The following is a 72089-nucleotide window of genomic DNA, read 5'->3' on the forward strand; positions in this document are numbered from 1 at the left end:
AAAGATACAGAGAACAAAATAGTGGTTACCAATGGGAGGAGGGAAGGAGGGAGGGGCAAATGGAGTGGGAGATTAAGAGATACAAACAACGATGTATAAATAAATAAGCAACAGAAATATACTCTACAGCATGGGGAGATATAGCCATTATTTTGCAATAACTTTAAATCAACTATAATCTATCAAAGTATTGAACATTATGTTGTACATTGGAAACTAACAGAATATTGTAAATCAACTATATTTCAATTAAAAAAAAAGGCAAGTGTCACAGGGAACATTTTGGACTAGAGAAAATATAATGATTGAAGTTACTATGCAGAGATACACAAACATAAAATTCATTGAACTTGCATTTAAGATTAGTACATTTTTATGTTTCTATATTTTATCTCAATAAAAATTTAAATTCCATTAATTAATAATAAAAACTCCCAGGTGAATATTATATCTTTTCACAAAATTGAGAACCACTGCTTTAAATACATGGTTCTCAAGCATAGCTATGTATTGGAATTGCCATGAAAAGGTTTTAAAAACATTTAACATCACACAAATTAATTAAATCAGAATCTCTGGGTATAGAGCCCAGGCATAAGTATTTATAAATATTCCCATATGATTCTAAGGAAGACCAGGTGAAAATGGTTGAAAATTATTTCACTAGACAGATTATACCCTCTAGTCCCTAAAATTATTCTTGCCTTGTAGTACTCATAGGATAAAACTAACTTGAAAAAAATAAATGGATTAATAAGTCAGTAATTAATTCTCTCTGGTTACTTTGCTTATGTAATCCAAATAAGCAGTCTTTTTTTTTTTTTGTATAGTCATTGTTTTGGCAGAAAGAACTAAGACCTTTACTTAAATTTCAGAAGTGAGGGTAAGCTTCAGAGGCTTGGCAAGATTTAATACTGAATTCAGATTCATTCTAAATAAATTCAGAACAAAATTGAACAAAGCAGACTCTATGTGAAGCAAACTGAGTACAGTATATTACTAGATTTGAATACTAATATATATTAATAAATACTACTTCAGTTGAATATAAAACATCTTCATAAAAATTATAAAAAATTATCAGTTTTCTACACATTTCTATCTACATGCTCCCAAAAAGCAAATAGAAAAATAACAGGTACCATTTACTGAACACCTACATGCCAGGCATGGGTAAAAGTGTTTTAGACATTATCTCTCATTGAATCTTCACATACACTCAAAAAACCCATAATGTAAAACTACTTTTGAGTTTTTTAGAAATGAGAGAATGGAAGCTTCATAGTGTTTATGGGACTTACCCAAGGTCTGTCAGCTATGTAAGGTCCAAGATAGGATCACTCGGGTCAGTCTAACTCGGAAGGCCAGCTCACCTTGGTTGAGCAGGAGTTCTGTGTTCTACTTAAACCAAGCTCCTGTGATAGGACCCTTATGATGCACTGCTGTTTTTTAAAAACCATCTTTATAAGTGCCCTGTTTACCCAAGAAACAGATGAACGTGGTGTGACAGTCACAGAAATTTCACTAACTGCTAATTTGGAAAATATTTTTACATGCTAAAATATGTAACTGTCATTCCTTATAGCTCACTCCTGTTAACACATCAACACCACTTCCTTATATAACTTCATGGTCTTTATTTTGCAAAATACCATTTCAATTAAAAATAGTGGCTACTTGCCAGATTCAAACAGCAGTAATTGCTTGTCTTGCAAATTGAATACACATAATAAGAATGATTTGAAGAGGAGGAACAGCCTCCTTTAATCACTATTTTACAAGAGTAACTAAGCCCCCACCAAAGTGAAATTCAGTGGCTATCATAGCAAAAAATAAATGCCTTTTAAATTCACCAAATTATATGTTGCATTATTTAATAATCAAATCAAGTATGTAAATTTTTCTTCATCCCATGTCTGTTTTCCTATTTAACTTAAAAGTTCTAGATAAATATAAAAATATGTACTATAGTACATTACATACTTTTTAAATTGTGTACTTTTGTAATAGAGAACAAATCTGACTCCATATTGGATCTGTTTCTTTTACTGTAATCTTTGTATTCTATTGCTTTTGCTATGTTAATAAGTCATTAAAGGATGTACCTCAGCTTATAACATATATAATGGCCCATCTCTGGGAACCCTGACTCTCATGCTGAGCTTTAAGCTACAATATCTTCGTTTAAGCTCACAGGAAACACTCCCTTCAGAATCTGGCTGGACCCAGGAAATATTTGCAACAACTTCTCTCCTTTTTAACTTTAGCTTTTCACCTCCCTCTCTTAGCTCTATAAAAGAAACTGGCATCCAAACTGGAGCAAGATGATTCTTTGGGACACAAGTTCATCATCTTCTGGACTTGCTGGCTTTTTGAATAAAGTTGCTATTCCCTGCCCAGCACCTTGTCTTTTGATTGACTGACCAGCCAAACGGTGAGCCATCTGAGTTTGAACTAGGGAACACTTTCAGTACCATTTCCCAGATGAAATCAGTGAGTACATACAACCATAGCCAAACTTATGCAATGGAATATTTGCAATTTGGTAGTGAAGCATAGGAATCTGGGAAAATGACTAGGTTTCATTAAGATCGTTAAAAAATAGAAAATATTCGAGGTTGATTATTGAAGGTCCACTCCACCATATTATCTTTGCATCTCAGCACAAAGCTGAGAACATTAGAGTGCCCAGTAATTTTGATATAAATTAATTATAATTAATTAATGGACAAACAAATGTATGGAGTTACCAGGGGTGAAATCCTCAGATATATAGGTTGACAACATCATCAACATATTGTTTGCAGTTTCTTTGTTTTAATTTCATTCCTTTTTTTTAGGTTGTTCAACTCCTGAATGATATTAAATTTCTTGGGAAATGTAACAAACACATAAGAATTTTTTTTAAGATTTATTTGAGTTAAATTGATAATTTATTAGTAGCTACCATACATTTGTATACTTCCTCCTGGTGTGTAGGTTCATCACAAAAGCCAAATTATATTAGAGAAGCTGCCCATTAATCACAGAGTAATAATAAGGAATATTGCTATTGCTTTAAAGATAGTTTCATCAGGTTAGTGTTTTATCTTTTATATCTTCAGAGACACATTTACCTAGAGTATAATCAGTCTTGATCACTGGAAGCCTTGAGACATCTTCTTCTTTTTCAATATCTCTTAAGTAGGCAGTATCTCTTAACAGAACTTTTTCTCATTACAATATTCTTTTAACAATTACCATATTATAATTATCTAGACATCAGTTTATATAGTATTAGTTGCAACTTCAGTTAAGATTTTGGAAATGAGGCATATTTACAAATTCTTTCCCAGGATGAAGAACTTCAATCTTTCAGTTGGTCATTAAGTCAAGAAATATTCTGTAGTGGACATTTGTGATTCCATTCACAGTAGCAATTTCTGCCTTTTTAATAGTTCTCAGTTTCCATGCTAGGAGCCACATGGCCTCAGAAAACCTTACTAGTGGTGGAGCGCATGAGCTAGACTAAGCCCATCAGGTAGCCAAACACATAGGCGCGTGAACACGTAACCCACGCTTGACTAATAGTATGTCTTTTGCTCTAGGGTGTGTATTATATGGATAAAAGACCTGGAATGCCTGCAGCCATTTTGCTTTCATGTAGGAAACCAGTCAAAGGATGGAACCAGTACATAAGGACCAAGACATACAGAATGAAAAGACAGACGAAACCCCAGGAAAGGAAAACGAGACCCTGACACTACGAACCTCTGGATCAAAGGGCACCTAAGCCCGAACCACTTCTGGGATTACAACTGCCTCACAGTCACGCACTGTGCCCGCCCACGGAGTCCTATCTCAAAAGGGGACCCCCCCACCAGTTTGGTTTAATGCCCTCATGTCACCTTCTGGAAACACTTAATAATTTTACCTTAGGACCTGTGTTTCTCAATGAAGTCCTATGGAACAATGGAGCAGGTCTACAAGCAAAGATGTGCGCAGCAGCAACTAGCACGTGTGCGGCAGTCCGGATTCCTGGGGCCCTGTGAGTAAAACCAGTCAGGACCTGGACCCAGAGACTCACAGGCAGAGCCAGGGCAGCGGTGGCGTGGTCCGCCAGGAGGAGGGCTCCAGGCCCAGGCAGTGTGAGGGGCTCGCCTCTCTTTACAGCCATCCTAAGGGCATCTGCACGAAAGTTATCTCTGGGGACTGTTGGAACTGTCCACAGTAACTACAGACAAATACAAGTATACACGTTGCAATAAAACCTATCATGGAATTCTTCAAATCCTTCAAAGAATTTAGAAGCTCTGGTTTTGAAAAACGGCTGCAACCTGGAACATTGCAAAGCAAATAGCCAGTCTTCAGTTCAGTTCCATTCAGTCGCTCAGTCATGTCTGATTCTTTGCAACATCATGGACTGCAGCACGCCAGGCCTCCCTGTCCATCACCAACTCCAGGAGTTTACCCAAACTCATGTCCATTGAGTCGGTGATGCCATCCAGCCATCTCATCCTCTGTCGTCCCCTTCTCCTCCCGCCTTCAATCTTCCCCAGCACAAGGGTCTTTTCAAATGAGTCAGTTCTTTGCATCACGTGGCCAAAGTATTGTAGTATCAGCTTCAACATCAGTCCTTCCAATGAACACCCAGGACTGATCTCCTTTAAGATGGACTGGTTGGATCTCCTTGCAGTCCAGGGGACTCTCAAGAGTCTTCTCCAACACCACACTTCAAAAGCATCAATTCTTCCATGCTCAGCTTTCTTTATAGTCCAACTCTCATATCCATACATGACCACTGGAAAAACCAAAGCCTTGACTAGACAGACCTTTGTTGGCAAAGTAATGTCTCTGCTTTTTAGTATGCTATCTAGGTTGGTCATAACTTTCCTTCCAAGGAGTAAGCGTCTTTTAATTTTATGGCTGCAGTCACCATCTGCAGTGATTTTGGAGCCCCCAAAAAATAAAGGCTGACACTGTTTCCACTGTTTCCCCATCTATTTGCTGTGAAGCGATGGGACCGGATGCCATGATCTTAGTTCTCTGAATGTTGAGCTTTAAGCCAGCTTTTTCACTCTCCTCTTTCACTTTCATCAAGGGGCTCTTTAATTCTTCTTCACTTTCTGCCATAAGGGTGGTGTCATCTGCATGTCTGAGCAGGTAGATTTCTGGGCAGAGAGGAGCGTCGCTGGTTGCAGAGGCAGCCGGGTTGCACTGGAGCCGTGAGGCCGCCTACCTGCCGGGCAGTGCAGCTGAATTGTCACAAAAGACCTCAATTAAAAGTGTCAAGGTGCAACTTTCAGCATTTAACTGAAATAACAGTACATTTTAAGTTGACCCTCCCAGTTTGGTTTCTCCATCCATGGTATTTTCATTTTTTGTCATCACCATAATAAACCTTAACATATTGTATTTTAAATATTTTGTGTGTGTGTGTATGTATGTGTATAGCTGTCCAATCAAAGTGGGGAACAGGTACTCTTCCCAGCCCTATGTGAGCTCTAGATACTGTTTCTTCTAACCCTTTAGGGTGATCTTTTACCTGCCTCAAATAGTTCCCTCAAAAATTCTGCCAATCATTACTCCGCCAAAGACTAGAGGACCTCTGCAAATCTCCTTGGTTCCCCTGTCCTCTCTTCTCAGCATTGTTCTTTCAACCCAGTGAGCCTGCTGAATTCCTCCTGGTTGCCCACGTTACTGAGCTATGACCTAGAAAGTCCTTGAAGCACTTAACTGGGACAATCAGTGCTCATTTCACTTATTTCCTATCTCTCATGGTTCACTGGCTTTGATAGCTTGATGTGCAGTGTTAAGAAAACAAAAGTTTCATAGACTTATTCATATTTTCAGTTGTTTAGGCAGGAGGACAAATTCCATCTTTCTTATTCCATTTTGGTCAGAAGCAGGAGCCCAAAATTCATATGTCTGGATAATTTCACCTAGAAATTGAAGGAAGAAAATAAAGATGCTGTCCTGATTTCTCCCAAATTGAAACAGGAAAAAAAAAAAAAAAATGAGAAGCCTATGAAAGGGACAAAGCAGTAGTGGTCACAAAAGGAAGAATAAAATTGTTTAAAAGAGAAGGGTAAATAGCAAATGTTTATGTGAATTAGCACGTATGCAAGGTAGAATCAAGAAGGCAAGGATAATCAATGATACCAATCACCTCAAGTAAGTTACACTGGATAAGAGAACAAAGTGTCTTTAGAATATCTGGTGTCCCCAGGATGTTTAGAAATGAATTGGAGGTAAATGTTTGCTTATAAATGAGATGTGAGTACCTGTGACAGCCAATATAGAATAGTCTTTCAAAAACTGTGAAATAGAGATAAAGTAAAATGATATGGGAAAAATAATTTTTGTTTTATATCATTATATATATATATAGATATATACACACACACACAGTGGGGAAAATTAGCAACTGTTTATATGTTGGATGAAAAGAGACAGTTAAGATGCATCTAAAGATAAAGAAGAGAGAAGAGATGGTTAATAGAGTCAGAATGTAGAGGAGTGGAGTTAGCAGAGATACATATATCTTTATCGTTTTGAGAGGAAGAGGAAATAAATATGTGGAAATGTTCAGCTTCCAGTTTTTCCGTGAAGTAGGAAAGTCTTTTGCTGGGTCTACTTAGATCGACTCCAGTACAGGAGGAAGGGGACAAAAAAGTGAGTGTACACCCAGGGAATGGGTGCAAAAGCTGGCTATGGCTACAAACACCAAACTCTGGAGGACAACGAAGGTCTGGCTCCGTTGAAGGCTTGAAACCATAAATTTAAAGTAAAGCTCATTCATAGTGTTAGAATTTTTTCCCCTTCTTTATGTCACTTATAAGGCATGGAATCAGAGGAAGAGGATGTGAGTGGAATCAAAGTTGAAACTTTGCCAAGTGGCTGTGTTGAAAAACCAAAACAAAACACAGTGAGAATTAGGTAACAGCCCAAGGATTTGAGAGTGCAAAATGGAAAAAAAAAAAAAAAAAGGCACCACAGTAGGGCTTAGAAGCTTCAGGGGGGGGTGGGAAGACAAGGCTCTGCAAGTTGTGATGGGTGTGGGAGAGCAAATGCGGGGGGAGTAAGCTGGTGAGATACCTAAAGAAACTGGGAGCTGTGTAAGAGGGGAGCAGTGGATCTCCAAACCTGGAAGAACTGTCACGAAGACTAGCAGTGCTGATAACCTCCGGAGTGGGTTGCCTCGGAAGATACGGTGCTTTCACCATGAAAACCAAATGTCTCCGGAGCTGGATTCGTCACGCAAACAGCCCCTGAGTTTCTCAGGATACCTGAGAGACCGCAAGTAATGACAAGACCCTGAACTGGTTGCCAGATTCTCAGAAGAATATATGGCAAGTGTGGTCTCGAGTGGGTGGGACAAAACAATGTCCTGAGCAGGATAGGAAGACGCATTCCTATCCTCTCAGGATGAAGCTGGGGGCGGGGAGGGGTGAGAGAATAGCAGATTTCTCTAAAGAGAAAAGCAATAGAAACAGCACCCTGGAGAATCTTTCCACCTAATTTCACATATTTCATGGGTATTCCTAACTGTTTCCATTTCAGAAAGCATTTTCTGACTTTGCCTCTGAATTCCAGGGAGAACCCTGTTTGATTAAATCACACAGAGAATCCTAATAGGGGCTATCTATTGAAACGGGAGGAAAAACATTTAGTGACCCTAGTCAAGGAAGGCAGTGGGAAAGGTAGGCGGGAGGATCAGCTGGGTAATAAACATAAACCGCCTGTGGGGAGGTCCCCAAAGCAGTTAGACTGGCTGGGAAGCCAGGTCATGGGCAGGCCAGCCGCCAGCTCCAGAGACGGTCTACTCCACAGGATCATCACTCAGAGGATACTGCTTGGATCTTGATTCATAAATAATTTTTTTAAAATTGAAATACCACTATTCCAACATTCCTTGATGCTTCCGGAAGGCACGTCCTTCACATCAGGAGCGATCTGCTCGGAAGCCCAGGAGTGCAGTCTGTGCCTCCTCTGGGCCAAGGCTGTCCTCCCATGCCCGCAACCAGAGCAGCGGCAGAAACCCTGTCTACACCCGGCGCCCGCACCTGGGGTTTAAGGCCTCTTGGGTCGCTGCCTTGCACTTCTGAAGAATTTTAGCTTTGAACGTGGGGTTTGCAAGGGAGTGCCCCCCGGAGACTTAGAACCTCAGCACTGCTCCATCTCAGAGCCGCAGCCTCCGCCCTGCACTGCCAGCCTGAGGCTGGTCACCAGTGCCCAGAAGGTGAAGGCTGGTCCTGGTGAGACCAAGGGGTGATTGTCCCTCTCCTCTGCACAACCCGCAGGAGACACACAGGGGCCAGTCTCTCACTGCCCCCCAACCTCTCACTATGCGCCCACTCCCCATCCAGGCAGCTGGTACCTCCCAGGGCAGAGGTCACAGTGACCCCCGAGGCTGTCTGTGCTCCGTGGTTTGAGCCTGCCTGACTCCCCGGCTCACTGTGAATCAGAGTGTTGGCCTGGTGTCTGGCAGGAGGTGGGCAGCGGGCGGCCCTTGCACACTTGCACACCCAGTCACAGAGCCGAGGCCCCCGAGGGGCCTGTGAATGTCTGCACTAGCCCGCCAGAAATCCCCGTGCCCAAGGGGCAGGCCATTACATAGTAAATTTTTAAAAGCATATAGTTCAGGTTGTGAAAGACATAGAAGAAGCACAGAAGAAAGGAATTTTATTTGACATACCTTGGCTAGCATTTGTTTCCTGCTATTTAAGAAAGGGGTCCTACATTTTCATTTTGCACCAAGCCTGGAAACTTAGGTAGCTGATCTTTCTCTCAGCTCTTAGCCACAGGAGATGATCTTAAGAGGTGAAACCACTCACGTGCATTTGGCAGATTCTGCAGAAGGTTCATAAGAACATTCCAGTTTTCTTCCTAGACACATGCCTCCTCCCTTCCCGTGGATATACTTCTGTGTCTGTGCCTGCCTGTGGCATCGTAAGGGCTGGTGACTGGAAAGGTGCAACATTTATGAACAGAATGACTTTTCCGAAGTACTCTGACTTCATAGTTTTCATGAATTATTTCACAGTTCGTTTTACAATCTTATAGAATTAGTTGCAGGAAAATAATTTTAATAGGCACATAAAATCTCCCATCCCTTAATCTCAGTTTCAAGCCATGAATATACAGCCCAATAAACACCACTGTAAATGATGACTTCACTACTTCCTTGAAATATACTATTGATAAGCTAATGTTAAACAAATGTTTCCTCTATTTCCATTTTGTGTTCTGATGCAAGATCTTCTTTAGGAATAAATTTCATCTATGGCAGGAATTGTCATTGTTCATTTTTTACATATGAGGAAGCTGACTAAAAAGGGTTATGCTATGCCACCAGCCATGCAATGAGATTTAGTTGGGAATTGCACCATGGTTGATACATGGCAAAATGACATATACAGATTGGCAAGTCCTATGATACAGAAAAATGCATGATCTGGGAATCATTAAAATGAGAAGACTTCTCTTGCCAATCCATTATTAACTAATAGAACATGTTTTGACATAATAGATAAAGCTTTTACAACCCTTCTGTTGTAACTGTCTACTGACTTTCAAAGAATTCAGATTTTTATGAAAGACATAAGAGAGTACTGCAACATAAACTGTATTACAAAGGGATTTTTGCTTACAGTAGACTTAAAGAATCGCATTTTAGATAGCCTTTCTTCTCATACAGCATTCTGTGCTGTCATACTGAGAAAGATCTATCAAATGCAAAATATATTTTAAGTAATGAATGCCTTTAAAAATATCATATTTGAATTTATTTATTAAGTTTAACTAAAATAAATTTTTCAAAACTGAAAAAAAAGCTGGTCTTTCTATTCAGAGTATTAAAAATTATATTACCTATTTTCAATGAATTGAATTTTTCATTGTTGTTATTTTAGATTTGGGGAATTTTGATTGTTTTCTTGATGTTTTCATCAAGAATCCTCAATATTTTATACAAATTATAGGCACAAATCTACTGTGCTATCAATAAACATGAAACAGAAGAAAAAAATAAACTTTCGTAGACGTAAGGAAAAATAAATTCATATATCTTTGAAATATAATTTTGTTTCTAGAATTACTGTTGGTTCAGACTAGAATGGAGGTTCCCAAGTCAAGAAATGAGAAAAACTTAAGAGGTAACTGGTGATGCAGAGAGCCCATTCAGATCAAAGAACTGTTGTTTAAAGGACCAAAGATAAACTATGTTTGTATTGCAGCTCTTAGCTTGCTTCAAGATCTGTTGCTTTAAAACTGAAAAAACACTCTGAAGGGGGCAATAATGATTCCAGATACACACATTATTCGCTACTGGTGATGTCCTTTCCTATCCTCCTGTAAAGTGGTTTTCTATTACTGATGCATGCCAGAGCAAATGTGTACCTTTCCCTGTAAATAATGAAAGCAGGCTTAAGCACAAGAAATACATGGGCACTGCTGTAAACAGATACTTCTGTTTCATTACCACTGTTTTATTAACAAATTACTGCCACTAAAGAGATTATGAGGTTGCAAAAAACAATCCAAAATGAAATAGTCCAGGCCTAACTCTCATTTTGTAATGAACTGAAGGGATGTGCCTGCAGTCCGTTCAGTTCCTCATTGTTTCCGTGACTGCACTAGTCTATTTTGTATTTTGAATTGTGAACGTCCTTGCCCGAGCTGGGCTTTGTAAATCATCTTTTCTAGGGGAAAAGGATATTTCCAATTAAGTGAAGATATACACTTCTCACCTCCTAATGTGACGAGTGGTGTGTTATATGTAATATATCTCACATTGGAACAACAGACTCAAAAGCCCAATCTTTCTTACTGTAGCTATTCTACAAGCCAATAGTTTGTGACCAAACTATAAGTATCTGAAGCCATCATAACTCCCAAACTTACTGTCAGCAAATTTTTAATCTTAAATGAGTAACTTCACTTTTGAAGACTGAAATTTTAACCCTCTAAATTTCTGGGGAGATCCTTAAAGTGTCCTGTTTTGCATTTGTTGAAGTGAAGGAAACCAAATGTGATAAATGGCTCTTGTGTTTCAGAGCCCTATAGTTATTTGGGATGGTTCAGGTATATATTAATACAATCTTTTCTTTGAGAAGGTGAAAAGAGATGCTACTTATATCTTTGTCTCATTTTTGGAGCTTGAAAAAACAAAATGGTGGCAATATTCTGCCAAATCCAGCCTCGATTTTGAAATGGGCCTGGTCATTGGGAACCAGAAGTCATAGTGGGTAAATAAAACTAGTGCTGCAGGATAATAACACATCAGTATCTTCAAGCATGGAGACTCAGAAAATAAAGGGGATTAAAAAGAATTTATTTCCCATGTAATGAGTGCTAGATATAAAACCGAATAAATTTTGATTTTATGAAACTCATTTAAGGTTAAACCATCCTCTGTCTCTCAAAAATTTTCACATTTGCACATTACTATATTTAACCTTTCTTTGTACCATATATTTAATAGACTTCATAAACAAGGTTCTACTAGTTGGTCATATATTACATGTGAACCTAAAAAAAAACAAACTGTATATTGCAAAATGCAAATAATTATTTTTATATTTATATGATTGAGGATTTTTTTTTTTCCAAAACAATGCAGGTGGTGCTAGTGGTAAAGAACTTACTTGCCAATGAATAGACGTAAGAGATGCAGGTTCGAGCCCTGAGTTGGGAAGTTCCCCTGGAGAAAGGCACGGAAACCCACTTCAATATTCTTACCTGGAGAATTCCATTGACAGAGGAGCCTGGCAGGCAAAGAGTCGGACGTGACTGAGCGACTTAGCATAGTACACAAAACAATGCAGCTTTTCCAAATATTCAGGAGAATAAATCTGAAAAAAGGTGGAAACTCTAAAATTAAGAATACAATAACCATTAAAGCCCTAACAAAAAAACACTCATTATTTTAAAATTATTTTCTAACCATTTTCTTGTTTTAGAAAATAGGAATTTTGCTGTTCGTATGACCGTCTACCTTTTTTTTCCAGAAACGTAGCATTTCAAAATAATTCTAGGTAACAAAGCAGAATTATAAAATTGAGATCTAGATAAAAGGAAAAACAGATAACCACACAGAAATCTCAACTACTAAAAGCAAACCATGCTACAACTAAAATTTCATATACCATAACCTTTAAGAAATCTTAACCAAGGAAAGAATTCTGCTATGGCAATGTTTGGGTTAATAACACCTAGGAGTCATTTTGAGAAAGAATGTAAATCAAGAAAATCTCCAGAACTGACCAATACTCACCAATTTGAAGACAAATGATAAACATGACAAGCAGGTTTGTCTAGAAACAAACAGAATAATGGCCCCTCACCACTTTCAAGTGCTGCATGATGAACAGGAGGGAATGATTTGAGGTACCCAAGTCTTCCTTCCAGCTAAGAAGTGGGAACCTTGCTATATACCATTTTATATAAACTACATGGAAGACATGCCCAGGATATCCAACAAAGCCTACAAATAATTCCAGCAAAGAGCTTTCTCCAAACTGGACCAAAGTGTCACATCTCAAGTCACGTACTATACTTGGAAAGGAGAAGGAAGATAGGTTTCAGATATAGTAGTCATGGAGTCAAGGAGAATTAACCCACGTGATATAACAACAGGGCAAGATGAAGAGAAAATACATGGCAAGTAAGCAAGCGTACCACAGAAACTGACAAAAGAAATGCACATCACATTTTTTAAAACGTCAAAGTGTCCAATCTAAAAGGAAACCTCTTTTTTTCTGCAAAAAAGAAGGTACAGGAAAAATAAAAGTCTTTGAGACTGCTCACAATCAAGAAAATCCAGGAATATTATAATTAAGGGGACAAAAATAGATTAGAAACATTCTGGAATAGACTAGCCGTGCATAGAAATCACAATATTAACATAAAAGAGGCTTCCTCTGGGAAAGAAGTAGATAATCCAACATATGAAACACTGTAATAAAAGTAGTATATACGAAGATCAAAATGGTACATCACATTTTAAAAAATCTGGCATAGAATAAGAAACATTGCAACATATTGTGGTTATATCATTGAACTTGACAAACAATTCTTTAGGATTCTTGCAGAAAATAAGTCACTAATAGGGGTTAAAGGCAGACCTAACCATTATCTCTGCACTGAACTTTCCCAGAACAAATTTTAGACACCAATGTACAAATTATCTATATTTGAGGGAAATATCTAAAAAGTCATTGTTTTTGTTGTTTCTATGCAATGGCTTCCCTGATGGCTAAGCGGGCAAGGAGTCTGCCTGCAATGCAGGAGTCTGCCTGCAATGCAGGAGTCTGCCTGCAATTCAGGAGACACGGGTTGGTTTGATCTCTGAGCAGGGAAGATACCCTGGAGGGCATGGCAACCACTCCAGTATTTTTGCCTGGAGAATCCCCATGACAAAGGAGCCTGGTGGGCTACGGTCCGTGGGATCACAAAGAGTCGGACCCAACTGAGCACATTGGCACACACATATACAATGGCAATATAAAAGATATTCCTGAAAATTAATAGACTCAGGGAATCTCCCTGTGTATAATACACACATATAAAATATAAACACTCATTTATTTTATGTAAATAAATATAAGATATACACATATATGTGCATATGTATGTGAAGAGACAGAGAAACACAAACTAGGAATGATATTTGCCCAAGATGTAATTTGCATATGAAGACATATTATTGTTCTCTTTCTTGATTCTTCTGCTTGATTCTTAAAATAATTTTATTAAATGTATATTAGTTTGTATAAAATAATTACATAATTATTCTAAAAAGTTGAAAACATCATTTTAATGATTGCTTAACATCCATTTTATGTATACACTATAATTTATTGAATCATAATAGATTACATTTCATTTACATCTAATTTTTACTGTCCATCATAATGTGATGGATATCTTTACATATAAAACTTTGTACACTGATTATTTCTAAGAATTATCCTAAGAATCACTATTCCAAAAAAAGTTTTAAAATTTCTTTAGATATTAATAAATTGTTTTTCAGGGAGAATGTGTTCATTTATTCCTTAATCAAAAGTGAATACACTGTTAATCTGACCACACACCTTTTGCTCAACTAAGCACTTCATTACCTTTCATTTTTATTTTTCTAGTCATATTTCTGATATTAACAATCTTTTCACATCCACTGTTACTAGAGGGTCTTTTTGCATATGGAAAATATCAGTTTACATTTCCTTTTTTGAATTTTATATAAAGGTCATCATACTGCATGTCATTTTTCCAACTCACTACTATCATAACAAAGTTATCTGTGTTATGGCATACAGTTGTAATTCATTTCATTTTCCTGATGCATAATATTCCATTTTGTGATTGCAGTAAAATGTATTTATCTATTTACTATTATTTTTTAATTATCTATCTACTTTATCTATTTAAAGCATTTATGATGCATCAGAGGTTTTTTTTGGGGGGGTGGTTCCCAGGTGGTACAGTGGTAAAGAATCTGCCTGTCAATGCAAGAGATGTAGGTTCAATCGCTGGGTCAGGATGATCCCCTGGAGTTAGTTCAGTCGCTCAGTCTTGTCTGACTCTTTGTGACCCCATGGACTGCAGCACACCGTGCTTCGTGTCCATCATCAACTCCCGGAGTAGTAACCCCTGGAGTAGTAACAGGCAATCCACTCCAGTACTCTTGCCCGGAGAGACCCATGGATGGAGGAGCCTGGTGGGCTAGAGTCCACAGGGTCGCGAAGAGTCAGACACGAATGAGCGACTTCACTTTCCCTTTTCACTTTCATGCACTGGGAAGGAAATGGAAACCCACTCCAGTGTTCTTGCCTGGAGAATCCCACGGATGGGGGAGCCTGGTGGGCTGCCGTCTATGGGGTCGCACAGAGTCAGACACGACTGAAGTGACTTAGCAGCAGCAGCAGAGGCATCTATATATCTGAGGTTATTGATATTTCTCCCAGCAATCTTGATTCCAGCTTGTGCTTCCTCCAGCTCAGCGTTTCTCATGATGTACTCTGCATATAAGTTAAATAAGCAAGGTGACAATATACAGCCTTGACGTACTCCTTTTCCTATTTGGAACCAGTCTGTTGGTCCATGTCCAGTTCTAACTGTTGCTTCCTGACCTGCATACAGGTTTCTCAGGAGGCAGGTCAGGTTATCTGGTATGCCCATCTCTTTCAGAATTTTCCACAGTTTATTGTGATCCACACAGTCGAAGGCTTTGGCATAGTCAATAAAGCAGAAATAGATGTTTTTCTGGAACTCTCTTGCTTTTTCGATAATCCAGCGGATGTTGGCAATTTGATCTCTGGTTCCTCTGCCTTTTCTAAAACCAGCTTGAACATCTGGAAGTTCACGGTTCACATATTGCTGAAGCCTGGCTTAGAGAACTTTGAGCATTACTTTGCTAGCATGTGAGATGAGTGCAATTGTGTGGTAGTTTGAGCACTCTTTGGTATTGCCTTTCTTTGGGATTGGAATGAAAACAGACCTTTTCCAGTCCTGTGGCTACTGTTGAGTTTTCCAAATTTCCTGGCATATTGAATGCAGCACTTTCACAGCATTATCTTTCAGGATTTGGAATAGCTCAACTGGAATTCCATCACCTCTTCTAACTTTGTTCATAGTGATGCTTTCTAAGGCCCACTTGATTTCACATTCCAGGATGTCTGGCTCTAGGTGAGTTTTCACACCATTATGATTATCTGGGTCATGAAGATCTTTTTGTAAGTTCTTCTGTGTATTCTTGCCACCTCTTCTTAATACCTACTGCTTCTGTTAGGTCCATACCATTTCTGTCCTTTATCGAACTCATCTTTGCCTGAAATGTTCCCTTGGTATCTCTAATTTTCTTGAAGGGATCTCTAGTCTTTCCCATCCTATTGTTTTCCTCTATTTCTTTGCATTGAATGCTGATGAGGCTTTCTTATCTCTCCTTGCTATTCTTTGGAACTCTGCATTCAAATGGGAATATCTTTCCTTTTCTCCTTTGCTTTTTTGCTTCTCTTCTTTTCACAGCTATTTGTAAGGCCTCCTCAGACAGCCAGTTTGTTTTTTTGCATTTCTTTTTCTTGGGGACTGTCTTGATCCCTGTCTCCTGTACAATGTAAATACTTAGGAGTTAAATTATTGGATTATAGGGGAAACAAAAGTTCACTTTACAAGACAAAGTCAAATTGTTTTCCATATTTATTATACAATTTATTCTCCTATCTGCATAATTGACCCCAGTGATGCACATCACATGTTAAACTCAGTAGAGTCAGACTTAACTTCTACCTAATGAATGAGTCTAAAATAGCATCATATAGCTATCTTGGTTTGTAATTTTGTGATTATTACACATCTTCACACCTCTTTTAGTCATTTGTATTACTTTTCCTGCAAAATACCTGTTCATGCCCAAATACTTTTTCAATTTTGTTCACTTGTCTATTGATTGTCCTGTAAGAGTTATATATTTGAAAATTATTATTTTGTTGTTTACATATATTGCAAATATCTAATGCCAGTTTGTGTTCTGTCTTTTCGTTAAACACATTTTCACAAGCTTAAGTTCTTAATTTGTATACAATAAAATCTGACAGTCTTTGACATACCATTGTTTTATTGCTGTTTGCTCAGGAAACCTGCATTTTCCAAGTCCACTTACGTAATAGTCATTCCTTTGCCCAAAATTCTGCCATCTCACACCTGTCATAGAGCAAATTTCTCAGAAGCAGGGGCCTTTTTAAATAATCCTCCACTCTCTTCTATTGGCAATTACTTATCCCAGAATGACCCCCACACAGTAATATTTTCATTTTATACTAAGCTTGTCAATCTGCTTCCCTATTTTATTTTCTTTTACTGGGAAGGTTTGACTGTTCTTGGCCCTTTTACTTCCATATAGATTTTAGAAACAGTTCATATTCATTTAAGAAGAAGGTTGTCTGAGCAACACGAAGTCTAGATTTCGGTAGTACTGACACATTTAAAACATAAAATGCCCCTGCACTCCTGAACATGAACACTGAATATCTCTTCAATTACATCTTCATGTTAGAGTTGTGCTCAATCACTCAATCACGTCTGACTCTCTGTGACCCCACGGACTGGAGTCCGCCAGACTCCTCTGTTCATGGAATTTTCTAGGCAAGAATACTGGAGTGGGTCGCCATTTCTTTCTCCATCATGTAAGAATTACTTGGCATGATAATTTTTATGAGTGCCAAAAGCTATCAATATTTAAAGTTTTTAATAGTTTATAGTCATTTTTAAGGTGCTTAAAGCAAAAAACATATAATCTGAATTTTTTTAATTGACTGATCTTTTATCTCATGTAGGCTTTTTTCTTTAAACAGCATATCTCTGTAGATACCTGTAATATATAATTTTATATGATGTATAAATATAACACAAAATATACTTAAATATATTAGGTATGAGAAGCGGCCACATATTCAAAGACAAATTATATATAACATATATATATATATATATATATCTCAAGGACATCTACTTATCTCAAAATTACTTATATTACTCGAGTCATTACACCTCTTCGATTTTAGCTTATTTAATTTTCAAACATTGATAAAGTTGTTTCAAAGAATCTTATCAATAGTCTTTATCTATATTTCATTGTGTTCATAACATATTTTTGTTTCACAAAGCTATCTTGTTTAGAGGGCAAATATTAATTTTTTGAGCTTTGCCAAATGCTGTAGTCATTGTTAATGATATAAAGTAGACACACATTTTTTTTTGTTTAACACTTTCTGCTTTGAATTCTTCAAGAATAGTATTGCCATTCTGCTTTCCTATCTTGCTTGTGATAATTCTCTATCTCTTACTAGTTTTTTATTCTAACTACTTCAGATGTATCTCAGAAAATAGCATGCAGTTAGATTGTTATTAAAGATAAACTCTAAAGTTTATATCTATATTGCCGTTTTCCTGGGAGGAAACACTGTGCTTCATGTGCCTCTATATCCCCCGAAGGGTCTTTGCATCCTTCTGGACAGAAGAAAAGTCCTGTAGGATTCAGATCTGCTAATTTTGAAATAGCATCACTTAGAAATTGTCAATGTGAACAGTTGCAATTTAAAAATCTGGGGAACTCTGCCTTAGACATTACTTTCCTATCATGATGTCATTTACGCTCTTTCTCTAGCTGAAAAAGAAGGGGAAAACTATGTTTACTCATCAGGAAAACAGAGGTGCCCACAATGAAAGGGGCCCAGGGGAAAGCCTGGAAATATTATTATGCCTTCTATAAAAATCAGCCCAGGTGCTACCGGTTTTTCACAAAACAAATTCCCAGAGCCTAGACGCTACTTCTTCACCATAAAGGCCACCTTTTCAAACTTCCGCGGAGATGCCGTGAAAGCTTCTTACTATTCAAGTCTAGCCAGGAACCAGAGAACTGAACTAATTGGTTAAGTCTGCTCAAGGTGACAAGCTGCCGACCGGCAGACACAACACTTAGAAGCCAGGCTGAAAATGCTACATTCAATTTTACTTAGGATGTAAGAAAAGATCCAGAAGACGGGTCTGTTTACTGGCAGTGAAACATTATCCCCACACTATTCTCAGACCATGTGGCAGGAGGTGTGCTCTGGGAGAAAGAAGGCAGCTTGTCTCCACGGGTCTTCACATAATTATTATAGAAATATGTTTGTGGCATAATGTAAAGTTTGACACCGAGAATGGCCATATTTTTGTTACAAATATAAACTGCTATTTAAAGTCTTTTTTTCCCTAATATAAAAATAAACATAAAAAGAAAGCAAGAAACTTTTTAGCAATCTATAATACAGTACATTTTAAAATTCAGTTATCTAATGGATGGTTCAGAAGATTCAGAAGTATATTTAATTCAAGACTCTGTTTGCTGTGGGCAGTTACATATATATATTTATAGGCTTCCTTGGTGGCTCAGATGATAAAGAATCTGCCTGCAATGCAGGAGACCTCAGTTTGATCCCTCAGTCAAGAAGATTCCCTACAGAAGGAAATAGCAACCCACTCCAGTACTCTTGCCTGGGAAGTGCCATGGACAGAGGAGCCTGGCGGGCTACAGTCCATGGGGTTGCCAAAGGGTTGGACACGACTGAATGATTAACATACACACACACACACACACACACACACACACACACACATGTTATGTGTAAGTGAATGTGTGTAAGAGATTTGCAGCGTTAGAATATTTTGCAATATAATAAAAGGCGCAGAAGTGTTAATGACTTCACAAGGGCCATCTAAAGTCTTCCAGGGAAAATCTGAATTTAAAATCTTACCATGCAGACAGTGGTAATCCTTCCACTTAACTTTCTATTTTCTTTTATGCTTTCATTAGCAATCCATGTTATCACTCATTTATTTTTGGAGTTGTGTGGCCTCTAGTGGTGTCTGGGAAAAGCATACAATGAAAATATTGCCAAATTGAACACATCTATCTCCTGAGACTGAAAACTCCAAAATGCTGAGTATTATTCTAACTTAAACAGTTTGGAATATTCCAGGCCAGAATACGAGAGTGGGTAGTTGTTCCCTTCTCCAGGGGATCTTCCCAACCCAGGGATCAAACCCAGGTCTCCCACATTGCAGGCAGATTCTTTATCAGCTGAGCCACAAGGGAAGACCTTTGAGTTAATATAATGCTTTTATTTGACAGTTTTAGATTTTGGCCCCACTTTTTTCAAAGTTACTATTTCTAAACATAAATTTATAGGAAAATAATATGGAAATATTTATTGTATTCTTCATGTTGCTGTTTTTTATTTTTTCCAGAGTTCAGTATCAATATTTATACTTTATAAGAAAGTATTTCCCTAAATTAATGATATATTTTTCAAAAGGACATAATAAAATATAAAAATTTTTGTTTACGAGTGTTATAAGCTTTTTACCTTTAACTCAAAAATAAATTTAATTAATTTAATTTAAAATGTATGTTTTTCTAGAATACCTGGGTTTCTTACCTAAAATTCTGAAACACACATATCTTAATACTACATTAGGCAGAATAAATAAGCTGATGGACAGATGTCAAAATGAATGTCACTATTCTTAGTTCAATATGAAACCCTGCCATTTACATCTTGGTCCAGAGTCACTATATATTTAAAGAACTTAAATTAAAAAAGCAATTAAGATGATGAACCAATTTAATAATGTGTCCTTCAAGAAATACTGGATTAGTTAGGTCACATTTTCAAAATGTAATACTATTTCAACTTTATTGACATTTTAATCCATTGGATCTCTTCCTTATTATAATTAAAGAAAGGATAGTATTGATTAGAAAGGGACCCCAAGAAATAACAAAATTGTATAACTTGCCCTAATAGGCAATTTGCCATTGGTATCTTTCTACAGATGGTACTATATGCAGAACAGGGACCACCTCTGGGATTGTCAAAATTACCTCCGATATGGTCCTTTCACTATTTTAAAACCTTACAAATAATAAGTTTAAAAAAACTCTGAAAGAAGAAGGTAATATATTCCACAGTTAAAGTATTTTCAAATTTATTACAAAGTATTTCCTTGTTACTGGAATTCTTTACCAGACTACAGATTTTAAAGACATTTCCCAAATCACCATGTTTACTAGACAATTTCCCCCAGATTATAATGAAGGAGGTTATAACTAGAGGTTGGAAGATAAAGACAAAGCTGTGTTTAGTGAGAAATAGTGATAAGAAAATAGAAACCAGGTGTCTACTAATGCCCTTTGCAAGAGAAGATTATTCAGCAGCTTTATCACACTTACACTTTATAGGATAGCTGAAGAAAATGAAGCATACGAATATGTGAGCTATGTACCGGCAGTTATTGGTAATGGGTTTTTGATTTAGTTGCCAACTGAGAATTCAGAAACAAAATAAAACCCTTACATGGCCATCAGAAAATATGACTTTCTAACTAAGAATAATGAATATTGTCTACACAAAGATTCCCATGTTAATTCATCCACCATCTTTCAGAGCCAGAATAGCACTATTTAAGAGCATTCTGATGGGGAATTTCTAACATTGAAAAGTCACTTGTATACACACAGAAAACCAGATTATATAAAACAGAAACACCGTTCCCATGATGAAACTGACCAGGCAAAAGCGAATACACTTTGAAAGCGTAAAAATTCTCGACAGTCGCCAATCTCCCTTAATGCTACTTCCAGGGTGTTTCATGGTGGCTGAAATTCAGCTGTTTGATTAGAGTTAGCTTCTGGGTCCAAGCAACTAGTAAGAAGGATGAATTTTGAGGAAAGGTTTATGTTAGGGTATGCATTTGAGATATATTTTGGAGTCAGAGGGCATGTTTCAGCTTTATTTGATTTTATTCTTCTGTCAATCAATATTTATTGACCACATTAATGTTTTATATTCAGATATGGGTAAAATATACATAAATTCATATGATAAATACCCATATATGCACACCCAGTTTCAGTCATGTTAATGCTTTGTATTCTTTATTCACTGTGATCAAGGCATAAAAAGTTTAATTAAATAGAGACAATATGAGAACTAATTTAAAGCCTTTTTAGGAAAATGTTTAGCAGTCAGACTCCATATTTCCAGTCAAATAAAACTTAGATAAAACATAATAAATACTGATCCTTAGCTTTGTCTGTGTGTTTTAAAACTGAAAAGCAAGTTAATAATCAATTTACTAAAAATTAGATACTAGGAATATCATCCTGATTTGACTACTACTATATACCCTGTCTTAATCTTCTTTTTTTCATATTCAAAAAATGTGTAAACCATGTGATATGTATATTCACACAGGCTTTGATAAACTGAATTTATACACATATAAGCATGTATCTATATATATGTGTGTGTGTGTGTGTGTGTGTGTGTGTATACATATGTATGCTTATGTACATGGATACAAGTATCTGTTTACTACAGCAGTTGGTAAAATTTTTGAAAATATTCTGAATATCAGATAATTTTGACTTAAATTTTAAGTGCCACAGTTGTTTCCAACCAGCCACTGCACTCCTGAGAAGATATGAAACTCACAGCCTCACTCACAGACCTTTAAAAAAGAATAGCCCATCCATGTTTAGAGGTTCACATTGAATTCAATGTGAGCTCAATGGTGATTTTAATATAATAAATATATAATAAATAGTCTAGGCTAATAGCTTCTCACAGATATTTCTGTGTTTAGTAAATTAAGATAAATTCAATTAAAAGTGACTTGAAACATGTACCAAGTTGGAGGTCATGTCTCTAAGAATTTAGAGATATTTTCTCTAAAATACTATCTAATAAGAACAGTTTTCCCATGAAGAGCTCAAGTGCCACATGTTTCCTCCGAAGAAGGAAGAATAAGACAAGGAAGAGTGAAGGACAAGACCTTCATTACAGATGGCCAAATCCACCAGCTCTCCCGTGGAAAACCGTCAAAGATGAAACCTTGGTGCTTTGATACTATGCGGAGCCTTGAAGTCAATTTCTTTCCTCTCTCTTTTCTTTTCCCCCCTAGATCTTTCTTCTTTGACAAAGTTCAGCTTGACTTTCTAAATAAGATTAATGCTTACGGTCGACACAGATTATTCTGATGTCAGTCAAGGCACTGCTCTCTCCTCGGTCACTAGAACAATATTGGTGCTGGCAGGTATGAAACACGCTCCCCAACACAGGCAGACAAGTGAGTTCAGTGTGGAATCTGAATCCAAATTAGGCCCCATATTAATTGCAAATGGTAAAAATCTTTGCTTTAGTTTTCTAATTAAGATTAATGAGCGTGGTTTGAAGAGCTGATACCAAGACCCTGGCATTAACAGCAATCATTTTTCAACTGTGGCAAACACGCTTTCCTTTTGAAGTACATTCCAGTCCGAAATAAGAGTTGGCAAGAAGGTAGTGTTGAGGGAAGCAGAAGATTCAATAAGCCATATTTCTTCAGATTAAACCACAAATATATTGAATGCACAAAAACCTCAGGAAAAACTTTGTTTCAGGCAGCACATACCCGGCCAAAACCTGCTGTCCAGAGAAAGCGCTCAATTTTACGAAAAACAAGGGGCTCCATGTTCTTGAAGGAGATGCTATTGAAAGTTATAAATAACTGGTAAAAATAAATGTTTCCATTTAAAGTGCTTCTGGATATCTGTTGATTGTGAGTGAGATGATTTACACAGAGTGCACAGCTGAAGCACAGACACGCCATCTGGAATTACTAACCGAGAAACCCATAAACTCATCAATGTATTACATGACTTACCGTCAGGCCTCCGCGGAGTAGGTATCATCAGATTCTAAAGCTGCTCATTTAGACCACTTTAGAACTTGCTTAAGACAGTAAATGTTTCATTCAGAAAAAAAGCTTCCCTTTTCGGACTGTGTTGTGTATGCTCTGAAAACAAATTCTTCAGAGGGAGATGAAAGAAAATCTGGGGAAAGAACAACCAGTAAGTTTTTATCTCCCAGCTGTTTTGTCAGTTTTAGACACCCACAGAAATTATGCAGTGGATTTTGTTCCACAATCAGTAATACACGTAATGTCTGAAAATATAGACCTCTTTGGAAGGATGACTGCTTGGTGCCCTTAGGATTTTGAGGTGGCTTTTTAACTTTTTTTTTAACAATTATGTGAACACAAGAGAGCTTTTGTGTGCCAAGACTTACATGCCCTTTAAGCAAACAAAAATGGAGAATTTTAGCACATTCCACATTAATAGAAATAGAATTGAATTTGCCCAAGTTCTGTTTATGAATGGCATTATTTATACAGCTGTGAACTGTATTGAAACATGACAATGTGGGGGAAAAAATCTCCAGGCATTGAATTATCCAGCTGACTTCTGTTTTTTTAATGTATCCTCATCATAAAATCTAAAGCATCAATTTTTTAAAAAGTACCGAATGCCTTTAAAAGAAGTTTTAAAATTCTTTCTCTCCTGGTATAACTTCTTTTCAAACTGAGTTATGACCTGTTGAAATGAACTGCATGCATGGATTTATTTTATTAATATATCTTATCCATTCTTTCCAGAGAAAGAAAAGGCAACCCACTCCAGTATTCTTGCCTGGAGTCACATGGACAGAGGAGCCTGGTGGGCTGCTGTCCACGGGGTCACACAGAGTCGGACACGGCTGAGGTGCCTTGGCAAGCATGCATGCATTGGAGAAGGAAATGGCAATCCACTCCAGTGTTCTTGCCTGGAGAATCCCAGGGACGGCGGAGACTGGTCGGCTGTCATCTGTGGGGTCGCACAGAGTCGGATACTGCTGAAGCAACTTAGCAGCAGCAGCAGCATCCTTTCTTTCATTTAAGTGTTGGAAACCTGCTTGGTTTCTCTCTCTAAATGAGGGAGGAATCCCATTTCTAACTCTCTAGTCTCTCCCGGAATTGTTGGCTATAAAGAACCTATGGGTCCCTTTCTGAAAATCAGTCCCTACAGCATATCAAGATTCTTGTAGTCATTCCTTCTGAAACGGGCAAAACAAGGTGTCAGAATGTTTTATTTCTTCTTAAATGCAGAAGTAAATTCATAATTTTTGAGAAATCAGTATTAAAATGATAGGATCAAAACCAAAGTAAATATTGAGAGTGTGATCAAAATCTCCATAATCATTCCCAGTGCAAGCCTAAGTTTCATTCCTGGGAATCGTATACCAAATGTGCATGTTCGCCCCTAGAGACGGCAGTTAAGAAAGGTAAACAGGTATGCTATTCAACAGAAGAGCACATAGAAGTGAGCAGGAGCGTGGATGTTTGGGGCGACTTCGGGCGGCAGAAACGGGCTTTCACTCAGCTGTAAACTCTAAGTTCCTTGGTCTTTTTGTCTCCGCGTGTGCCTGCAAGCTAAGGCGCTTCAGTGGTGTTCCACTCCGTACAGCCCTATGCACTGTAGCCCACCAGGCTCCTCTGTCCCTGGGATTCTCCAGGCAAAAATCCTGGAGTGGGTTGCCATGCCCTCCTCCAAGGGGTCTCTCTCTATCTCCGTCACTGTCATAGTCTACAGAAGTCAAAAGAGTAGATATTCGTGAGTTTTGGAATAATACCAAGCTTTCTATGCATAAATTATTGACTTTTCATGTAGTTAGCTAATTGGCAGAACTGACCATTAACCTACTGACTTCTTATTCTTTTTTAAGTTGCCCCACCCCCAACACAGACACCTCTGTATAGGGTCTTTCTTCCATAGGCATTTACCCTTATCGACTTAGTTCCAAGATGACTGGGATTAGCTATTGTATTTTATTTCTTTATCCAAAATTTTCAAGTTTTATGACCTGTAAACCCATCATGGTAAAAGTTTTCTATTGCTATTTTGACAAATTCTCATAAACTTTTAAGCATAACACACATTTGCTATCTATGATTCCATAAATCAAACATGGGTCTTATCCTTGAGTTTTTAGTGGGACTGTATTTTCTTCCATTGACTTTAGGGAAGAATCTGTTTCCTTGTCTGCAACCTACATTCTTTGGCTGATGGTCTTCCTTCTCCATCATCAAAGCCAGAAACCTCACGTCTCTCTCTTTCTCTTTTTTTTTTTCTTCTCATCCCTTCTACTGACCATAGCCAGGAAAGATTCTCTACTCTCAGAAAGTCTGGTGAATATACTGAGCCCAACAGATAATCAAGGTAATCTCCTAATCTCAAGATTCTAAGTGTACATCACAGCTAAAAAGTTCCTTTGTCAAGTAAAGGAGCATATTCACAGACTCTGTGGATTATTCTGTAGACATCTTGGGAGGTTATCATTCTTCATACCATATCATCTGAATAATTCCCCTGAATCTCATTTGCTATGATTTACCAACAAAGGACAGACACAACAAGGACCTAAGAGAAGTAAAAGAGATTAAGAAGAGGTGGCAAGAATACACAGAAGAACTGTACAAAAAGGGTCTTAATGATCCACATAACCACAATGTTGTGGTCACTCACCTAGAGCCAGATATCCTGGAGTGTGGAGTTAAGTGAGCCTTAGGAAGCAATACTACAAACAAAGCTAGTGGATGTGATGGAATGCCAGCAAAACTACTTTAAATCCTAAAAGATGATACTATTAAAGTGCTGCACTCAATACGGCAGCAAATTTGAAAAATGCAGCAGTGGCCACAGAATGGGAAAAGATCTGTTTTCATTCCAAACCCAAAGGGCAATGCCAAATAATGTTCAAACTACTGTACTCACTTCACATGCTAGCAAGATAATGCTCAAAATCCTTCAAGCTAGGCTTCAATAGTACGTGAATTGAGAACTTCCAGGATACAAGCTGGATTTAGGAAAGGCAGAGGAACCAGAGCTCAAATTGCCAACATCTGTTGGATCATAGAAAAACCAAGGGAATTTCAGAAAAACATCTACTTCTGTTTCATTGACTATGCTAAAGCCTTTGACTGTATGAATCACAACAAACTGTGGAAAATTCTTAAAGAAAAGGGAATACCAGACCATCTTACCTGTCTTCTGATATGCTGGTCAAGAAGCAACAATTAAAGCTGGACATGGAAAAACAGACTGGTCCCAAACTGGGAAAGGAGTACGTCAAGGCTATGTGTTGTCACCCTGCTTAATTACCCTATATGCAGAGCATATCATGCAAAGTGCAATGAATCACAAGCTGAAATCAAGATTGCCAGGAGAAATATCAACAACCTCATATATGCCAATGATACCATCCTAATGACAGAGAGCAAAAAGGAACGAAAGAGTCTCTTGATGAAGGTGAAAGTAGATAGTGAAAAAGCTGGCTTAAAGCTCAACATTCATAAAACGAAGATCACGGCATGCATTCTCATCACTTCATGGCACTGAGATGCCGAAAAAATGGAAACAGTGGCAAAATTTATTTTCTTGGGCTCCAAAACCACTGTGGATGTGGACTGTAGCCATGAAATTAAGACACTTGCTCCTTGGAAGTAAAGCTATGACAAACAAAGACAGCATATTAAAAAGCAGAGACATTGCTTTGCCAACAAAGGTCCATCTAGTCAAAGCTATGGTTTTTTCCAGTGGTCATGTATGGATGTGAGAGTTGGACTATAAAGAAAGCTGAGCACCAAAGAATTGATGCTTTTGACTCAAGACTCTTAAGAGTCCCTTGGACTGCAAGGAGATCCAACCAGTCCATCCTAAAGGAGATCAGTCCTGGGTGTTCATTGGAAGGACTGATGCTGAAAATGAAACTCCAATACTTTAGTCACTTGATGGAAACAGCCAACTCACTGGATGCTGAGAAAGACTCAGCATCTGATGCTGGGGAGGACTGAGGGCAGGAGGAGAAGGGGGTGACCGAGGATGAGATGGTTGGATGGAATCACTGACTCAGTGGACATGAGTTTGAGCAAACTCCAGGAGATGGTGAAAGACAGGGAAGCCTAGATTGCTGCAGTCTATGGGGTCGCAAAGAGTCGGACATGACTTAGCAACTGAACGACAACACATCTTATCTTCATATCATTACAAAAAGTGAAGATTCAGATTTGGTATAAGAACTGGAAGATATCTGGGGGAATCAGCATATATATGGGTGCTTCCCTGGAGGCTCAGACAATAAAAAATCCACCTGCAATGCAGGAGACCTGGGTTTGATCCCTGGGTTAGGAAGATCCCCTGGGGAAGGGAATGGCAACCCACTCCAGTATTCCTGCATAGAGAATTCCATGAACAAAGGCGCCTAGCGGGCTACAGTCCATGGGATTGCAAAGAGTCGGACATGACTGAGTGACTAACACTTTCACTTCGCTTTCAGCATATATACATCTCAGTCGTGTCCAACTCTTTGTGACCCCATGGACTGTAGCACACCAGGCCTCCCTGTCCGTCACCAACTACCAGAGCTTACTCAAACTCATGTCTATTGAGTCGGAGATGCCATCCAACCATCTCAGCCTCTGTCATCCCCTTCTCCTCCTGCCTTCAATCTTTCCTCTAAAACTCATTAAATTTAAAGGACAGAGAAAATCATTGTTCTGATCTGCCAACATAAATTTTTTTTTATCTTCAAAACCTCCACTCTCTTAGTTTAGCTATGTGTTTCCAATCAGCAGTTCAATTGTGTATGAATACAAAATGCTGTTCCCGTTCCTGCAGTTATTCGGGTAAATGGGGAATAAAGTAATAGCCATACTATCCTGTTTTTTAATGCCACGTCTCTTTTACTTTATGTTTTGCCCTGATATTTAAATTTTTATTTTCTGATAGCTTCCTAGAACTTTAGGTCAGCTTATTTTCTCTAATCTCCAAACTGTGTTCTCCAAGGAACCGTTCCTTCATCTAACTTTGTGCTCCCAACATTAATATTTGAATATTGTCCTCCAGGCAATATCTGGGTGTACCCTCCACTCCATACGGCACACACTATTACAACCTCCCGCTTTATAGTTGTCTCCTAAGTTAGTGTCCCCAAAAGGAAACAGATGCCATTTTCACATGAGGATACTTTGAAGAGAGTTTAATACAGGGATTATTTACACAATTTCAGAACACCACAAGTAACAGTGAGATAACGAGAGGCTAGTAAAAGCAGGTTGTTAGAAGTCCTAGAAAGCCCAAAGGAACAAGCGAGGGAAATGGTTACCAGAGTCCATAAGATGAAGGTCAGCAGAGAAGGTTGCTATTGGAAGAACAGAGAACTTGTGAGGGATGTAGAAAACCCCAGGTAAGTCTGCAACGAGAAAGTCAGGAGAAGATTCAGCCTTCCCATAGTCTGCACCCTACTGGAATACAAAAGGCCTACCGTTGTGGTCCACTTGGATGGGACACTTGCTTTGAGAGCAGAGTGAGAAGGCGTGGACAGCAAACTGGGAGGGACAAACGGAAACCATCTAACAATCCCCCCCTCACCTGGACTAACCACATAACATGTAGTGACCTACTTGTCTCAATGCATGTCTCCTTTAATTGTATGCTTCCATTGACAACGTGGTAGGCTAAAGACTAAAGGCACTCCAGTCTATGAATCAGGAGCAACATATTCATAAATTTTTCTAATGTTTATACATAAGATTTAAAGGTTATGTCTATTTATTTAGATCTAAGTCTTATGAGAATTCCCATCATACAATTTTGATGGAGTTGATTTTCTCATGTAAAACTGAAAGAGTAAAATAACAGCGAAAATCAGGAACTGTGTGTGATAAAAGACACTCTTGTCTTGCCATCAATATGGAAACAAATTTAACTTAAAAATAATTAAATTCCAAAAACATGAAGAGAAGATATATATTACTGTATTGATTTTTTCTATTAGTCATAGACATTGATTTCCTGTTTACTAATGCAGATGTATTTTCTTATTTCACCAAACTCATACATCACACGGGCTTCCCCAACAGCTCAGCTGGTAAAGAACACACCTGCAATGCAGGAGACCCCAGGTTGATTCCTGGGTGGGAAAGAGCCACTGGAGAAGGGACAGGATACCCACTCCAGTATTCTTGGGCTTCCCTTGTGGCCCATCTGGTAAATAATCCACCTGCAACGTGGGAGAGCTGGGTTCAATCCCTAGGTTGGGAAGATCCCCTGGAGAAGGGAAAGGCTACCCACTCCAGTATTCTGGCCTGGAGAATTACATGGACTGTCTAGTCCCTGGGTTGCAAAGAGTTGGACATGACGGAGCAACTTTCACTTTCATGTGTCACATACCGTAATCTATGTTGTCTAATTCATGAAATACATTGTCTTCTTATATTAAGCAAAGCTCTGGGATCTACTCCTCTAACTGGTCTTACCACTCCCATCTTTTCCCATCCTACTCACTCTAAGGTCTGATTTAAAGCTCCAAACATGGCCCCATCTCTGCTGAAAAACACTTTTGATTAGTTGCAGGCTGCCTCCTGAGTTAAGAACATCCCTTCTAGAAACATTCAGGATTCACAGCCCTAACTTCTCTTTCCAGACCAATCCCACACTATCTTCTTATATAAAGGCATCCTAGCCTATAGGGCACACTCAGGAAAATTAGAAAAAGATACCATCTCTGGGAAGATAAAAGCCTGAAGGTACAAGTGTAGGCAGAGGGCATGACTGCCTTTGCAAGAAGAAAGACGCCCCTGCCTTCAGATGAGCACGGCGTCCACACCAGGGCACACGGCTCCTCTGGAAGACTTGCCAGGCCATCACAAGGTTCACAACCACACACTCGACATCCCCGCGTGTGCACACTGTGTGTCCCTGTTAAAACGGGTCATCTGCTCTTCTCCACAGTAACCGCTATGAATGGCTACGCTGGTGCCCTATCCACATTCCTCCTTTCAATTTCCATATTTTGAAGCCCTTCTTAAACTTTCCTAACTTTTACCTCATTCAGGTATGCACTCAACTTCTATTTTGCGTGTGCCTACATAGCACGTCTTATGACTGGTTTTGGAGGTGCACGAAATTGCATATTTCTGATTCATGGAAATGTCTTCTCAGCCCCACAACTCATTATGATTATTCCTTATGATTCCTCATGATTATTTCCCTAAGCAGCTCACTGCCTAACACACACAATACTTGACCTGCACTTGCCTTTGGGAAACTGCCTTTGCTGCTGTCTCTAGCAGTGTTTTGATAAACAGACCTTTTCCTTGCCGTGGGCTTCCCCAGTGGCTCAGATGCTAAAGCATCTGCCTACAAGGTGGGAGACCCGGGTTCGATCCCTGGGTCGGGAAGATCCCCTGGAGAAGGAAATGGCTACCCATTCCAGTACTCTTGCCTGGAAAATCTCATGGATGGAGGAGCCTGGTAAGCTATAGCCCATGGGGTTGCAAAGAGTGGGACAGGACTGAGCAACTTCACTTTCACTTTCTTTCCTTGCCGTTAAACTTGATACCACAGATTTAAAAATCAAGGTAACCAGAACAGTGCCTAGCTCTGTAACTTGAAGAAAAGACTTACTCTCAGTTGAATTATTCATCACCTATCCTGTAACCGGAACTGCCACATTCTGATGGTAACTCAGCCCTTGTTTAATAGGTCAGTAGCGCTGAGCCTTTTCTGTTCCATTGCGCTTTGAGTTACTTAAAGATTACACCCTTTCACTAGAATTCTCAACCAGCATTTAGTGGCATCTTTCAGACATGTGGCACTTGTCCAGCTGGAGACAGAATGGCAGAATTATATGGCTCTCTGAATTTTTTCTTTCCTTTTTTTGGGGGGGGCGGGCAGCTTTTCACCTAATGATGAAGACTATTTTTTACACACTGTAGCTTTTTTCTTCTGCTAAATTCCCCATCAACACATGGCCCAGACAGATACAGCTGTCAACATCTTCACCTTCCTCTTTTTATTTATCTTGACAGATCCCTTGGTGCAGTATTAATTTTATCCACTTCACCATGGAGGTGATTGTCCCAACTCATTTTTATGTGCTTCTGTACGTAGACGCTCCATTTAATACCAAATATGACTGGTCTGTGGAAATGGAAGCTATTCCCATAATGAACATAAAACTGGCCTATCTCGCAGTACCTATTTAAGTATTTTAAAATAAAATATTTTTTATATTTAACTAAAATACCCAGGAATTCCTAGATAAAAGCATTTAACTGTACCAGTCCAACTGTTAAGTAACTCTACTCTCCATAATTGGTACAATAAAGACAGAAACCGTATTGGAAACGATTGAATAGGAAATAAGAAATGAAGACACAAATCATATTAATTGTATCAGTTATTTTGATAAGCTTTCCTATAAAAAAGAAGGAAAACATTGAGTTAGTATGAGACATAGGTGTGAGATTTTTAAAATGACTTAATGGGAACCAGCAAACTATGTTTTATGCTGATGAAGATTATTAATAATAATGTGGATAAAGGTAGAACAGATTTTGCCAAAAATAACGTGATAAAATTCAAAGAACAATTGTCTGTCCTTACGTTATCTGACCTACCAGGGCATTCCGTAGGTTTGACCACACCTTCCTGCCTAAAGCACTTCCCTCTTCTGATATTTCTGATACCACATGCTACATGTCTTCTATTTCAATCATTGTAACATTTCTGTCTTCTTTGTTTACTATAATATAATCTTGTGCAATAGGACTTCCTGTAGATATTCAGATGATAAATCAGTAAATCTGGCAATTGCACAATTCTAGTAAGATTCTAAACGATGCTGATGCCATAGGTCTATGGAACATAGTTTGAGTAACTGTGACTTACAGAATCTTTAAATGCTAGGGTGTTCCAGGGCCTAAGTCTGGTATATTCCTGTCTTTTCACCCCTAGAGATTTTCACATAGTCCACTGGCTTTAAATAGGATATATCTCCAGTACAGTTATCTATTAGGAAATCCTGACTTAAAAAGACCAATTTGATATTTTTGCCTGTCCAATTTCAAACCTGTGGTTATAACATCCAAATTGGTTTCTCTTCTAGTCTTTTCCCATCTTAGTAGGTGATACTACCATCTATCCATTGCTCAGGCCAAGTGTCTAAGGGACATTTCTTTCTTTAAACATTTTTCTTAGCCAATCAGCCCACCAGTACTTCCCCAGTCCCACTGATACTCACTTCTTTGTATCCTCACCTCTAACTCCACCTCTAACTCCTAGTCACCACGATGTCACCCAGACTTCTGCCAGAAACTCACCCTCTGTTATGGTCTTTATACAAATTCAATTTTTCCATTAAGACCCAGAGTCAATCTTTATAAAAGTAAACTAAACCATGAAAATTCACTGTTCTTCCAGGAGCCATGCTTTGAGTAGCAAAGCCTGCTGCCTGCATCTCCAGACTCCTTTTGTAGCAGTTCCTTCTCCCAACTACGTTCACAATGACGCTGACCCCCGATTCCCTTCCTCACATATACTCTGCCAGTCTCTTACCCACCTCAGGGCCTTTGCATTTATGGCTGAGAGTCACTACCCTACCCTCCATCCTAGGGTGTTCCTCCTTCAGTTCTTAACATACATAATTCCTTTTTTATCCTTTTACATTCATCTTTGATGTCTTTATAGAAACTGTTTCAGGCAACTGGATTGAAAAAAGCCGTCCACCTCCACCTTTACCCTAGTCAGTCTCTAATCCCTAATACACTATGCTATTTTCTTTGTAACACTTACCATGATATAAATGACCATATATACATATTTATGTGTGTAATGTGTGGTTCCACGTGATTGTATGTGGCCTCTACGAGGACAGGGATCCTGACTGCCAATGTGTCTCCACTGCGTAAATCTAAGTAACTGAAAAAGTATCCATGATACTGTAGCGTAATCAAGAATCCCTGTGTAGCGTTTGAATAGAACCAAATGCCGTCTTCACAGTTCAGTGCACCTATATGCTTTGGTGTGCAATAACTATTCCCACTTAATCCTTTGCAAACTAGAAAACTGGGTAACTGAAATGCCCATCTAATTTGTTTTTTACAATGATGACAAACTTCTTTAACTTAATTTTAGAGCTTGCTCTCAAGCGGTTCCCTCAAATTGCTTAGACTATTCACTCGAAGCCTAGGTTCTCCACAGGTAAAAAAGCTAAGCCCTTTAACTCTTATCCTAAAGCTACTTTCCACAAGTGTCTTATTCGGTCCACTGGCACGTTACTCTCTATCCTTCTGGGAGCCTTAGTAAGCTTTTGAAATTGCAGGGAACTTCACAAACCAGTCATGGCTCCAGTCTTGGGGGTTTCCTTAGGTTCTGATCAAGATCGATTCAAATGCAACATTTCATTGCTTCCTTCTTTCACTTACCCAATCACTCTTTCATGAAATTTTTAATGGGCACCTACTATACGTCAGACCCTCTGGTATGTGCCAAAGGTAGAAGAAGGGCTGGAAAACTGACAGATGGTTGCTATTCTTAAGGAGTGTACAGTGGGAGACAGATATTAAAGACATAACTACTCAAATGATTTTTGAGTAAAAATCATGTGGAATCTGCATGTGCAAGAAACTTTGATTTAATCTGAGATCCTGAGAAAATCAAACTATTAAGAATGTAAAAGTGGTGTCTAAAAAACAAAACCAACCAAACAGAAAAAGCAGTGTCTATATATAGAAGAATACATCCAATTTGTATTCAATATATATTATAAGTATGTATATTACATATGCTGCTGCTGCTGCTAAGTCGCTTCAGTCGTGTCCGACTCTGTATGACCCCATGGACGGCAGCCCACCAGGCTCCCCTGTCCCTGGGATTCTCCAGGCAAGAACACTGGAGTGGGTTGCCATTTCCTTCTCCAATGCATGAAAGTGAAGTCGCTCAGTCGTGTCCGACTCTTAGTGACCCCATGGACTGCAGCCCACCAGGCTCCTCCGTCCATGGGATTTTCCAGGCAAGAGTACTGGAGTGGGGTGCCATAGCCTTCTCCATATTACACATACAATATATATTTTGTGCAAAGAGAGGAAGTATGTAACCATAAGCAGATGTGGATAAAGATTAAGGGGACAAAAAGAACAAAGACGAGAGTTCTAGTGCTAAAGATATCACAAAATGAGTTCTCCATCAATAATTTCCTTAGTCCATCTGCAAATTCATTATCAATCAGATCAACTGAACAATAATCCCTCATTAGGAATCTAAAGCAATTTTCTTCCTAGTGTCTGTTCTCATTCTTTTTCTTGCAGAAATACCTTAGAGGAGAAGAGAATCCTAATTCTCTAACTGTAAATTCATTTGGGAAGTCACTAGGATAGAAGCTATAAATAAATTATAGTGACTTAGTACCTCTTTTTTTTTTTTTAATCACCTTCTTAGCTTAACTACTCCCACTGTGGCTTTTCCACATTCAGTTGGCTTAAATGAGCCCCACTTCCCTCCACCCATCTCTACTTCCCTGCACATCAGTTTTGATCCTTGGTATTATTTATATGGCCTGTAGAAAAGTGCTACATATTGACTCGGGATTGGAGAAAATTATGTAACATCTGTGCTTCATTTTCTAACTTCCCCATCTGTAAAACTTGATGTCATAATATTTATCCAAAACCGCACAGAAGTGATATAGGAATTTATTCATGTTAGTAAGGAACATGGAGATGTAGGGCACACCAGAAGTATAAAATGCTGTTATTATTCTCTGACAGGTTGGTCAAGCTCTATAAATAATATGGTCAGGACTTGAGAAACATATGATGGTCTGTAATGACTTGCAGGTGGGCCACAGTCAGGAGACTTGGAGCTCCCATTCTGAAGTGCCGTGTCATTGAGGCTGTGTAAATGTCATCATGCACATTTTTGTGGTGGTAGCCTTTCAACTTCATAACTCTAAAAATTAAGGTTTTACTTTTCCAATGCCAATGTGAATGTACTGTGGTGAGGATACACACTCCATTTTATAGGTGAGATCTGCGTAAGTGGTTTTAGAGGTTACGGTTTAAACTATTTCCTAGGGCACTATCATTGGAAAAGGAAGAGAGCAACCACATAGGAAGGTAGCTTTTTTAAAAGGGCAAAGTAGAACCACAGTTAGTACTCACATACTCACGTTAAAACGTGCAAGTCTATGGAGAAAATGAAGAATTGGACTCACAGCCCTGAGTAGTTTTAAAGTGAAAGAATGACATTCAATAAGTTTAGAGTCACGAAGGAAACCACACTTGCCTCTCTCTCTCTGCATTCCTCCTTATCTTTCTACACATCCATGTGACCAAATATGCTTAAATGCTTTTCCTATAACCTCATGACTGTGCACATACCCCAGCCACCTGTCTAGCCTCATCAGACTAAGAATAGCTAAAGCTGATTGACAAGAAGAGCAATGCAAATGTTATGCAAAACGTACACCTCTATAAACATTAGGGATGACTGTGCAAATGTGTCACTTGTATTAACTATTAAATCCTTAGGTTTAATCAAGTGTACCTGAGGTTAAGAATACCTGAGTCCCTAAATTTGCACAGACTGGAGACTATTAAATTACATGCTTTCAGTGAATTGATGATTTTACCTACAGAAAAAGTTTTTGTCCTCACAAAACTAGACTATGCAGAGAGAAGACTGGGTGTGTAGGCAGAAGCAGGAAATTTTAATTGAACCCATTGTACATGGAAACCAATAGGTGAACCGGAAGTATCACGAGAAACAAAAAAGGTCTTAGTGAATGTTTACCTTGTTTTAGAAGGACATTTTGAGCAGGTGGCAATTCATTAAAATGCATTTAAAACAAAAGAAAAAAAAACAGAAAATCAAATAAATAAAATTATAAGTGGCACAAGAAAATATTTTTTGAATGATGTTGAATGACATGGAAACCAGAGTGATCAATCACCAAAGCTACATTACTGAGAGAGGCATTGTATATTGGTCACATCACCTGGGGAAGACGAACCCCTCCTGCATTCTCCATTCGTGCCCAAGTTTTGATACGGGCAAGTGTCTTTTCTTCAATTACATGTCAAAACAGAGTTTCATAAAGAGAGAACTTCAAGAAAGCTGCCAGTGAAATCTTGAGACTCCTTTACTATACAAACGTGCTACTTCTAATGTCTAAAACAGAAAGATTATTTCTAAGAAGCACAAAATAGCACAGAGTAAGAAATACAAAAATTACCTGCAAAACAGATGACTATGGTCTATTTGGGGACTTGCATATCAGAAGAAAAATAAGGTAGTCAATGAAATCTACCCTTAAATGATAAAATTATGATATATTTAAGTTTAATGAGAAGCAAACAATAAAAATAGATTAAAGGATATCTGTTTACCACATTGAGTAAAATAAATATGAGAGATTGTGAAATTAATATCTAGGTCTAAATATAATCATCTGGGATCTTAGCCAAGTAGGGATGATGTTTTCATAAACATCTTTTCTCATTTCCCCTTGCTCTCAAAATAAATCTAAATACAGTTTCTTGTTCATTTTTCTCATTTTTCAGACGGTAAAGAATCTGTCTGCAGTGTGGGAGTCCCTGGGTCGGGAAGATCCCTTGAAGAAGGGAATGGCAACCCACTCCAGTATTCTTGCCTGGAGAATCCCATGGACAGAGGAGCCTGGCGGACTACAGTCCACAGGGTCACAAATAGTCGAACACAGCTGAGTGACTAATGCTTTCACTTTCACACTTTCTCTCCTGTTAAAAACGCCTCTCCTGACCTTTATTTCATCCTCATGCTTATCCTTTCTTTACCTTCATTCCCGTTATGGACACAGACTCTGAGGAAACTGGCTTCAGTTGTAGCGTGTGGGGGTAAAGTAAACCAAGGGGAATGATTTCTTTCCAGATAGATCTATGAAGTATTGAAAGAACTGGGTGGAAACCCTGGAACTCTCCCTCGGCCATCTCTTTTTCAGACATGATTTAAAACATTGGATTTACAAGAAGAACAACTTTCTACTGTCTCTCTAACAAAGAACCCTCTTTATCCTCCAAATATTTTTATTTTTTATTAACTAAAATGTGGACTCTGAGTAGGGCTCTGTTTTGTCCACTGCTGTTTTCTCACAATATAAAATAGTGCGTATAGCAAGCACTCAATATATATTTGCTGAATCAATTGATGAACCTTTAGGATGATGTTTCTCAAATTAAGTCTATCTTGAATTTCGCAAATCATATGGCTTGTTCAGACTCCATTTTCCCTGCCCTATAGGGATGACAGTCCCCTTTTCTCCTGCAAAATCTCTCTGTCACTCACACACACACACACACAAACACACACACACACACAAACACACACACACACACACACACCACAAAGCAAGAAGCAGTGAATCAATCCTACTGATTCCGCAGCATGTCAGCAACCCTCTTTGCTGACACATTTGTTTTGGGGTTACCTGTCTGAATCTGGGTCTTCAGTGGTCAGTTTCCTCTTTGGTAAGTTTGCCCCCTTATGATTACGTGCATTTTATAGATATTGTACCCATCTAACAAGCTGTTACTGGGTTCTGGCCATGGACCAGAAATTGTTCCTGTTTGGTAGACACAAATTTAAATAAATCACAATATTACTCCAATAGATGTTTCTATACTTGATATGAGGAGAGACCTAAAGAAATAATGATAATTTAGCATGTCACATTCTATAATAAAGAAAAGTCAAAATATTTATTTAATGATATTGACTGGTAAAGATGTATAGTTTTAATTATGATTTTCAACATTAATAGTGCTTAATAAGTGTTTATCAAAGATGTTAATAGAACACTTATTCTAGAATACATGGACCAATGTATAGAATACAATTCAAACTTCAAAATGAATTATCTACTTCAAAAAATGTTCAGAGGTGGCAATTAATTTATAGTCTAAGTGGAAAACATAACATTTATAAAATCTAAGCAAAAAGTTTCAAAATGATCAGAATTTTTTTAGTTTTTACATGTACATTATCTTATTTATTTATTAGTCCTTAATTCTAGAAGATAGATTTATTTCTGAAAACTTTGTTTATAAAGCAAAAATAACAAGTAAGGCAAGTGAAAGTCACTCAGTCGTATCCGACTCTCTAGGACCCCATGGAATTTTCCAGGCCAGAATACTGAGTGGGTAGCCTTATCCCTTCTCCAGGGGATCTTCTGAACCCAGGGATTGAACTGGAGTCTCCTGCATGGCAGGCAGATTCTTTACCAGCTGAGTCACAGGGAAGCCCAACAAGTAAGGCAAAGTAAGGCAAAGCTTAACATTTTACTTAAATTGCCCAATATGTTAATATTAAATTTATGGTGAGATCTGCATTAATTAACATTGGTTTATTTGACTATTTTTCTAGATTTAAAGAAATAATCATTATTGCTATACATTTAATATGATAGGGAGACTATAGAGATAAAATTTTCTTTCTCTATATATTGGTACCAATGACTGAATTACAACCTAAAAGTTACAGGGAATAATCACAAAATGCAAAGTTATAGAAACTTATGAGGAAAGAAAACTTTGATGACTCCTAAGAACAAGTTTTATTATTTCTTCTTTATTTCTTTCATAAAAAAGTCTTATACTCTTAGTCATTATCTTGATGACTGAACACTAGACATTGAGAAGATTTCTACAACCTGATAAGCAAAAACTATCACTAAATCACAGAAAATTCACAACACAAAAAAGTATTTCAACTGTGTTTGGTACCTTTCGAGGGACTAGATTACATACCACACCTTGGGGCTAAATAAAGTCAGTAGCATAGACCTTTAACATATTCTCAGATGTTTTGACATGTAGTTATTACACCATTTGCCTTCAAGGTAGAAGCAGAGTGGCTTAGGAGGAGCCTGGGCTCCTTTAGTTACAGGAGTCATGTGCCACTTTGAAAGTCAGCAAAGTAACGTTAACGATTCCTACTCTGCAGTAGAACAGAGGTCACTAGGTGTTCTCATAATTTTAGCTAAAAATAAAGTCCCTGCCATTAGTATCAGAGTTTACACGTTTCAGTCCACTAGCAAACACTGGGCTAAAATATGTGGGCACATTTACCAAACTGACCAGGATCCCAGAGTGGCCCTGTCTGAAGAAGACTTCTTCAAGGCATTTATAACAGAGGTCATTTTCAAATTACCTGTGACTCATGGTATTATACCAGTATTCAGCTTCTGGAAAATTCTGATAACTTGGGGGCAGAGGCTGTGTCCTCCATGTGCTCATTAAACAAAGCTACCTACAGTAACCTCTCTGACTCCCTCCTGGCACACGGCTGCACTATTTTCCCTTGCTTCTCCTTCAGTGAACTGCAATAAATGCCATGGTGCCGGAGGGTCCAGTGAGCCAAGAATGAATCCTCTCACCAAGGAAAAATTAAAAAAACAAAACTAAACTAAACAAAAAGGAAGGCCCACTGGCTTGCTTGGATCAAGATATTTTACTCTAATGGTCCCATCACTTCATGGGAAATAGACGGGGAAACAGTGGAAACAGTGACAGACTTTATTTTCTTGGGCTCCAAAATCACTGCAGATGGTGACTGCAGCCATGAAATTAAAAGATGCTTGCTCCTTGGAAGAAAAGTTATGATCAACCTAGATAGCATATTAAAAAGCAGAGACATTACTTTGCCAACAAAGGTCCATCTAGTCAAGGCTATGGTTTTTCCAGTGGTCATGTATGGATGTGAGAGTTGGACTATAAAGAAGAAAGCTGAGTGCCAAAGAACTGATGCTTTTGAAGTGTGGTGTTGGAGAAAACTCTTGAGAGTCCCTTGGACTGCAAGGAGATCCAACCAGTCCATCCTAAAGGAAATCAGTCCTGAATATTCATTGGAAGGACTGATGTTGAAGCTGAAACTCCAATACTTTGGCCACCTGATACAAAGAACTGACTCATTTGAAAAGACCCTGATGCTTGGAAAGATTGAAGGCAGGAGGAGAAGGGGATGACAGAGGATGAGGTGGTTGGATGGCATCACCAACTCAAAGGACATGAGTGTGAGTAAACTCCAGGAGTTGGTGATGGACAGGAAGGCCTGGCATGCTGCTGTCCATGGGGTCACACAGAGTCGGACACGACTGAGCGACTGAACTGAACTGAATGGTTAAATGATAAAATTGCATGGGTATCTGCATCTATTTCTTCTTTGCCTTTTGGTTTTCATCTTTCCTCAGCTATTTGCAAGGCCTCCACAGACAATCATTTTGCCTTCTTGCATTTTTCTTTGGGATGGTTTTGGTCACGACCTCCTGTGTGATGTTACAAACCTCCATCTGTAGTTCTTCAAGCATCCTGTCTACCAGATCTAATCCTTTGAATCTATTTGTCACTTTCACTGTATAATTGTAAGGTATTTGATTTGGGTCATACTTGAATGGTTTAGTGGTTTTCCCAACTTTCTTCTAGTTAAGCCTGAATTTTGCAATAAGGAGCTGATGATCTGAGCTATAGTCAGCTCCAGGTCTTGGTTTTGCTGACTGTATAGAGCTTCTCCATCCTCGGTTGCAAAGCATATAATGAATCTGATTTTGGTACTGACCATCTGGTGATGCCCCTCTGTAGAGTCATCTCCTGTGTTGTTGACAGTGTTTGCTATGACCAGTGCATTCTCTTGGCAAACTCTGTTAGCCTTTGCCCTGCTTCATGTACAAGGCCAAACTTGGCTATTACTCCAGGTATCTCTTGATTTCCTACTTGTGCATTCCAGTTCCCTACGATGAAAAGAGCATCTTTTTTGGTTAGTTCTAGAAGGTCTTGTAGGTCTTCTGAAACCGTTCAGCTTCTTCAGTGTTAGAGGCTGGGGCACAGACTTCGATTACTGTGATGTTAAATGGCTCACCTTGGAACTGAGATCATTCTGTCATTTTTTGAGATTGCCCCCAAGTACTGCATTTTGGACTCTGGCTATTCCATTTCTTCTAAGGGGTTCTTGCCCACAAGAATGGTCATCTGAATTAAATTCTCCCATTCCCATCCATATTAGTTCATTGATTTCTAAAATGCTTCTTGCCATCTCCTGCTGGACCAATTTACCTTGGTTCATGGACCTAACATTCCAGGTTCCTATGCCATATTGTTCTGTGTTGAATTGGACTTTACTTTCACCACCAGGCACATCCATAACTGAGCACTGTTTCCACTTTGGCCCAGCCTCTTCATTCTTTCTGGAATTATTTATCTACTCTTCCCCAGTAGCATATTGTACACCTATCAACCTGAGGGGGTTTATTTTCCGGTATCATATCTTTTTGTCTTTTCATACTGTTCATGGGGTTCTCAACACAAGGATACTGCAGTGGCTTGCCATTCCCTTCTCCAGTGGACCACGCTTTGTCAGAACTCGCCACCACGACCCGTCCATCTTGGGTGACCCTGCATGGCAGGGTTCATAACTTTGTTGTGAGGTTTTGCCCCACAGGCTTGCCAAGCAGCAGTCAAACAGAGAAAAATAAACACCTCCCAATAGCTTCATCCCACCAACAAACTCTACACGCACATACAAACACACACACACTCACACACACACTCGTATGCACACTCTTAACTCCTGCCACTCCACCATTCTTTTCTTTTCCGTAACCCCACTCGTTTCATCTCCTCAGCTCTTCCTATAAAAGATGAAAAGATCTCTGATGAACGAGCTCAGAAAAAGGAGAGCATAACAATGCTTAAAGCTATTCATATTTGCATTTTAAAGAGTGTTCAAAAATAGCGAAATATTGACTTTTTTTCACGGATGTTAGTAAAAAATCTATGAATTACTATCTCAGGCATTGATTGTTTCTTCAAAATAATTTTACTGAATGCCCATTTTGTTCAAATATTGAAAGATATTGAGGACACAACAGTGTGCTTAGAGGGCACACTCAATGACTCCACAGTTTATAGTCTAAAACAGGATATGGAAATTCAGCCCAAAACTATTCACTGCAAATGAAACAGGAGTTATAAAGGGAATGCTGATGGTGCCGTGGGACTGAATCAGGTAAAACCTGGAAGCCTACCCCAAAATGTGAAGACTGAAATGAAATCTGAAGAAATACTAGGAGGTAAGTGGATTAAAATGCTTATAGTTCAAGAACTTAAAAAGCCCTTGGTTGAAGTTTAGAGTGAGGAAGAGCTTCGTACATGATGAGATCAGAGATCCAAGTTTGCAGAACAGCGATAGGCATGGTAGTGATATACACTCCTTATACAAACCAAGACACTTCTCAGAGTGAAATGGGTTTCTACTAATAACATTAGGCGTAGATGAGTTACCAGTTACTGAGTGACTGGGGGCCTATAGTCATTCCATTCATAGGCTACCCTAAAGTATTAGGCTTTATCAGAAAGGCAGTGAAGAGACCCTGAATTTTTAAGCAGAAAGGAAACAGATCCGAACGTGTATGATACTTTGCCCCTCCTGTTGAAAATGGCTAAGAGAGGGAACACCGCAGTCACCATACAAGATATAGGGACAAACTCGAGGGTGGGAGTATTAAAGAGGTGATGGCATGAGAGAGCAAAAAAGTAACCGTAACTCTTAGGCTCTATCTGACAGCTGGATGGATGGTGAGAACTTTATTACATAGGATACAGAAAATAAGCAGCTTTAGGCTGAGGTCATGAGTGGGTAAAGGCTGCCTAGTTCTACTTATGACCCTATAGCGTTAAGAATATGTTTGAAGGAAGAAATCATGCAAAATGAGTTAAAAATAAAAGTGTTTTACTGATGAGAAATGAGAGCTGGCGATATAAAGCTTTGAGTCATTTGCATATCAATGGTAAGGAAGGCAGGCACATGGATCTGCCTAGAGGGAGTTTAAACTAAGGAGGAGACCAGAGGAAAGAGGAAACCTGCGGGCACTTCAGCTTGAGGACGTACAGTTACAGGAGAAGTCACTGCCAAGAAGGCAGAGAAAGAACCGCCTGAGCGGTGCAGGAAAACCAGGAGAGGCTGACACCATGAAAGCAGAGGGAAGAATGAGCTGAGAGAGGAAGCAGCAGTGAGGACGAAGGACGCTGTAAAATAAAGTGACAGCCGGAAAAATGCTTGCTTTATTAGCATGGAGTTTAAGAGCGAGGATTTCAGCAGGGCACCCCAATGAGAATCCCACCTCATTCATTAGCTAGCTCTGTACCCTAGAGAAACCCACCTAAACTCTCCTTGCCTCAGTTTTCTCATTTGCGATACAGAGTTGTTCTGAACAGTTATTTTGTCAAAGCGTGCTCTGTGGACACAGGAGATTCCAGAGACCCTTTCAGGAGATTTGTGACATCAAAATTACTTTCATAATAATGTTCAGGCATCATTTGCCTTTTTGAATGATTGGACCTGCAAAGCCAAGAAAAGCAGCACTAAAATATATTATTGCCATTGTACTCTTCTCCATAGTCCATTTTCAGGTAAAAGAAGAAAAGAGAAAAAAATAAAAATAAAAAAAGGTCAATTTCCTAAAAGAATGTTATGGAAGAATCAGTAAAAATATTCATTTTAATATATTTTGATCTTCCATATTATATAATGAAATGTGTAAATACTGCCAACACCTGTGTATCTCAGTGAACCAAATGTCTAATGTATAATGTTCCAAAATTCCACATAGGCAAAAATATCCATTTGATGTTTAAAACACTCTAGTGTTCAAATGCAAAAGACTATGAAAAATGTATTGACATGATTTTGAATTCAATATTAAAATAACAAACAGTTCTCTATTCCTAACTAGATATCTAAATGAGGCTGGAATTTCTTTATATGTTTCCAGCAAAATATCATATCACAACAGATTGAATGCAAAAAAGATATGAGTGTCTAGCTGTCTTTTGTCAAATCAGTTATTTAAAAAAATATTGAAAAATATCAAAGAGAGCCACTTTTTTCATTACATTGCTTTTGTGTTGGAAAATATTTTTATCTTCATAAAAAAATTGTTACATTTCTTACAATGGCTTTATCATTATTGTTATCAAACTATTAAATAAATATTTCAAGTAGTTGCAGTTTTATTTTAGAATATGAAAATGTCAACATAATAAGCCTATATAAACAAATGCTTTTTGATATCCTTGATAATTTTAAGAGCATAAATTGATTTTGAGAATCATGGTTTTTTAGGATAAAATAAGGTAATTCTTAAGAAGTATTAGGTAATTCTTGTAAAGCACTTAGAACACTGTCACAAAATGCTTTATGAGTTGATAGAGATAGATGACAGAAAAATAGATTAGATAGATAAAAGAGAGAGAGGCAGGTAGAGAGACAGATACACAATAATTGATTAAATTAACTGAAGTGATTTGGGTAAATGTTGAGGATGGAAACCAGACTGAAATATATTGGAGGGAGGGATATATTTTGGAAACACAAACATCACCCATAGGCAAATTTATTTTCTGCCTCCTATAGAGTTTGATCCTGTATGAAAATATTAAAGTGTTACCCCCACTTACTATGCTATAGATGTGATCTGACATCTTTTATACAGAGAAACAGGAGCGGGGAAAAAAATCAATGAAAGGGAAACTAAAGGCTTGATAGAAGAGTGTGATAGAGACAGAAACTTCAATGAGAATTCCATCAGACAGGTTAGTGCTTCAGAGAAGGAAAAACACCAAAAAACAGAACCTAGACACTTTATTCTGGAAGCCTCCTCATCTGATTCTTTCTGTGAGAGCAAGCGTCTTCCTCCTTGTCTTTATCCTAAAAGAGTCCTTGAATATGCTTGCTGTTTATAGTTAAAAAGAAAGTCACATAGACAAAAAGCCTCTTTATCATTTCTAGAAGTCAAAGGTTGATCTGAAAATACATCAGAATATTTTAAAGAAACGTGAAAACCTGTGAAAGAGAAGATGGTTCACAGAGCATGACAAATGCATGTATGAAGGCAGTAGGTCACATATTAATGACATATTTGGCAGCCTGGAACTTTAGCACCCCCATGTCTTCAAGGAATAGGTGTGAGGAAAAGGAATAGGACAGTAATCCTTAATATTTTTGCTGGAAAGGAAAAAATTATGCATCCAATAATCAGACACAGACACTCACCCCAGAGAAACGTACATGGACCCAGTCTTCCAACATACAATCAAGAGACTATACACCTTGCCTAGAGACGGTCCATGAACTTTGCAAAAAAGAATGGATCCCAAGTGAGGAAATGCAAGAATCAAGGAACCTAATTTAAGGGTAAAAATGACACTTCCTAGCATCATTCTCCATCAAGTTGCTCTAGGTTTTTAACACACCAAGATCAGTCTTTTGAGTGCCAGGCATATTGACGAGGCTTCATAAAGGAATAAAACTGCATTGATGGAAAAATCGTACTCACTGGACCCAGCTTTCTTACTTCATTTAAGTGGAAATTAAAATCTAGAGATGCTAAAATTTTTGCTCAGCGTTTCAAAATCAGAGAACCAGCTGACCCTTTTCACATTCTAATCATCTCCCCCCAGCTCTCTTGGAAACAAATAGTGACATCTGCTCAGTGTCATGGAAGATTAGTGTCCATACACTACTGGATTCCAAATGTAGAATGTACATTATCAAAACCAAAGATTATGCAGTAAGGTAAGGGAGATGCCTTATCTCAAGAAACTAAAAACACACTCTAGAATAAAAGTTGATGAGACACAAACAGTATCTGTTGCATCCACAGAGTGTAGAAAGTATTTTGGGAATGCATTGTACCTGGTAAAAATGCATATGGGTTGAATCAGTTATTCTCAATTGCAATCATATGACTACAAAATGCCCTTGTAGCTGTCAAAGCCACAGAAGGAAAGATACTATTACAAAAGGAGTAAGGAGGGAACACTTACCTGAGGGACTATTTACGAACTGCGGATAGTGTTAAAGAAAACCAACAAGAGATGACGTGATGCGCAGTACCAGCGCGGCCCACGTGAAAAGCCACGCACGCTTTAGGACTGAGAGAGCAGCCGCCGTAAAGGAATGCTGGGGTGCGCTGTGGGATCAGGGTCCCTTCCTCATTCGCCTTCTCCCTCAAATCTCCTACCCGGGACATACGTGGCCAAGTCAGGAGCCAGAGGTCAAGGGTGCCCACTCATACAGTCCAAAATGACAACCTCTCCGGCCGCGGAACCAGGAGGAAACAGGCGGGTCTGGAAGGATAAATAGAGAATTCCTGGAGAATCCCTGGGACATCTGACTTGACTTCTCATAAGATGCCGGAAACTGAGAGCCAGTCCTTGAGCCGTCAACAAGATCTGTGCACAAGACCTCAGATTTCTAGATCTCAAATTTCTAAGGCGAGACCCTGAAGAGAGGGAGCGATTGAACCCCATACTCGGTATACACTAAGGCACTCAGTCTTGGAAGTCGCCTTAACCAACGGGCTCTGGAAAAAATACAAGGATCTCTTGCTTGGTTTCAAAATCTTACTTCACCAGGCAATCCTAGGAGATCAAAAAAACATGTATACCTATGGCTGATGCATGTCTGATTCTACAGAAAGAATCAAAATTCTGTAAAGCAATTATCCTTCAATAAAAAATAAATAAAAAATTTTTTAAAAATGCTACCTAAGGAGCTGCTGCCTGAAGAAATAGTGTTCAGCAATGTAGTGTCTAAGAGGCACTATAGATAGTAAAACTGATGAATATACCAATCCATTAACCAGGGAGAGGAAGAATCAACCCCCACGATTATTGCTTGCTACTTCTCAAAAGTGGTCACACAATTATTGGCTAGTAGCCCCTTGGAATAGCTTTCTCTTAAGGATATTGGGAGTTCAAGACTAACACGGGAAAGCCTTTGGAAGCAGCTGACAAAACTCTAATACTTGGCTCTGACACTGAGAAAACGTTTGTGTAACAAAGTACGCAAAGCTTAGGGCAGCCAATGATGCCTGGATGAAAGGTGTAACACGGGAGTCATCCGATTCTTTCTTTCCCGGGCTAAGAAAGGCTTGAAGCCCACAGGGCCGTGTGCACATTTCTGCCCCTCCTACCTACCCCTTGCCCATTCTTGGGCTATGTAATGATTTGTAATAAGAATGTAACCTTTACTGTTTGAATGCCTCCAGCAAGAGGACAAATGCTGCCCAAATGTTTCTTTGAACAAACAGGAAAAATAGTAACCTGTCAGTGATTTGGAAACCCAAAGGGATACTGAAGACAGTCTTCAGACTGCCAGGAGTTAGAGGTGCATGAAAGAGGTTTATATTTCACTTCACTTTGTAGTCTTGACCTTAGTCAAAATAAATTTTGATATTCAAACTGAAGCATAATCCCTCATTGCTATTCTTACTTTAAACTTGAATAACCTCAGTAAATGGTGCAGACAGGTGCTTAATGAAGCCTGCATTTATAAAACAATATTTTTCTTCACAGGACTATGGACTCTAATACATCTCTCCTAATTGGAATCAAGTTTCGTGATCAGAGCGTCTCTGGCCTTCCCGAAACCATATGTTCAGAGTGTATGGAATCAAGCCCCTGCGCCAGCTGGGTTCTCATTATGTAAAATGCACGATAGTTTGGAGAGCATGGCTGACATGGATTATTCCATTCTGGCAGAAGTATGCCAACAAACGTGTCTGTGTAAGCCTGCGAGGTGACCCTGAAGACTGGGGAAGCGAGTGGGGCTCTTCCAACAAGAGAACTTTCAGGACACAGAAGATTCATCCGTGTCAATGCCGGTACTTCCAAAACACGTAGTAGGGAATGTTGCTTTTTAACTCAACTGACCATCCATGGAAAGCACTGGTGATCTTGGAGAGATACACAAGTGTGAACACAGCACTTGCAGTACTAGCTATGTTTGTGCTGTGATCAGCCGCTCAGACGTGTCTGACTCCTTGTGACCACATGGACTGGGGCCCGCCAGGCTCCTCTGTCCATGGGGATTCTCCAGGCAAGGACACTGAAGCGGGTCGCCATGCCCTCCTCCAGGGGTTCTTCCAAACCCAGAGGTGGAACCCAGGTCTCCTGCATTGCAGATTCTTGACCAGCTGAGCCCCCAGGGAAGCTCATTAGCTAGGTTTAAGGTACCCCAAAAACTAAGGGAAAGTATTCTCATATTACTTCGAGACAGCAACAATTTTTTTTTTAAAACTCTGTGAGTCAAATCCTCAAAGGCTATTTAAGTAGATCTCATTAATGGTTAGAGTTATTTCATTTCCCTTCAAAAGTATTATACAGCCTTTCCCCACCGCCCTCGGGTTGTGATATGTGACTCCTGTTTCCTTCCTTGCCTTGTTGAACTCACATGGTGATTCATTTAGGCCCATGAAGTGTGTTTTCTAATCAAAAGTTTTAAGAACCAGCATGTGAGCTGCCAAGTCTCTTTCCTCGCTCTGAAACAACCGGTGGTGATGTTCTAGATAGTCATCCATCAGCCTGTGTCCTGGAGTAAATAGGTGAGAACAGAACTGCAGCTGACCAGTGATGGATGTGTTATATAAGGCAGGAATGTTTTGCTGTAAACCACTTAGACTTTCAGGTTGTTACCTCAGCATAATCTAACCTACCCTGTCTGATAGAAGAATGCATTGAAAATGTCACATGAATAAGCCCAACTTTTTAATCTTTTTTCCCCTGTTGATGAGATTTTAAATAGCCTGTGTTCTTTATGGTGCTTCCAAACCAAAGGACAGATGCAATCACAAAGTCTAGAAGAAATTATACCTTCACTCAAGACGTTTAAAATAATTCACCTAGGGAAAATTACATTAAATTGGCTATGATTTTTGTTGTTTATGCTTCTTATACTTGCAAGCAATTTCTTATGAAGCAGCTACAAAATGTTTTCAAAATATCTAAGTATAAGAATAAGATGTCAGTCATCCTTAGTGTCACATAGCACCAGAAGTCTAAAGATGACATAAAAGTCAAATAAATGCTAAGGAGCCAACAGATCTAAATTCAGCTTTGAATTTTGGCCAGTAGTTAGACTCCATTTTTGAGAAGAATCCAGCTATCCAAAGTTGGGGATTATTTAGTCTACTGTAGTGGAACTAAAACATCCAAAGCAAATTCAGATGATAGGAAAAAAAGCAAGCTTCTAATCAATAGAAATCCATTCAGAACTCAAGATTTAATCACATTAATAAGATTATAGTTGTTTCCACTATATCTTCAGGGTATATGATCCATGATACCCACTGGATGCCTGAAACCTCTGAGAATACCAAATCCTATATATACAGCACATTTTTTCCTACACATACATACCAATGATAAACTTTAACTTATAGTTAGGCAAAACAAGCGAAAACAAGAACTAATAATAAAATAGAACAGTTATAACAATATTGTAATAAAAGTTATGTGACTGTGATTTTTCTTTCTCTCAAAATATCTTATTATGCTACACTCACCCTTCTTGTGATACTATGAGATGACAAAACGCCTCCGTGATGAGATGAAGGGAAGTGAGTGACGTAGGTGCTGTGATGCAGCATTAGGCTACTACTAGTCTCCTTCTGAACACACATCTATTTCAGGTAATCCTGAATCATCCAGCTATAATGGTGTCAGCGGTTGGATATCAGGAGCAGAAGATGTTGATGGTTGGGGATTCTGGGCAGGAAGTAGTGTGATATCATTAAGAGTTCATCACGCTATTTGGAATAGCATGTGATTTAAAATTCATGAATAGTTTATTTCTGGAATTTTCCATTTAATATTTTTCAGACTGTGGTTGACTGCAGGTAACTGAAATGGCAAAAAATGAAATCTTAGAGAAGTGGAGACAACTTTACATAAATAAAGTAAAAAAGTATAAAGAACATAAACAATTAAGTCAGATGTAAATGGGTCTAACTACCATCCTGACCTCTTACAGACTACATGATCTAAAACAAGTTACTTATTTTCTTTTCGATGAAATGGGACTTAGGCTACCCATAGGCTTGGTATAAATATGAAATCATATGAAATGCAGCTATGAAAAATGAGTACAGTATTACACAATCTCACTTTATATAGATTCATATTTTGTCTCTGTACCTACCAATTACATTTTTATTAATAGGAAAAAGGATATGCTATGCTGGGTGATAAGAAAGGCCGTGAGAAAAAAACAACAAAAAACGGAGCAACGCTGGAGAATAAAGAGTGGAGTGTGGTTCTTGTTGCAAATTTAAACAGGAAGATCAGGGAGGCCTGATGGTCAGGGAGGCCTGGTGGCTCAGACAGTAAAGCGTCTGCCTGCAATGTGGGAGACCTGAGTTCAATCCCTGGGTCGGGAAGATCCCCTGGAGAAGGAAATGGCAACCCACGCTAATTCTCTTGCCTGGAAAATTCCATGGATGGAGGAGCCTGGTAGGCTACAGCCCATGGGGTTGCAAAGAGTCAGACACAACTGAGAGAATTCATGCAGAGAGGCCTCACTGAGAAAACCTTGGAGCAAAAATTTTAAAAGATATGAGGTAAACACAGCAATAAAATGATCTTCTAGAACAAGAGCTCAATAGGGTGCATTATTTAGTGTTTGTAGGGGACTAAATGTTGATTCATGGATGGAATGAAGAACATGTAGCTCGTCTAGTCTCAAAATTTTCCTTTCACAGGGGTAAGCTGCAAAAACATTGAGCAGCAGTGTGTAGACTCACTTCATGGCAGCCTGGAGAGAGGAAATGACATGCTCAGTTAATCTTTAATACATAATTTCCTTTCTGCAGGGAGACAGCAGAACATGGTAAATAGGCCCAGAGAAGTACACCCTGGTGCATAATGCCCTTTTAGGAAGACGTGCGGTGTTAGTGTATCTGAGGTAATATATGAAAAAGAAGCAATTGTGCAACTGTGTAGGGGGGACTCCTACGTCTCTAACATGATGAATCCCAAATCCCCAAAACAAATACACCCGTGAGGGGAAAAGTAAAAGCAAACATGGGTCTGAATTCATGAGGCAGGTTTCCTCATCCTCCAGGAGGCAGTCACGTTAAATCACAGGAGTCCCAGGCTGAAATGTAAACTCTCTGTGCACCAGGAGCTGATGGAGACCCAAAGGAGGAAAGTCAGTAAGTGCATCCTAATGAAGGCTTCCAAACCCTCAGCCCATCTCACCACTCACACTTCTCTTAGTGGCTGAAACAGCCAACCACTTTGTTCCATCTACACTATACCTTTCGCCACTTGAAAAAATAAACTGGCTGAAGGATTTGGTGACCCCTGGGTGAGACAGAACTTCACAGGCTGTATATTTGCATTCTTTCATCTTGAATATCTGGCTCAACATAACCAGGGAGAAGTCAGTTAAGGTGGTACTTCAGAGGCTAAAAGGAACAGGCAGTGTAACACTCAAAATTGATTTGCCCCCTGGGGATCCAACTCTCCTGCAATGCTCATTAAAACTTAACTTAAATTTTTAAAAGGTTTAAAAAGCCCTTTAAAAAACACTTTCCAGGATGACCTCACTCCAACTGGCTGTCCTGCTTGGTTAAGCTTCCTGTGGAAGGAATGGAATTTTCTGCTGGGTTGCAAATGATTGTATAGACAAAGAGAATAGTTAAAATGCTTTTTACTTGTGATAAAATTGAATGAACTAGCATAGAGGTTCCAGGTCTCCCTAATTAAGCTCTGAAATGGTTTTTGCATTCTTTTTGGAAACCAGAGGGAATTCTGTTGAAATGAACAAATATGTCATATTGTTAAGTATTCATTAAAATGAGCAATAGGGAATGAGCACAGTATCCAATAACAAGAGGAAAACTGTAAAATGGAAAAGGATAGATAAATAAATTAATAACAGGATTTTCATATCCTGATCAAATCATCACCTGTTGTTCTTATTTTTCTAATTATTCTTCCTGTAATTTACTCAGCTGTGTCTATAATTCCTCCAGTATGTACAAAGTTAATGCAGGAGTTAAAGTTGTTAAGGTCAGGCTAACTGTTTATTTTACTTACAACCATTTGAATAAATGGACAAGGAAATGGCAACCCACTCCAGTATTCTTGCCTGGAGAATTCCATGGACAGAGGAGCCTGGGGTGGGGGGGGACGCTACAGTCTATGGGGTCACAAAGAGTTGGACATGACTGAGTGACTAACACACATTTGAATAAAAGATACTACCCATTTCTTTCTTATTATAAGAAATTGCAAAGAATAAGAGACTTAGCACTTTCTAAAAATAAAAATGTAAATACCTATGCAACTGATTTATACATTATGTAAGGTATCATTTAGTATTTTGCTATCTTTTTGTCCAGATCCAAAAGTGTTGAATTCAGTATAGTTATTCAATTTAAATTCCAGGAATTATTAATATTTGCTGCTATTAACTCACAGTGTTTTTAAAGATGCTTAAAATAAATTAAAACAAAGCTTTGTCTAAAAGTTATAAACAATTGGCTCTAAATAGATATTCATTTGTTATTGATCTAATTATACTCAAACATAAACTTATTTTGCAATGTTAAACTTAGATATATATAAATAGTCATTAAATACTGAAAAATTAAATCCTAAGACATTTCCAGTGTTGCATCAATTGAAGTATCCTATACACTGCATTTCCTCATCAAGCACAATATACACACACATTCACACATACATTTTGCATGGTTGTGATCATTAAAAAAATAAACCATGCACAATGATATTCCATAAGAAACAATTCAATTCAAATTTAATTTCCAGACAGATATCGAATTTCTCAACTGGTTTAACCTAGATGCTTATATTTTGTCTTAACTTTGAGAATAATAGTGATAAGAGGCAAACATTGTCTGTAGTGATGCCCTCTTGATAAGGCAGCACCTGGAAGAATTTCTCACCCCTATTGGATAGCAAATAAATATGTCAATGGACTAAAACTTCTGCCAAAATGAAAAGATGTGCTAAATTTTGCTGTCTCTGAAATAAGGAAGTTAAAGACAAGTTCATGCAAAATAAAAATCATGTTTAATAAGCATTGTTTACTCTCAATGAAAATAGAGACATCCTATTTACACCGGATCATATGTTCCAGGACCAAAATTACCTAAAGTGTGTTAGTAGCTCAGTCGTGTCCGACTCTTTGCAACCCCATGGACTGTACCACTGTCCATGAGACTCTCCAGGCAAGAATACTGGAGTCGGTTGCCATTGCCTTCTCCCAGGAAAATCATCCAAATGCAAACTAAAGCAACCTCTTTGAGATGAAACATTCTCATTTGGTATACACCATACTCTTAGCGTTCTACTTTTTCCATGATTTTCTATATTCTGTTTAACCAAGTTTGTTTCCAGGAGTCTTAGTAACGCCTCACAGCAGTCATTAACTAACCAATAGTTTAAAAGTCAGGAGACTGAAAAAAAAAAAAAAAAAAAAGTCAGGAGACTGAAGGAAGCTTTTTCTTTTAGGGATACAATTATCAAGAAGAGGAATAGGCAGAAAGATTGAAACAAATTGTGAAAGCTGTATATACAACAAAGAACAAACAGTTTTGAAATTTCTGTCAAGCCACCTGTTGGAAGCAAAACTACATCCAGTTTCATTCTCTCAAAGAGTATAAGGAAAATAAACACCTACGTCAGATGAAGCAGCTTGTCCAGCAGGAAGTGTGGCTAAACTACATCCTTAGCAATTTTCTCTTGGTTGTATATTTTAAAGACACACAAAAGATCACCTCTAGAAAGAAAAGACCTGTTTCAAGTCCTCATATAATTAAGCAAAACAGACCTGTATAAACTGGCTTCAAAACCATGATAACTGTTTCTCTAGCTTTTGTTCCTCTAGAGGTACAGAGAACAGGAGCAATTTAATTCCAACTTATTTTAACTTCTTGACAAATATAGAATACTTGAACATGAGCAGTGTTTGTTTAACCCAGATATATGATGCTGAAATGTGTTAAATCAGAAGACAAATCCAGAAACCTGAAATAAAAAAGAAGATCTGACCGCCAGACAGCCTTATAACAATATAAATGTTGTCCTTTGTCCCATGAGCTAGGGCACTAATTTTATATGCGAGTTATGTTGCAGGGACTCTCTGGATGGGGACTAAGGACTCCCAATATTTGCTGGGTCAGTGAGAAGAGTGTCAGCACTATTGTTGCCACACTCAGAGAAAATTAATGTATGGAAATTAGAGAAGTTGGTTTGTCTGAGTACTGGGTTAGCATGCCAATGGAGGAAAAACAGAATGACCTTCAAATAGAAGGGGAGGGTTTTAACAAGGAGAGCAAGGCAGTGGGAGCAAGGAAATTATTCACAATTATTTGCAATTCACGAAAAGCAAATATTAAAAGGAAATCATCTTTAGATAGAAATACAAAGAAAACTTCTATAATCCGGTTTTAGCTTTCCTTTTGTTATAAGGAAACACAAATACTGGTTCTCATCATATCGTTTGTTAATGACCAGAGTCAATTATATCTAAAAAATTATTACTGAAATACCTTTGGACCCTATATTTTATTCATCTTTTTCTTATATCATTGACAGGGTTCTAAACTTTCTAAATTAAGGTTAATGATACTCTATTGTTGATTACTTTTTCTTCCTGTTTTAGGAATGACTCACAAATAAGATGTAAGTTAAACCATAAAAGAGATATGTTAAAGACACAAGACAACTATTTCCATATGATATGTCAGAGAAATGTAAATACCACACAAATAATTCACTTTCTGTCATGTTTTATGTGGTATTCATCCACAATACAGAAAACATGCAATGTGACATAAGACAAATAAAACAATAAGCAAAAGTCCTTATAGAGAATTAAAATGCATCATGAAAATGTGGTAGCTCAACATAAGGCGTAACTGGGTGCTAACGTGCATTCTAAAACCAAAGTGGAACTATTTCACGAGTTCTACTTGAAGGAGTAACTGGCAGTCATAGAATGGCTTGCCTCATCTTGCATTTCAAAAAGCGTTACAGATAGTAACTCGGAAATGACACTACAAAATCAAAATTTGCCGCTGCAAGTTGTATTTTTATCCTCTACTTAAGAATCAAAGGATTGTGAGGGAAAGAATAAGGAATGGATAGTCTAAAAGTAGACATGAAAAAAAGAAAACAAGGTCATTCTAAGTTACCACAGCAGGCCTGATTCTTAGGTTTGATTTTCTTTACACTTGAAGAATAAATGCTCCATTATTAAATATCTGCTCCTCTGTTAACAGCTGTGAGTATTCTTTCTTTTCAGAAGTATCATCACTAGATGTAATCCCCTCTGGGGGCCAGGACAGTCTGCTTACTTGGAATTTTTCAATTAAGCATCTTAATTGGACCTACAAGGGCACTGGAATTTAGAATATGAAAGCGATGAACCATCTGGGAATAAAAATCTCAAAATAACATTTTACTTAATTATTATCCATATTTCATTCTGAAAGTTACATTCAGGATCCTACTGTACCAATCTGCATGGTTTACTCAGACATGCGTTAGAGGTTGCCTACAAGGCTCTTTATTCTTTAAAGTGTCAGTTCAGGGTTTTCCATTCCCCTGGAGATAACTGATGCCAATCCAATGTCCTTAAAAAAATGCACAAAAAAAAAAATCCTTTTTTTTTTTTTAAAAACATGAGGTCATGGGTGAATCTAAATGCCATAAACTGCTTTCCCCATTGATCAATTAAGGTGTTGTACTTGACCCACTGAAAAATATATATGCACAAAGTTAACTTTCCAACAGAATTTACATAATATATACATTGTTATATTTTAATTTCTCTCTCCTTTTAATATTCTGTATCAATGACATTGCTGAACAGTCTGCTTCAGAGCAAATACTGGTTGAAGTATTTGTCAGACTAATGCACATTAGTTGGTGAGAGATTTCTGTCCATATGCTTAGGTATTTATGCATTATTGCTCAAATGTATTTTTTACAACTTCTTATGCTCGACCTTTTCACAAAAATTAATAAAATATGAATGTTTAACATAGTAAGTTCTGATTCATATTTTCTAGTCTGATAAAAAAATCATAATTTAAAGTCCTTTAAATTTTCATTATTTCTTATTTTATTCTTTACATTGATATAAAAAGCAGCACAAATATAAAGCACGTAAAGGTTCTCCTTATCCTTCTCAAGTCCCTGGCTGTGTGCAAAAATCAGACTGACAAAAGCAGGTTGACAGAAGAAAACTGTACAAATGTATTTAATGTAAGGTCTATGTGACATGGGAACCTGCATAAAGACAGGAAGATAAGAACATATTTGAGTATTTTTATGCTAGGTTTGAGGAAGAACAGACAGTCATGGTGAAATATGATACACAACAGAGTATAAGGCAAGTGTACTCAAACTGAGGAAACCTGTTTGTTAGGATTTTTCTCAGTATCCCTTTTTCTTTGACCAAGGGTGCTCCATTTCTCCAAGAATAAGGAAGAAACATTTCCCATGAAGGCTTTCTAAGATGTTTCAGTGGAGAAGGGTGAGAGAAAGGTACAAATGACCTTCCTGCTTTTGCTATTAATATTTTCATAAACTCCTTCAGCTTAAAATATTCAATATGCCAAGGTACCACATTTTGGGGGTTGGTGGTGGTTTAGTCACTAAGTTGTGTCCTACTCTTGTGACTACATGGACTGTAGCCTGCAAGGCTCCTCTGTGCATAGGGTTCTCCAAGCAAGAATACTGGGCCAGGTTGCATTTCCTCTTCAGGGGACCTTCCCAACCCAGCAATTGAACCTGGGGTCTCCTGCATTGCAGGCAGATTCTTCACCAACTGAGTTATGAGGGAAGCCTCATATTTTGGGGGTATGTGTCCTGAACTACATTACAGATCACAACTCAGATTATAATTGCATAAGATTCATTTCAGTGTTGCTTTCAGTGGCTCAGCTGAGTCCGACTCTTTGCGACCCCATGGACTGCAGCACGCCAGGCCTCCCTGTCCATCACCAACTCCCGGAGTTTACTCAAACCCATGTCCATTGAGTCGGTGATGCCATCCAGCCATCTCATCCTCTGTCATCCCCTTCTCCTCCTGCCACCAATCCCTCCCAGCATCAGGGTCTTTTCTAAGGAGTCGGCTCTTCCCATCAGGTGGCAAAAGTACTGAAGTGTTGCCTTTAGCATCAGTCCTTCCAATGAGTATTCATGATTGATTTCCTTTAGAAGTGACTGGTTGGATCTCCTTGTGGTCCAAGGGACTGTCAAGAGTCTTCTCCAACACCACAGTTCAAAAGCACCAAATCTTCAGTGCTCAGTCTTCTTTATGGTCCAACTCTCACATCCATACATGACCACTGGAAAAACCATAGCCTTGACTAGATGGACCTTTGTTGGCAAAGTAATGTCTCTGCTTTTTAATATACTGTCTACATTTGCCATAACTTTTCTTCCAAGGAGCAAGTGTCTTTAAATTTCATGGCTACAGTAACCATCTGCAGTGATTTTGAAGCCCAAGAAAATAAAGTCTGACACTGTTTCCATTTTTCCCCATCTGTTTGGCAGGAAGTGATGGGCCTGGATGCCGAGATCTTAATTTTTGATCTTGAGTTTTAAGCCAGCTTTATCACTCTCCTCTTTCACTTTCATCAGGAGTGTCTTTATTCCTCTTCACTTACTGCCTTAAGGGTGGTGTCATCTGCATATCTGAGGTTATAGATATTCCTCCCCGCAATCGTGACTCCAGCTTATGCTTTATCCAGCCCTGCATTTTGCATGATGCATTCTGCATATAAGTTAAGCAGGGTGACACTATACAGCATTGAGGTACTCCTTTCCTAATTTTGAGCCAGTCCGTTTTTCCATGACACCTCTAACTGTTGCTTCTTGACTCGCATACAAGTTTTTCAGGAGGCAGGTAAGGTGGTCTGGTATTCCCATCTCTTTAAGAATTTTCCACAGTGTGTTGTGATCCACACACTCAATAGCTTTGATCCACACACTCAATAGCTTTAGAGTAGTCAATGAAGCAGAAGCAGATATTCTCTTGTTTTTTTCTATGATCCAATGCATGTTGGCAATTTGATTTCTGGTTCTGCCTTTCATAAATCCATCTGGAACAACTGAAAGTTCTTGGTTCACATTCTGTTGAAGCCTAGCTTGGAGAATTTTGAGCATCACTTTGCTAGCATGTGAAATGAGTGCAATTGTGTGGTAGTTTGAACATTCTCTGGCATTGCCCTTCTTTGGGAATGGAATGGAAACTGACCTTTTACAGTCCTGTGGCCACTGCTGAGTTTTCCAGATTTGCTGGCATATCCAGTGAAGCACTTTAACAGCATTATCTTTTAGGGTTTGAAATAATTCAGCTGGAATTCCATCACTTCCACTTGCTTTGTTCATAGTAATGTGTCCTAAGACTCCATGATGTCTGGCTTTAGATGAGTGACCACACAATCCTGACTATTTGAGGCATTAGGAGCTTTTTTGTATAGTTTTTCTCTGTGTATTCTTGCCACCTCTTCTTAATATCTTCTGCTTCTGTTAGGTCCATACCATTTCTGTCCTTTATTGAGCCCATCTTTGCATGAAATGTTCCCTTGATATCTGTAATTTTCTTGAAGAGATCTCTAGTCTTTCCCATTCTACTGTTTTCCTCTGTTTTTGCATTGTTCAGTTAGGAAGGCTTTCTTATCTCTCCTTACTATTCTTTGGAACTCTGCAATTAGATGGGTATTCTTTCCTTTTCTCCTTTGCCTTTCACTTCTCTTTTTTCTCAGCTATTTGTAAGGCCTCCTCAGACAATCATTTTGCCTTTTCAATTTGTTTTTCTTGGGGATAGTTTTGATCACTGCCTCCTGTACAATGTTACAAATCCACCCATAGTTCTTTAGGCACTCTGTCTATCAGATCTAATCCCTTGAATCTATATCTCACTTCCACTGCATGATTGAAAGGGATTTGATTAGGTCACACCTGAATAGCCTAGTGGTTTTCCCTACTTTCTTTAAGTCTGAATTTTGCAATAAGGAGTTCATGATCTGAGCCACAGTCAGCTCCTGGTCTTTTTGCTGTTGACTTTATGGAGTTTCTCCATCTTCAGCTGCAAAGAATATAATCAATCTGATGTCAGTACTGACCATCTGGTGAGGTCCATGTGTGGTGTCGTCTCTTGTGTTGTTGGAAGAAAGTGCGTGCTACGACCACTGTGTTCTCTTGGCAAAACTCTGTTAGGCTTTGCCTTGCTTCATTTTGTATTCCAAAGGCAAACTTGCCTGTTACTCCAGGTATGCCTTGACTTCCAACTTTTGCATTCTAGTTCCCTATGATGAAAAGGACATCTTTTTCTGGTGTTAGTTCTAGAAGGTCTTATAGGTCTTCATAGAGCCATTCAACTTCAGCTTCTTCAGCAACAGTAGTTGAGACCTAGACTTGGATTACTGTGATATTCTGAATGGTTTGCCTTGAAGATGAACAGAGATCATATTCTCATTTTTGAGACTGCACCCAAGTACTGCATTTCCCACTCTTGCTCTCTGTGAGGGCTACTCCTTTTCTTCTAAAGGATTTTTGCCCACGGTAGTAGATATAATGTTCAATTGAATTAAATTCACCCATTCCAGTCCACTTTAGCTCACTGATTCCTAAAATGTCGATGTTTCCTCTTGCCATCTCCTGTTTGACCATGTCCAGTTTGTCTTGATTCACGGACCTAACACCTGTTTCCTATGAAATATTGTCCTTTATAGCATTGGACTGTACTTTTATCACCCCAGACACATCCACAGCTGGCCGCTGTTTCCTCTTTCCTCAGCCTCATCATTCCTTCTGGAGCTATTTCTGCACTCTTCTCCGGTAGCATACTGGGCACCTACTTACCTGGGCAGGCAAAATTTCATACAGGGTGGAATTCTAAAATCAACTATAATTTTCAAATTAGTTATGCAAACAGGTGTGAGCTAAACTGGGGCTTCCCTGTTGGCTCAGATGGTAAAGAATCTGCCTGCATTGTGGGAGACCCACGTTCAATCCCTGAGTTGGGAAGATGCCCTGGAGAATGGAGGGCAGCCCACTCCAGTATTCTTGCCTGGAGAATCCCATGGACAGAGGAGCCTGGTGGGCTTCAGTCCATGGGGTCGCAAAGAGTCAGACATGACTGAGTGACTCACACACACACACACACACGAAACATACTGAAAATAGTTATTTTCTAATCAGGTTATTCTAGAGCAAAAATGGGTGCTAATATTAGTTATTCAGTTGTGTGTTCGTTTGTTCAGTCGTGTCTGACTCTCTGTGACCCCATGGACTGTAGCCCAGCAGGCTCCTCTGTCCATGGGAGTTCCCAGGCAAGAATACTGGAGTGGGTAGCCATTTCCTTCTCCAGGGGATTTTCCCAACCCAGGAATCAAACTCATGTCCCCTGCAGCTTCTACACTGGCAGATAGATTCTTCACCAATGCACCACCTGGAAAGTCCAGTTAGCAAAGTTGTAAACCAAGAGGAAAATATCGTCACTCTGGCATAAGGAAAATGTTGTGAAGCAAAATATTCATATGTACAGAAACACTTCAAATGGGGTCAGCTTTTCAAGGGCACTTATGAATTGAGAAAAACTTAAAAGTGACAAACGAATGGTTTTTCCGGCTTTTAGGATTCACGGCAGAGACGCATATTAAGGACACTGGGTAAAGTGATATAAATGATCCTGTCTCTCAGAGTTTAGTAAATAAGCTCATAACATATTCTCATTTTGAAACTATTTTAAGGTAAAAAAGAAATCTTCAATTGTTTCAACCTTTTACTTTTGCAGTTTTATGGGTAACTCTGAGGAATAACCAAGAAGGTATGATCACTCACCTAGAGCCAGACATCCTAGAATGCTGTCAAGTGGGCCTTAGGAAGCATCACTATGAACAAAACTAGTGGAGAAGATGGAACTCTAGTTGAGCTATTTCAAAATCCTAAAAGATGATGCTGTGAAAGGGCTGCACTCAAAATGCCAGCAAATATGGAAAACTCAGCAGTGGCCACAGGACTGGCAAAAGTCAGTTTTCATTCCAGTCCCAAAGAAAGGCAATGCCAAAGAATGCTCAAACTACTGCACAATTGCACTCATCTCACATGCTAGCGAAGTAATGTTCAAAATTCTCCAAGTCAGGCTTCAACAGTACATGAACCGTGAACTTCCAGATATCAAGTTGGATTTAGAAAAAGCAGAGGAACCAGAGATCAAACTGCCAACATCCACTGGATCATCGAAAATGCAAGGAGTTCTAGAAAAGCATCTACTTTTGCTCATTGACTACTCTGAAGCTTTTGAGTGTGTGATCACAACAAACTGTGGAAAATTCTTAAAGAGATGGGTCAGACCACCTGACCTGCCTCCTGAGAAACCTGTATGCAGGTCAGGAAGCAACAGTTAGAACTGGACATGGAACAACAGACTGGTTCCAAATAGGAAAAGGAGTACGTCCAGGCTGTATATTGTCACCCTGCTTATTTAACTTATGTGCAGAGTACATCATGAGAAACGCTGGGCTGGAAGGAGCACAAGCTGGAATCAAGATTGCCGGGGGGAAATATCAATAATAACCTCAGATATGCAGATGACACCACCCTTATGGCAGAAAGTGAAGAAGAACTAAAAAGTCTCTTGATGAAAGTGAAAGAGGAGAGTGAAAAAGTTGGCTTAAAGCTTAACATTCAGAAAACTAAGATCATGGCATCTGCTCCCATCACTTCATGGTAAATAGATGGGGAAACAATGGAAACAGTGGCAGACTTTATTTTTTGCAGCTCCCAAATCACTGCAGATGGTGACTGCCGCCTTGAAATTTTAAGATGCTTGCTCCTTGAAAAGAAAAGTTATGACCAACCTAGACAGCTTATTAAAAAGCAGAGACATTAGTTTGCCAACAAAGGTGTGTCTATTCAAAACTATGATTTTTCCAGTAGTCATGTATGGATGTGAGAGTTAGACTATAAAGAAAGCTGAGCACTGAAGAATTGATGCTTTTGGACTGTGGTGTTGGAGAAGACTCTTGAGAGTCCCTTGGACTGCAAGGAGATCCGACCAGTCCATCCTAAAGGAAATCAGTCCTGAATATTCATTGGAAGGACTGATGCTACAGCTGAAATTACAATACTTTGACCACCTGATGAGAAGAACCAACTCATTGGAAAAGACCCTGATGCTGGGAAAGATTGAAGGCAGGAGGAGAAGGGGACAACAGAGGATGAGATGGTTGGATGGCATCACCAATGCAATGGACATGAATTTGAGTAGGCTCTAGGAGCTGGTGATGGACTGGGACGCCTGGCGTGCTGCAGTCCATGGGTCGCGAAGAGTCAGACACGACTGACTGACTGAACTGAACTGAACTGAGGGATACATTAAATCATCATAAACACTTTGATTCCATAATGTGCTAACTCTTCATTCATAGTCATTTTGTACAGACAATGGAAGATGATTTTCAGGGAATCATAACTGTCATAATGTAAATTATTTAATAGTTATTTTTAACTTTAAACAATCCTTTTCTTGATGAGAAAGAATCACAATTAGTAGAAGAGTGACATTGTGTCCCAATTAAGTAACAAAAGGTCATAATAATTTTCCTTATCTCCTTAAGCTAAATAAACCATATAAAGCATGGCCCAGAACAGTATATAAAATTATCTGCTTTTAAAAGTACACTAAAAAATCCTTTATACATCAAATACAATTAGCAAACACTGAATTTCCTAGAAATTCAATTATCTCTTGGTAAAATGCTTCTGTTTTTATTTATGAACATATAAAAACTAGGTATACTCTTTAACTTAAAATATTATAGACAACTAGGGGGTCTTCAACATTTTACTGAAAAAAGATTTCACTAAATCTTGTCATGTTATATAAAAAAGCATATTGTTTGTTAATACATAAAACCAATAAAAATAACTGATCTGACACAGTGGTATAAACTTGCAAGTCATTCCATGATTACTGGTGGCAGCAAAGCTGTGCCATGCAATGCAAGAGACATTTTATTAGGTACATGCTTTAGCCACAATCTTAATTCCTCTCCCCTGCAGATTGTTGAATGAAAATACAAACTTGTAATTTCTATGAAAAAGAACAGAAATAAGCAGGAGAATCTGGAGGTCCACACCTCTCAAACTGTCCCCTCTGTTACAAACCCTGAGGACTCAGGGTGGGAAAGTGAAACTAGAGCAAAATTAGGTTTAGAAGTACTCCGCTTCTCTATACGCAATTGCAATCATGTAAATCTAGAAGATGAGGTAGTTCTCACAAGCATAATATACTGCAGATGCTACATATTTATGACTCTAACCCCATAAATTCATAATGATTTCCTTCTGGCTATCTCAAGCCAAAATACGACTTTTGACAATTTATATATTTTAGAGTTCTTACTTTGAATAGTTAATTTTAAGAGCAATTATTTCTAAAGGAAATACATCCAATAACCACTAGGGCATGGTTTTCCCAAAGCATATATTTATGCTTGCTTGAAGGAAATCAGTCATGCATTACCAACAAAAGTTAGCACTCCTGTTATGCCTGATGCTATTCCCATTTGTGGTAGTTTCTAGCTTTTATGTTTATACCACCTTTTTTTTTTTTTTTTTAAGTCAGGGATTCCCTTTTTTGGGAAGTTTATCTTCGTCTATCTATAGGAAAAACTCACAGTGCACATAGTACCTTTGGTTTAACTAAATCTAATCGATTTTAAAAGAAATACATGGTGTTTCTTTGCAACAAGTTCCATGTCCTAAGCACCAATGAAAATACAAGTAAGTATCAATATTTTCCAAGTCATAAAAACACACGTGTGTCTTGTGAAAGAGAAAGCATAGAGACAGTGCAGTATTCTATAGTTCCTGCCTGCCTACCAAAGTGGGTACTTCAGGGTACATCCTGACTATAATTTAATCAATTTTGATAAATGAGTACCACTTACAGTAAATCTTTTCATATTCTGCTCTCTCTGTTCTGAAGGATTTCTGCAATCTTTTTATTTACTGTCAATTTCTTTTGAAAATAAATTTTCCCACTATAGTCTCACTCTAAAAGACACAGTGATGCTTTGCAGGATTCTTTGTGAAAGAAAACATAAGCTAATTCAAATATATGAATTGGCAGCTCATTACATAGAACCATAAGCATTTGAAACCTTTTGGCTTATTTCTATGTAGTAACTAATTTCATATGTTGTTATAGATCACACCATTTTTTCAAGTTATTAAAGGAATTGCTATTAGGTTGGGTCAAACATAATTGTGGTTTTGGACTGTGAATTTTAAATCATTATATCTAGGCTCAGACACATCTTTATTAACCAAAATAGGAACCATTACAGTCAACACGTTTTTTTCAATGAGAAATAAGTTTGTTTATTCCTGTAGCATAAAAATCCATGCTTTAGGATTCAACCAACTCTTGCAAAGCATTTTCTTCCTCTTGCTGGTTGTGGAACCCTCTTCCCTGCAAAAAGTTGTCAAGATGCTTGAAGACATGGCAGTCAGTTGGCAAGAGGCCAGGTGAATATTGAGGTTGAGGCAAAAGCCTGTAGCCCAACTCACTCAACTTTTGAAGCGCTGGTTGTGCAGTGTTTGGTTGGGTGTTGTCGTGGAGAAGAACTGAGCCCTTTCGGTTGACCAATGCTGGCTGCGGGCATTGCAATTTTCAGTGCATCTCATCGATTTGCTGAGCACACGTCTCAGATGTGATGGTTTCGCCAGGAGTCAGAACGCTGCAGTGAATTAGACCGGCAGCAGACCACCAAACAATGACTGTGACCTTTTCTCGGTGCAAGTTAGGCTTTGGGATGTGCTTTGGAACTTCTTGGTCCAGTCACTGAGCTGGTCATCACCAGTTATTTAAAATCCACTTGTCCTCACACGTCACAATCCAATAGAAAAATGGTTTGTTGTTGCTGTGTAGAGTAAGAGAAGGAGACACTTCAAAAATGACTTTTTTTTTTCAATCAGCTCATGAGGCACCCACTTATCGAGGTTTTCCACCTTTCCAGCTTGCTTCAGAAATGCCCAGTGACTGCAGGATGACCAGCGTTGAGTTCTTCAGCAACTTCTCCTGTAGTTCTAAGCAGGTCAGCTTCGATGATGGCTCTCAGTCGGTCATTCTCCACTTCTGACAGCTGGCCACCGTGGTCCTCATCTTCAAGGCTCTCCTCCTTTCCAAAACTCCTTGGACCTCCACTGGTCCATTTGTTAGCAGTTCCTGGGCCAAACGTGTTGTTGATGCTGTGAGTTGTCTCCAATGCTTTATGACCCACCCTGAATTCAAGTAAGAAAATCCTTCAACTTTGCATTGTGTCTAACATCATTCCCCGAGCCTAAAATAAATATAAAACACCCAGCAAGTAATAAGCCATTAGCAAAAAAACATGAAGTGGTAGATGTGCATTAAAATGATGCATAACATAACCACTTTTATTAAGAATGTATTCTGATATCAAATGGCAAAGTTCAACAATGCAAAGCTGCAATTACCTTTGCATCAAACTAATTCTAATTATTCTTCTAGTTTTAATTTCTTTAAAATTTCAATATATAAGAAGAGATCAAAAGTGTAATAAACCTGCATATCTCCATCACATATTGTCAATTACTTTAAATCTATGGCCAATCTGACATATTCTATACCCTTACTTACTTGTCCCATCCAATAATATTTTGAAGAAAATCCTAGACCTCATATAATTTTAAAAATTATTTTTCTTGTGTAAGAATCTAAATAAAATCCACACATTGTTACTGGCTGATAATTGTTTAAGTCTGTCTCTCTCTTTATTTTAAAGCATATTAATGCTAAATGTTATTGGAGGCTTAACTTTATAAAACCTCCTACTTTTTAAAAAAAGTCACTTTGTTGAGGTATGACTGAATATAAAAGGCTGTACATATTTAATGCATACAACTTGAGTTTGGAGATAAGTATATATCAGAGAAATCATCACTACAGTTGATGTCACAAACATATCTCTCACCATCAAAAGCTTCCTCCTGCACTATTTATTTATACTTATTTATTTGTGTGTTATAAGAGCACTTAACCTAAGATATATCCTCTTAGCAGATTTTTAATATAATACTGCTAAATACAAAACAGTACCACTAACTACAGACGCTATGTTGTTCAGGATATCTCATCAATTTATTCATTTTGTAGAAATGAAACTGGGTACCTTTTCCTTTCCTTGCACCCTTCTGCTTCCAGCCCCTGGCAACAACTGATCTTATATGAGTTGTGTATGAGTTTGCTTATATGGGTTTGACTACTTAAGGCTCCTTGTGTAAGTAGAGTCATATGCTATTTGTCCCTCTGCTTGATTTCACTGAGGATAATGTTCTCAAGGTTCATCTCTCTTTTTGCAAATGGCAGAACTTCCTGTCATATTTTTAAGGCCAAATAAAATTTCATTGTATGTATGTACTATATTATCTTTATCTGTTCATCAAATCATAGACATTTAGACAGTTTCCACCTCTTGGCTATTGTGAACAACGCTGCAATGAACAGGAGGGTGTGTATTTTAATGTTGCTAAATCTATAGGCTTCCCCTCCTCTCACATGCACATTCTCCCTCTCTTCCTTGCAATTCACTTGTTAAAAAAAACTAGACTTCTTGTGCTCATTCTGGCAGAATAAATACTAAAAGAAACTAGATTTCTTCTACTTTCCAGTTTCCCATAGCCTGAATTTTGCTGACAGGATGCCTGTGTCTCCTTAATATTTTCTCTAGACTCTTTATTTCCTATAAATTGGAAACTGGATCGAGAGGATTAACCAAAATATTTTTGGCAAGAATACTCCATAAGTGCTATTGTGAAGTATTCTTTAATAGTATAAATATTTACATTTTGACAGCGGTAGAGTTGTGGTTAAAAGGATGGAGTCTGGAGACCGAATACATGGAAACTAATCCTGATTTTGCCTCACTGTGGTGGTGAAAGCTTTGGGCAAATCAAATACAACAGCACCTCACTTCCTCCACCTGTGACATGGAAATACCAAACACACCTGACAAGATTTCTATGAAGATTAGGTAAATTAGTTCTGATTAAGCACTTCAAATAATTTTTTATATCAATACACAGGAAGTATTGAATATAAAAATATTATTACCAAATACTGAACTTAATTAAAGGGAAACACGTAGATAATATTTGTAAAAATTTTAGTCCATAATAGCACCTAAACACCCTCTTCCAACAACACAAGAGATGACTCTACACATGGTCATCACCGGATGGTTGACACCGACTTCAGATTGATTATTCTCTGCAGTCAAAGATGGAGAAGCTCTATACAGTTGGCAAAAACAAGACCAGGAGAAGACTGTGCTCAGATCATGAACTCCTTATTGCCAGATTCAGACTTAAATTGAAGAAAGTAGGGAAGACCACTAGGCCATTCAGGTATGACTTAAACCAAATCACTTATGATTATACAATGGAAGAGACAGATTCAAGGTATTAGATCTGGTAGACAGAGCACTTGAAGAACTACGGACGGAGGTTCACAGCACTGTACAGGAGGTGGTGATCAAAACCATCCCCAAGAAAAAGAAATGGAAAAAGGCACAATGGTTGTCTGAAGAGGCCTTAAAAATAGCTGGGAAAAGAAGAGAAGTGAGAGGCAGAGGAGGAAAGGAAACAATACCCGTCTGAATACAGAGTTCCAAAGGATAGCAGGGGAGATAAGAAAGCCTTCCTCAGTGATCAGGACAAAGAAATAGAGGAAAACAATAGAATGGGAAAGACTAGAGAGCTCTTCAGGAAATTAGAGATATGAAAGGAACATATTATGCAAAGATGGAAAAGGAGAAAAACTGTATGGACCTAACAGAAGCAGAAGATATGAAAAAGAGGTGGCAAGAATACAAAGAAGAACTATATTAAAAAAAAAGAACTTAATGACCCAGATAACCAAGATGATGTGATCAGTCACCTAGAGCCTGATATCTTAGAGTGGGAAGTCTAGTGGGCCTTAGCAAACAATGCTAGTGGAGGTGATAGAATTCCGGCTGAGCTATTTCAGATCTTAAAGATAATGCTGTTAAATGGCTGCAATCAATATGCCAGCAAATTTGGAAAACTCAGCAGTGGCAACAGGACCATAAAAAGTCAGTTTTCATTCCAATCCCAAAGAAGGGCATTGCCAAAGAATGTTCAAACTACTGCAAAATTGCACTCATTTCACATGCTAGTAAAGCGATCACAATTCTCCAAGTTAGGATTCAACAATACATGAACTGAGAACTCCCAGATGTTCAAGCTGGACTTAGAAAAGGCAGAGGAACCAGAGATCAAATTGCCAACATCTATTATATTAAAGAAATGGCAAAAAAATTCCAGAAAAATATCTACTTCTGCTTGACTACGTGAAAGCCTTTGACTGTGTGGATCACAACAAACTGTGGAAAATTCTTCAAGAGATGGGAATACCAGACATCCTGACTTGCCTCCTGAAAAACATGTATGCAGGTCAAAAAGAAGCAGTTAGAACTATCATGGAACAACAGACTGGCTCAAAATCAGGAAAGGAGTACGTCAAGGCTGTGTATTGTCACCCCGCTTATCTAACTTACATGCAGTGCACATCCTGCAAAACGCTGGGCTGGATGAAGCACAAGCTGGAATCAAGACTGCCGGGAGAAATATCAGTAACCTCAGACATGCAAATAACACCATTCTTACGGCTGAAAGTGAAGAGGAACTAAAGAGCCTCTTGATGAAAGTGTAAGAGGAGAGTGAAAAAGTTTGCTTAAAGATGAACACTCAGAAAACTAAGATCATGGCATCAGGTCCCATCACTTCATGGCAAATAGACGGGGAAAAAATGGAAACAGTGACAATACTTTATTTTCTTGGGCTCCAAAATCACTGCAGATGGTGACTGCAGCCATGACATTAAAAGACACTTGCTCCTTGGAAGAAAAGTTATGACAAACGTAGTCAGCATGTTAAAAAGCAGAGACGCTACTTTGCTGACAATGGTCCATGTAGTCAAAGCCATGGTTTTTCCAGTAGTCATGTATGGATGTGAGAGTTGGACTATAAAGAAATCTGAGCACTGAAGAATTGATGCTTTTGAACTGTGGTGTTGAGAAGACTCTTGAGAGTCCCTTGGACTGCAAGGAGATCCAACCAGTCCATCCAAAAGGAGATCAGTCCTGAATAGCCATTGAAAGGACTGATGCTGAAGTTGAAGCTCCAAAACTTTGGTTACCTGATGTTAAGTGCCGACTCATGGGAGAAGACCCTGATGCTGGGAAAGATTGAAGACAGGAGGAGAAGGGGATGACAGAGGATGAGATGGCTGGATGGCATCATTGACTCAATGGACATGAGTTTGAGTAAGCTCTGGGAGTTGGTGATGGACAGGGAAGCGTGGCATGCTGCAGTCCATGGGGTCACTAAGAGTCAGACACAACTGAGCTACTTTACTGAAAGGAGAGGAGTTAGGGACAGCCGTTCAATATCTAATATAAGATCTGAAATGTGAATATACTAAAAGATCCAAATATTATAGGGAGCTGGTAATGAAAGATACAGCCTTTTACTGGAAAGTCAATGACTGAAGACCCCATAGTTTACTAGTGATTGAAAAAAATTACTACTCTTCAGCTCTGCTGTGTCCTTCCATATATACCATTCTTGACACAACCTCAGAAAATTACCCACATGCATGATCAACTCACATCTTATTCCTTCTTAAAAATAACTTCGATAGCATCAAGCTAAGCAAAACCAATCTCTTCGCTAGACAGGTGAGCTCATTTCCTGCTACCCTGAGTGATACTTTGTCAACAGTTTTTACTTTCATAAATAGGGCTAAATATGTTTCACACATTCAATCAATCAGTAGTGTACAGAATTTCTAAGGGAGCAAACCACCTAATGTACATTTTTAAAAATCATAATCTGGAGAATCACTCTTAGCTATATGCACACATTAAGTTATCAAATCCATAAGATTGGAAACTTATGAAGATATGAAGTCAGATGAGCAATGGAAAACTTAAGCTGAGTATTTAAGAAAACTGCCTATTAGCAAGACCTATTAGATAATGGAATGGTGCTTTTCTTAACGTCCATAAATTTCAGAAGTAAATTGCAAAACGTATTGGAAGAAAACGTTCCACCTTACCAAGGGAATAAAAGAAGTGGTGCTTTCATCTCATGTTACTATAAGCTAGTCTGCAAATTAGATGTATAAAATCAACCTACCCAAACTATGAACACAATAAGTCCAGTATTAGACTTAGTCTGAGTTTCACTGGGAAAAGTTCCATTTCTAGAATCTCAGCCAAAACCTGAATAATACCAATATGGAAATTTGGAGCAAAATCAATTGTTAAAGTCAGTTTATGAGATTTTAACTGCCATTCTAAAACCATTTATACAGCCTTTCTATGTTACTTCCACTTGCCAAATCAACACCCAAGAGTCATTTTGACATTAAAAAAAAAAAAATCCCAATTACACATCCAACTGTTGATTTACAAAGCAAAAGGCAACCTGTGATTTTGGCTTTAAAACCCAGTTTGCCTTAGGGATAGATGGATGAAAGAAATTTTAGCCTACTGTTTAAGGGCTAATATTCCCACATTTCCATATCCCATTTAGGGCGGGCAGATTTTAGCACTTCAGCTGAAGTGGCATCACTTCATACAAAGTGCTTGAGTGGAGAAGGCAGCAAGTGGGAATGGGAAAATAAATGGCAGAGAAGCAAAGAGGCCGCTGCTGCAAGTAGCCTCCCCTGCCAACTGCCCAAGGAAAATGCTTGTGAAAAGCCCACGTTTTTTTCCATGAGCAACGGATGAGGATTTAAGAGTGAAACAGTAAATTGAGTGTCTGTCTTTTTACCTCTTACTAGAATTTCTTTGTTGTCCTTTGCATGGGGAAGGTTAACGGCTTAGCCTAATTCTTCACTCCACGGAACTTTACAGCCTGTCATTTGGTTAAGGGCTAATGGGCCTTCTGGGATTTGACAGCTGAACGCTGAGCTCACTGGAGCAGGCTGCTCCTGGAGGGCTGGAAAAGAATGTTTGGGTTGGAGAGAAGGTGCTGGTCCAACTGCTTTTCCACCTGCAAAAACAGAACCTTTGGGGACAGTAGCACTTGCTGGTAACCAGGGATCCCAGGAATGAGAAAGGTGTTAAAGTAGCCAGCTCCTCTGTTTTGCCAAGGCTTTTCCGACTTTGCTGTTTTTGGCACAACTTTGAAATATCCCACTTCTCTCACCCTCAGCCTTTCCCTTTCCATTTCTCAGGGATGTTTTTAGGGACTGGGATGACAAGTCCAAACAGAGAGACAGAATTTTAAGAAGATGTGAATGTCTCACTCCTGGGTTCCCCACGTGCCTCTAAGCAGCACTCAGCTGTGGAGAGATAGAGGTGCTGGAGGGGGTGTTGGGGGCTGGAGGGGGTGCTGGGGGCTGGAGGAAGGTGCTGGGGGGTGCTGGGGGCTGGAGGGGCTGCTGGGGGCTGGAGGGATGCTGGGGGCTGGAGGGATGCTGGGTGGGTGCTGGGGGCTGGAGGGGGCTGGGGGGCCTGACTAGGGGGCTGGAGGGCTGCTGGGGGGCTGGAGGGGAGCTTGGGGGGTGCGGGGGCTGGAGGGGATGCTTGGGGGGTGCTGGGGGCTGGAGGGGGTGCTGGGGTGGCTGGAGGCGGGTGTGGGGCCGGTGCTGGGGGCTGGAGGGGGTGCTGGGGGGTGCATTGGGACTGGCGGGGGCTGCACTTGGGCCGGTGCTGGGCTGGAGAGGGTTGCTGGGGGCTGGAGGGGGGTGCTGGGGGCCTGGGGAGGTGCTGGGGGCTGGAGGGGTGCGGGGGCTGGAGGAAGGTGCTGGGGGAGGTGCTGGGGGGTGGCTGGGGGCTGGCGGGCTGTGCTGGGGGGTGCTGGGGGCTGGAGGGGGTGCTGGGGGCTGGAGGAAGGTGCTGGGGGGTGCTGGGGGCTGGAGGGGGTGCTGGGGGCTGGAGGAAGGTGCT

At 38.8% G+C, this 72089-nt stretch overlaps 1 long non-coding RNA gene across 1 annotated transcript; it reads right to left on the reverse strand.

Annotated features, from left to right (window-relative positions):
* Window positions 1–24812: 24812 nt before the first annotated feature.
* On the reverse strand, window positions 24813–34198 carry LOC122439485. The gene is made up of 3 exons (XR_006268876.1): window positions 34188–34198; window positions 31870–31877; window positions 24813–24939 (listed from the first exon to the last, which is right to left on the reverse strand). It is a non-coding gene; the product is annotated as an uncharacterized LOC122439485 (long non-coding RNA).
* Between the last annotated feature and the right edge of the window lie 37891 nt (window positions 34199–72089).

Source organism: Cervus canadensis, chromosome 4 (genome assembly GCF_019320065.1).
Source record: "Cervus canadensis isolate Bull #8, Minnesota chromosome 4, ASM1932006v1, whole genome shotgun sequence".
Lineage (NCBI taxonomy): Eukaryota > Metazoa > Chordata > Mammalia > Artiodactyla > Cervidae > Cervus > Cervus canadensis.